Source organism: Rhinoderma darwinii, chromosome 10 (assembly GCF_050947455.1).
Source record: "Rhinoderma darwinii isolate aRhiDar2 chromosome 10, aRhiDar2.hap1, whole genome shotgun sequence".
In the NCBI taxonomy this organism is placed as follows: domain Eukaryota; kingdom Metazoa; phylum Chordata; class Amphibia; order Anura; family Rhinodermatidae; genus Rhinoderma; species Rhinoderma darwinii.
The window spans coordinates 14,531,591-14,603,679 of NC_134696.1; the positions used below are offsets into that span (position 1 = coordinate 14,531,591).

Sequence of the window (72,089 nt, forward strand, 5' to 3'; positions counted from 1 at the left end):
TCACTTATAATACTATTTATTGTCACATAATCCTGTATATAGTTCCTCAATAGCCCCTCAAATATTTTCCCCACGATGGATGTTAAGCTTACTCGTCTATAATTACCCGGGAAAGACCTAGGGCCCTTTTTGAAAATAGGCACCACGTTGGCCCTGCGCCAGTCCCTTGGCACTATACCAGTCACTAGAGAATCTCTGAATATTATGAAAAGGAGGACAGAAATAACTGAACTAAGCTCTTTAAGAATTCGAGGGTGTATCCCATCTGGTCCCGGGGCCTTGTGCACATTTATTTTATTTAATTTAGCTTGGACCATATCTACATTCATCCAATTCAGTATATCAACTGATATATTAACAGCACTGGCATCGGCTACATCAGCTGCTCTTTCTTCTGTTGTATATACAGAGCTAAAGAACCCATTTAGTAACTCTGCCTTCTCTTGTTCCCCTGTGACCAACTCCCCATTACCACTATCTAGGGGTCCTACATGTTCAGACCTTGGCTTTTTTGCATTTATACTATACTATACTTGAAGAATTTTTTGGGATTTGTTTTACTATCCTTGGCCACTTGCCTTTCATTTTGTATTTTTGCTAATTTTATTACAGTTTTACAGATTTTATTAAGCTCTTTATATTTTACAAAGGCTACAGATGTACCCTCAGATTTGTATTTTTTAAATGCCCTTTTTTTGTCATGTATTGCCCCTTTCACAGAAGGTGTAAGCCAAGTGGGATTTAATTTTAGTCATTTATACTTGTTACCTATAGGAATAAATTTTGCACTTTTTATTACCCAAAGTAGATTTGAAAATCTCCCATTTATCATTTGTACCATTATTTAACATTAGTTCTTCCCAGTCTATATCCTGAATTGCAGCCCTCATCCTGGGGAAATTGGCTTTCTTAAAAGTAAATGTTTTTGCCCTCCCAGCCTGTGTTTGTTTTTTACAGTATAGGTAAAATGTAACTATATTGTGATCACTGTTACCAAGGTTTTAACGAACATTGACATTCCCAACAAGATCTGCATTATTAGAAATGACCAGATCCAACAGAGCTTCACCTCTAGTCGGGTCTTCCACAAACTGGCCCATAAAATTTTCCTGCAACAGGTTGAGGAAATGTCTCCCTTTGCAGTTGAAGCCGAACCATGACACCAATTAATATCCCGGAAGTTAAAATCTCGCATTATTACTACAGTACCCGCCTGTGCAGCCCGCTCCATCTGTTTATATAGCTGACCTCACAGTCTCCACCCACTATTGTCTCTTTCACACTCGCCTTCATATCACTCCTCACATACAGACATACACCACCACCTTTCCTATTTGTCCTGTCTTTCCGAAACAGTGTAAAACTCTGTAGATTTACAGCCCAGTCATGTGAAGAGTCCAGCCATGTTTCAGCAACGCCAACTATATCTATATTTTCTTCCAGTATCAAGGCCTCCAGCTCCCCCATTTTGCTTTCTAGACTTCTGGCATTTGGGAACATACATTTTAACTTGCCTTTCAGTTTTTCACTTTTGTTATCAGAAATGTGATTTGACATTATTTGGGCATTTTTATTTACACTGCTGTTTTGTAACAAAAGGATCTCCTTATCCTGTTGTCTAGTACTCTCCCCAAAGTCTGTTTCTCCACCCACCAATATAGTCTGACCCCTCTCTAACCTGACTACCCTTTTTTTTTCTACATTGACCTCCCTCCTCAGCCCTAGTTTAAATACTCCACCAGCCCAGCTACAATTCTCTCCCCCAGCACAGCAGACCCCCTTCCATTTAGGTGCAAATCATCTGCAGAATACAGTTTGTACCCCAATGAAAAGTCAGCCCAGTGCTCTAGGAACCCAAAGCCTTCTCCTCTGCACCAAGACTTAAGCCATGCATTTAATTTCCTGAGTTCCCGCTGTCTTTCCTGTTATGTGCATGGCACAGGTAGTATTCCTGAGAATACAACCTTGGAGGTCCTTCCCTTCAGCTTGTAGCCTAGTTCTTTAAAATTATTCTTAAGGCTCCTCCCCCTACCATTTATTCTGTCGTTGGTACCGACATGGACCACAACAGCTGGATCATCACCAGCCCCTCCCAGCAATTTGTCCACCCGTTCCACCACATGCTGAACCCTGGCACCAGGGAGACAGCAAACCATTTGGTTGAGGTGGTCTTGGCGACAAATTATTCTATAAAATACTTATTATGAGAAAAAGGGCAATTTGTTTTTTTTAACTCGAAACTATTATATTGTTTATTTTTTTTTACAACATTTTCAATAACGGTTTCTAACTTTTTTTTTTCTTTTCCACTAGGGGGCCTGTAACATTAATTTCTATTCTAATACACTGCACTATATAAGTAGTACAGTGTATTAGAGAAGTCAGTCATACACTGACAGCAAACCTATGAGGACCCACTGGAGGCGGGCCCTCATAGGCTTCCATATAAGGCAGAAACAAAAGCATTTGTTAGGCCTCCGGTAGCCATACCAACTATCGGCACCACAGCGATCGCATCGCTGGGGTGCCGGTCGGCTAAAAAACCCTCAAATACTGTGATCTCTATTGAGTTCAGCATCTAAGGGATTAACCCTTTAATTACCAGCCTATTTTAATCATTAATGACCAAACTATTTTTTATGTTTTTCCATCGTCGCATTCCAAGAACTATAACTTTTTTATTTTTGCATCGATGTAGCTGTATAAGGACTTTTTTTCTGCGGGACAATTTTTGTTTTTTAATAGCACCATTTAGGGGAACATATAAATTATTGATTAACTTTTAATAACTGTTTTTTAAGGGGTAATAGAAAAAAACCTGCAATTTTGCCACACTTTACTGCATCCTAAATTTACACTGTTTACCATGTGGTATAAATAACACAATAACTTTATTTAGCGGGATGTTACGATTGCAACGATACCAAATTTATATAGATTTTGTATGTCTTACTACTTTTACACAGTAAAATCTCTTTTTTTTCATAATTATTTGTTTTTGTGTCTCCATATTTGAAGCGGGACGACTTGTAGTTTTTATCGGTACCATTTTGGAGTAGATGCAACTTTTTGATCACTTTTTGTCACATATTTTTTAAGGCAGGATTCACAGAAAACAGAAATGTTTGCATTGTTTTTTATTGTATTATTTGCGGCGTTCACCGAGCGGGTTAAATAATCGAATAACTTTATAGTAAGGGTCGTTACGGATGCGGCGATACCAAATATATTTAACTTTTTTTTGTTTTTAATTATAAAGCAGTTTGTAAGGCAAAAAAGTCGATTTTTCATTTATTTTTCACTTTTTATTTATTAACTTTATTAAACATTTTTATTTTTTACTTTTTTTAACAGTCCCACTAGCGGACTTCACTATGCGATCGTCCGATCGCTATTATAATACACTGCAATACTTCTGTATTGCAGTGTATTACTGCCTGTCTGTGTAAAACGGAGAGGTATCTGCTAGGCCATGACTCTGGCATGGCCTAGCAGGCATTAACTAGAACAGCCCTGGGGGCCTTTATTAGGCCCCCCGGCTGCCATAGAAGATGATGATAACCCTTGGATCATATGCAGGGTGTCGGTGGGGTGAGAGAGGGTGCTCCCTTCCTCTCTCCAAAACCACTCAGATGCGGCGCTCGCGCTCGCTATTGAGCGCCGCATCTGAAGGGTTAAATGAGCTAGATCTATACGGATATTGATCTTGCACATTAGAAGGTAGCTGAGAGCAGGGAGATTTAACGTCTTCCTGCTCTATTTATTTATTCTGATGCAGCACCGTAAAAAGGCTATTGCGTCGGAATAAAGTCCGTTAGTGGCCGCCGAAAAAACTCTAATGGGCGGTCTTTAATGGGTTAATTGTCCGGTTTGGAGACTAGGTCCGGTCCTGGCCATTACAGCCGGGTGTCAGCAGTAATATGCAGCTGAAACCTGGCAGTGATAGTGCTTGGTCTGCTTCTGATCCCAAACTATCCGTGAGACAATTTTACTAAGGTTTGCAGGAACCCTTTCCCAAAATCGGCGTAGATATTTGGCAGATGTCGGGAAGGGGTTATTATACACAGCTTTCCCACAACACCAATTACAAAAAAACAGGATTTTACTCAGATTTTCTTGCTAAGCAATTGGTTTTGTTTTTATAGTCACTTTGTTTTTGGAAACTTTCCTTGTACTGATAATAGTGCCGGGAACTAGTGTGATCATCTGGGACATCATGGGGTATTATGAGGCTTCTGGATATTTGCATTATAATAACATTATGATAAAGATAAACATATAACATATAACTTTGGGCTTTCCTTGAGGAGATCATTGTTTCTCATACTTACGACTCATGCACATAGGCGTTCTGTATTATGGCTCTGTTTTGTACGGTGCTGTAATAAAGCTTCCATAGAGGTGCATACTGTACATTCCTTTAATATGGAGGTATACAGAGATTTTATGGGAAGGTTGTCCTGAAGTAAAAGAAAGCATTGCTTCTAGGGGAGAATATCTCCATACATACAGCAACGCACATATACTGTATGGCCACGTACTAGGGAGTGTTCCAGCCTCTGTGTGCTGCTATACAAACTCTGTGCACAGGGCTCTGCATTGTACCTAGGACCTTAATCCTGTCTTTACAAAATTCAATAAAATAATCTTTTTTCTCGTTCGGTATTTTCCTGGGGCATTGGTTTAGGAAAAGTAGTGGCTGGGGCTTTGGCAGCTTTGTTTGGCTGGAACATACTATAAACCTCCTTGCCTATATGAATGAACTATACACAGATTAGGCCAAGGTCACTTATGCATACCTCTTTGTGAGCGATCGTGTAGACGGCCTACAGAATAAACTTTCAATATCTGCAGATGATATTTACCCAGGGCATTTATAGAATTTTTTTTTAATTTGCATAATTTGTGTACAGTACACTATGTATTTGTCCCTTAGCTCTATACTTCTGCACCGAGATGCACCAATATCCCGAGAAAGTTCTCCAGTTAAAAGCAGGAGAGTGCCGGTGGAATACACAGAATGCTGGACTGGCCCCATGGAGGACCGGAGGGTCGTCCGGTGGGACCAGGCAGCAAGCTGCTTTCATCCATCAGTGGAGCAGAAAGACATTGTCCTGGGGCCCCGTTGCTAGCAACTGCCCCATTCACTTGAATCTGCATCCTCAGGATGCAGATACAATTGAATAGTGTAGGCTGAAAGCCATGTTAGGCCAGCAGCCTATAAGACGCTGGGGCGGAGTCCCTACGCAGGCCGGAGTGATGATGTCATTGCTCTGTCCATCATGGGAACAGGGCTAGGTAAGTAAAAAAAATTCTGGATGGGGGGCTGGCTGTGTGGTGCCATATACAAGGGTGTGTGTGTGCCATTATCTACTATGGGGTGCTGTGTGGTGCTATCTCTTAGGAGGGGCTGCGTGACACTATCTACTGGGGGGCTGTGTGGAGCTATCTACTGGGGGGCTGTGTGGCGCTATCTACTAGGGTGGCTGTGTGGCGCTATTTATTAGGGAGGGGGGCTTTGTGGCACTATCTACTAGGGGAGCTGTGTGGCACTATCTACTAGGTGGGCTGTGTGGTGCTATCTACTTGGTGGGCTGTGTGGAGCAATCTACCAGGGCGGGCTTTGTGGCACCTTACAGGCAGAGGGCTGTGTGTAGCTTTCTACTAGGGGGCGTTGTGGCGCTATCTACTAGGGGTCTGTGTGGCATTGGAGAAGGGATGTTTGGCACTATCTGAAATGGGGCTGTGTGGAAATATACAGGGGAGGGCTGTGTGGCACTATCTACTAGGTGGACTGTATGGCACTACACCGCATTCCAAATTATTATGCAAATGTTATTTTTCGCTGATTTTCCTAAATAGTCGATGCAAATGACAGTCAGTATAATCTTCAAGCCATCAACTGTTGGAGTATAATGCGAATTTTATTGAACAAATCTCCTAATGATAACAGATTTTTTTTTAGAAGTAAAAAACTCAAAATGCACTGTTTCAAATTATTATGCACAACGGAGATCAAAACATTTTAAACGTTGTAAAGAGAACTAAAATGGTAATTTGTTGAATTTGCAGCTTCAGGAGGTCATATTTACAGAAATCAAAAGCTCTTTCAATCAAAAAAAAAACTTAACAGGCCAAGTTACTTCTTTGATATCACCTTCACAATTCTTGCATACATTGAATTTGTGAGTATTTGGACAGTTTTGGCTTGAATATCTTTGCAGGATGTCAGAATAACCTCCCAGAGCTTCTGTTTTGATGTGAACTACCTCCCACCCTCATAGATATTTTGCTTGAGGATGCTCCAAAAGTTCTCAATAGGTTTGAGGTCAGGGCAACATGGGGGCCACACCATGAGTTACTATCCTTTTATTCCCATAGCAGCCAATGACACAGAGGTATTCTTTGCAGCATGAGATGGTGCATTGTCATGCATGAAGATAATTTTGCTATGGAGGCTCGGTTCATCTTTTTGTACCACGGAAGAAAGTGGTCAGTCATAAACTCTATGTACTTTGCAGAGGTCATTTTCACACCGTCAGGGACCCTAAAGGGGCCTACCAGCTCCCTCCCCATGATTACAGCCCAAAACATGACTCCGCCACCTCCTTGCTTATGTTGCAGCCTTGTTGGGACATGGTGGCCATTCACCAACCATCCACTACTCCATCCATCTGGACCATCCAGGGTTGCACGGCACTCATCAGTAAACAACACGGTTTGAAAATTAGTCTTCATGTATTTCTGAGCCCACTGCAACCGTTTCTGCTTGTGAGCATTGTTTAGGGGTGGCCGAATAATAGCTTTATGCACACTTGCAAACCTCTGGAGGATCCTACACCTTGAGGTTCGCGGGACTCCAGAGGCACCAGCGGCTTTAAATACCTGTTTGCTTCTTTGCAATGGCATTTTAGCAGCTGCTCTCCTAATCTTATTAATTTGTTTGGCAGAAACCTTCCTCATTATGCCTTTATCTGAACGAACCCGTCTGTGCTCTGAATCAGCCACAAATCTTTTCACAGTACGATGATCACACTTAGGTTTTCTTGAAATATCCAATGTTTTCATACCTTGTCCAAGGTATTGCACTATTTCATGCCTTTCGGCAGCAGAGAGATCCTTTTTCTTTCCCATATTGCTTGAAACCTGTGGCCTGCTTAATAATGTGGAACGTCCTTCTTAAGTAGTTTTCCTTTGATTGGGCACACCTGGCAAACTAATTATCACAGGTGTCTGAGATTGATTACGATGATCCAAAGAGCCCTAAGACACAATACCATCCATGAGTTTAATTTAAAAACGAATAATTAAATGTTTATGACACTTAAATCCAATGTGCATTATAATTTGGAACACGGTGTATATGGGAGGGAGGCTGTGTGGCACTATCTGCTGGGGGGCTGTGTGTGGCACTATCTGCAAGAGGGGGGTTGTGTGTGGCACTTTTACAATGGGGGGCTGCTTGTGGCACTATCTACAAGAGGAAACTGTGTGTATCTACAGGGGGCTGTGCATGGCACTATTATTATTGTGGGGCCTAAAGGGGGTACTATTATAGTGTGTGGCACCGAGAGGCATTATTTACATCTGGGGCACTATAAACGGTAACGTTTTTGTGGAGGGTGGGGAGGTGCTACAAAAGCGAGAAGCCGAAGATGTTTGTATTGCAAATTCTGCAAAGGTGATTCGTAGTCAGGAGAAGGCGTCAGGGCAATCTGGGCCGGATGAAGAAGAAAAGGAAAAGTGAGCGACTCCAAACTGAGAAGACGTCACCGGTGAGTCACTGCATTTCACTCTATTGTATTAAAGGAGTCTTCACATCTTAGACATTTATGACATATCCTCAGGAAATGCCAAAAATATCTGATAGATGTGGGTCCTTGGTCTGGGATCCGCACCTATAACTTGAATTGACCACAGAATCCAGGCGAAGGCCGGTGGAGAGGGGGTCACGCATCCCTTGGATATTGTGTAGTTTCTTTGCAAATTTCATTCTATTTAAATTTCATTTTATTGTTGTACTAACCGTTTACTGTATACACTGAGTGGATAAAGCTCCATGTTTTAGTAAGTAGGCACACCTATGATATGGTGCCATTGGGCTTTATTGTGAGCAATGAGATGGAGCATAACCCGTAACTGCATTGTTAACCCAGTCTTCATTATTCCGAGAAGGTTGTCAAGATGAAAGTAGGAGATTGCCGGTGGAATACGCAGGAGTGCGATCACGTACTCGGGAAGTCTGAGTATAAGAGCTGGTGAAGCAGTCACATAGGAAACCCAGAGAACTTTCTATTTAGGATGGTCAATCTAGTCTTTACATTTTTACTTTCTTATAGTTCACATCATTGATATGTATTTCATTTTATTTATGGAATATTATACTTTGAGGGCCGATATATTTTTTTACGCAAATTTACCCTGCAAATTCAAAGGAAACAAAATAACCACTTCAGCGTTTTTATTAATTGCGGGAGCCCGCACAACTTCTCCAACCCACGACTGCTGCTTGGTATTTTTCTCAGTTCAAAAGGCCCAGAGGTCCTCCAATGGGTTTTAGACCAAATTGAGACAAGGTACTCCTGTCAGTGGAAATTGTCCCCAGACAGTTTGTCTGTAGAAGCTTGTGTGAAAAGTAACCGGCGAGTGGTAAGCATCCTGCAGTCAATATGTCTATAAAAGCTTGTGTACAAAGTAACCTGTTATTGGTAATCAATCTGCAGGCAGTATGTGAATAAAAGCTTGTCTACAATGTAACCAGTCAGTGGTAGGCTTCCCACGGGCAGCATATTTGCAACAGTTTGTTTCTACTGTCTTATAGATGAGAAAATTCCTTGGATATTGTATCGTTTGTTTGAAAATTTCATTTAAATTTCATTTTATTGCTGTACTAACCATTTACTGTATATACTGAGTGGTTAAATCTCCATGTTTTAGTAAGCAGGCACACCTATGATATGGAGCCATTAGGATTTATTGTGAGCAATGAGATGGAGCATTAACCGTATCATCCTGCCCAGCTGGTCAGGGAAGGAGCAGAGATTCTACAGTTGTCTGGCGTTATAGCTTGAGACTCCTTCTCAGCTTGTTGGGTCTGTAAGGGCACGTATAGACGTGGCAGAATTGCTGTTGAATTCCGCTGTGGACAGTCCGCAGTGGAAATCCGCAGCAGCCGTTTTTTTCCATTGGTTTCTATACCTTTTTAGGTAACTTTGTTCAGACGTTGCGGAAAATAACAATACGAAATTTAGGCTGCAGTGCAGGATTTTTCACACCGCAGCATGCACAGTCTGTAGCGGAGAAACAGCTGATTTTCACTGAAGATTTCAGCCTTTGCAATGCAATAACTGAAGTCTGATGTGATATCCACAACAACTGAATTACCTGTCAAATATGCAAATGTTGCTGCAGATACGTAGCGTAATTGCCTCGAATTTGCGGCAACATTTGCAGCGGAAAAATTCTGCCACATCTGAACAAGGCCTAAAGATCTGCATCCTGAATAGCAGATCCAAACCCTGCACATGTCCACTCAATTTAAATTTTTATATTTTATTATATTTTCATTGGTTTCTAAGGGAGTGCATACTGTGGATGTCACACACTATATGTATTTACTACTCTGCATCCCATGTTACCCATCTGCAGGTAAAGTAAGAAGGAACTACTGTATATTTGTTAGCTGGCAGAGGGGGAAGGAGAATAATTCTGCTCATAGCTCCTCTACCAGCAGCACAGATTAGCATCAGCACCAAGAGTGACACAGGGAATCAAAAAATAAAAAGATAAGTAAGGTTTTTTTGAGCCACTATTGCATGGTTGAGCATGCACTTCTTTTTGAGAAAACATTACAGACTGACAAAAAGTTCCTGTTTATTTGTCTAATTGATAAAATAGATGTATTTATTTAAAAAACATTATTTCTCTATGTGAATTAATTACAACACAAGTTCCCATGACCGGCTCATGAATATAATAAGTCATCGTGTGATAAGTTATTCTTAGTAACACACTTTGTAAATTGAATCCTGGTAATTATATAAAGATCTTGTGCCCCGGTCTAGAGGTAGTCACCCCGTCTGTGATACAAGAGTAGATGATGGATTCCACTACCCATAAGGTCTATCATGTACATGGCTTCGATTCCAGACAACATCTGGAGCATTACTTTTCAGATAAACCTGACATGGTCTTTGAAGAGGACTTCTTGAAATTTATTATATTTAATCTTAGACAAATTTTTACAGATGGTATGTGTCTTTATTTTACTTACTCCTAAGATACATTGATGTGTGTATTATTTTATGTTTAACTGGTTTCAAAAATGGTAACAGCTAAATATAAATTGGTCAAATATTTTTTTTTTTTATGGGGTGTGGGTGGTCATAGGCAACCTCACTGCATTAGTCGATTGGAAAATGACAGGAAACAAAGAAAATCTCGGGTCTTAGTAGAGTTATTGTTTTGGGGGATGAAGAACAACTAAAAAAATATATTTTTCAGGTGCAATAACCTAACACCTTAGGAACGGTCTATTTTCCGCTTTCATGACCAAACTGTAGTTTTTTATTTTTTCATTACCACATTCATTACCATAACTTTTTTATTTTTTGGTGATGTAGCCATATAAAGGCTTGTGTCTTTGCGGGACAAATTGTATTTTTTTTTAGCACCATTTTAGAGTACATATAAAGATTTAATTTTTCATATTTTGTTACAGTGAAATCGAGAAAAAAAAAATAATTTTGTCATTCGTTTTTGTGTTTTTTTTGAGTCAGTACAAAAACAGCTATAACAAATTTATATATATTTTTATGTTTTAGAACTTTTTCACAGTAAAGTGAAGTTTTATATAAAAAAATAATTTTTGTGTAAGGCCCTGTTCACACCATGCATTGTTTTTCAGCATGTTTTGTGCCAAAAAAATCAAACCTGTCAAAATGCATATTTTAAGCTTCCCACTGACATCAATGGGAAAGCGCATTCTTAGTGCATGAAACTCGTTTTTATTGCGAGCGTATATTTGAAAAACGCACCGAGAAAAAAAAGAAGCGTAATGGCAAGTCTTTGGCACATAAAATGGCAAAGACAAATATGCCACCGTTTTTCTTTTTATGCCATGCACAGTGCAGTATAATTATTATGTTAAATCTATTCTATGAGTCATTACAATTGTAGTGATGCCCTACATAATAATAGTTTATTATTGTTTACTATTTTTAATCCATAAAATATTTTTTTAATGAAAAAACACGTTCATTTGTTTTAAGCAGAAGAATTTTATTTTATTAAGGTTTATTAAACTTAATTTCACTTTTTATTTGTGTTTGACTAGGGGATTGAATCTATAATTGCATGATTACTTGCATAATACATTTAAATACATAGGGGCACTGATGGCTTGAAGGCTGGGATCACTGACACTAAAGGAACAAAAATGAAGCTCAGGGTATGTGCACACACACTAATTACGTCCGTAATTGACGGACGTATTTCGGCCGCAAGTCTCGGACCGAACACACTGCAGGGAGCCGGGCTCCTAGCATCATACTTATGTACGATGCTAGGAGTCCCTGCCTCGCTGCAGGACAACTGTCCCGTACTGTAATCATGTTTTCAGTACGGGACAGTTGTCCTGCAGCGAGGCAGGGACTCCTAGCATCGTACATAAGTATGATGCTAGGAGCCCGGCTCCCTGCACTGTGTTCGGTCCGGTACTTGCGGCCGAAATACGTCCGTCAATTACGGACGTAATTAGTGTGTGTGCACATACCCTAATACATCCTTGAAAAGTAGACTTTCTTTTCTCAAGAATGTTTTCCAAACAATAATGTCTACTCCTAGGATTTCGATATGTTTTTGTTGTAAACCGATACCTTTAACTTCCCTTGGGACACCTCATATGGTTTCTGTGTTACTAGCGTTGTGCCTTAGAATATGCAATCCAGCCAGGTGGATCTAGCACCTTCTTTTGTACTGACTATACAACACAGGAGCGCCCCATGTTTCCTTGATTCTTTTTCCACTTTTGGTATTTCATTCTAGATTTAGATTTATTAGTTTCAGCCACAATAGATGAAAGCTGCACCCATGGTTATTGAGGACACAAAGGGTGACCTATATACCATCCCATCAGGTAAACACCTCACCCTAAAATTGTATTGAAGACCTTTGGATTTTTCTCCTTACTGTCCCATGAGCCTTCCTTCTCCTTTTCTATTCTTTTAACTAAAGAATTATAACTTTGGTGGACCTGATCTTAATGTACTTATGAGAAGTATAAGATAAATATCACCAAACCCATGTCTATAGAACATTTAGGGATTAGTTTATCCTTTTCTGATTTTTAGGTTTTGGAAACGTAATGCTTACATACGTAGTTTGTTAGACGTGATATAGACATATGTCCTTGTTTATACACAAAACCTATGAGGATTTAACAGATTAGGTCATTGTTGGACATTTTTCTGCAGGTCATATTAATGGAGACATCTTGGTTGACATCAGTCTTGGTTGCTTCATTCATCATCTATATTCAGCCAGTGAGTTTTTCAGAAACATCATAGTCCTGAAAGTCAAAAATAGATGCATCATGGAGCTGAAGAGATGGGTGGATGAACGTACGGGAGCATTTTATTGGGGCCACACATCAATGCTTCTACAAGAGAAAGAAGAAAACAGGTGACGTATTTGTCCAAATATCAAGAGGAAACCACCGTCATTGTGATTGTTGCTTCTTATACAAAAAAAATATAAGCGAAGATGGGTAAAAACCCTGAAAAATAATTTCAAAATTCTATCACCCCCCAAGTTAAATATTCTTATCAATAGAGGTAGTATTATATAAGTTAATGCTGGAAAGGCACAGTATAAACCTGACACTTCAAAATATTTTAAACATATACCACCAGTATTGCAAATCCATAGTTTAGTGCTGAGCCACCATATTGATGTTGACTGTGGGACAATCACTTCCTTGTCTTTTTTGTTTTCCAGTGACCAGCTTGGGGAGAAAGAAGGAAAAGTGAGATCAGTCATTCAACATGTTGTGAAATACGACCTGGAGAAAGAGAATATGACAGACCCGCTGGTCTTACCACCAGCTGATTGTGTCATCAGTGTCTGGCTTTTGGATACTATCAGTAAAGATCAAGATGATTACATCAAAAATCTGAGGAAGATCTCTCGGCTGCTGAATCCTGGAGGACACCTCATATTAATTGGGAGTTTAAATGCAACATATTTTTCAGTAGGAAAAGACAAGTTCCATGCTTTCACATATAATGAGGATTTTGTCAGGAAAGCTCTAGTTGGAGAAGGCTTTATCATTGATTACTGTAAGGTCAAGGAGAGAACGGCTGTCAGTGACATTATTGACTATAAGGCCGTCATAATTATCGCAGCTCACAAGGAGAAGTAGGGTGAAACTTACAAAGTCTTCATGTCATTACTTCATATGTTAAGCTTAAAAAAATGTTCTAATAATCAAAAAGAAGCTTCCTTAGTGCAGTATAGAATAGCATAAAAATATTAGTTTGTGCTTTTTCAGTCCCTGCCTCAGACCGGTTCTTTATATTAGTGACAAGACCGACCCTGGTCATCTGGATCATCATAGGAGTCTAAGGTCTTGGGATCAGTTGCTTTGTGATTGTTCTTTTTCTGCTTTATATGAATCATATAATAAAGCGAGACATATAGCATTAAACTGTGTCCTTTACTTAGGAGGGCATGTTTTTATTTTTTTTAAACACATTTTATTACATTTTTCAAATGTTTTTTTTAAAAAAAAGTATACACATACATTTCCATTAAGGTATAAAAATCCCCCACCCTCTCTCTTGTGTCTCAGGCCTCGTCTCTCTCCATCAACAAAGGCAAAGATAGCGGATAGAAATATTGTCAATTAATCACATAAGTCACAAGGCCCTATATGTATGTAGACGTTCCATTAAATGATACCTATCTTCTTCCAAGATCATCTTTCATATATAAGGCCCCAATACTTAAAAAAAACAATTGACCCCCTAATGCCCCCTCTATTTTTAATTTCTCTAAGTACATGAGCTTCCTATGTAACTCCCACAGCAGACCCAGATCCGGTGGTTGTGTGTAGAGCCATTATTTTAATACAGTTCTTTCTTCCGTCATCAACACTATATGAACTATGACCTGAGATAATACTGATACTGGAGTCACTGAGGAAACCTCATGAAAGAGATAAAGACTTGGGTCCTCTATTATTCTACTAGCTGTAATTTAATATAAAAGAGATGATATCTCCTTCCCAAAACCTGTAATACAGATTAGCACATACTAGACCGCATTTCGGACAATCTCTCTTATTCCCTGGGATATATTTTTCTAAATGTAAATCGAAAGAATAGTATGCTCTGTGTATAAGACGAAACACGACCTCTCTCTAGGATTCTGAGAATACGATCTAATTCATCCTAAAATATCCAGTAATAAATTTGAATATATTTCCTCCACTGACAGCTCTGGATCCAGAACCTCCCTCCATTGTTTCTTCTGATGGCAGGATATTTGATGTATTTCCAGACTGCTGTAATAAATGGCAAATTATAGAAAGAGACAGTTGTGGAGCGATACATAATGATTGTCAAAACTGATGAATAAAAAAAATTCTTATTCAAAGCCAAGTTATTGAGATATGTAACTACCTGTATATGAATAAAGTTCTCTATATATGGGAGATTTTACATGTTCTGTATCTGTGAAAGAGAAATAACCTTGTCTCTATAGCAGTGACATACATAACTGTAATCTAACTTCTAATCCTTCTAAATCCTATCTTTTCACTACATTTAAATGTAATTTCTGTGATAGAAGCGGATATTGTGTTAATAGTAACATCTTACCAAATTATTTACAAAAAATAAACAAAACTCCAGGTGACTGCAAGCACACATTGGGTTAAAAAAGTATGTGATTTTTATTATTGAATGTTTTTAATAATTAAATATCAAAGTGAAGAAAAAAAGAGGAAATGCTTTTTCCCCGTAACATAATCAGACATGACAATATACAGCAATATATAAAAACACCACCTGGCCAGGATTATACGTAAATACAGCAAAGTATAATATTGCACCTTACTAATATATACAGGTCTTTCCTCAAAGAACAATCATAATCATAATTGGGACTAAATATATTTATAAGAAATCAGAACCAGATGTATATTATCAAGAATGATCAAAAAAAGGCATTTTCAAAATTTCAGGCTAAATTATCTGACCATCAAAGATGGCGGGACTAAGTATAAAACATGCATATGTGTCCATAATCACAGAGATTTCATAATATAAATAGTTGAAAAAAAGATTAAAAACAAATTGATAACATGTTATACTCATCTGCATTTATCTTCTTTTTTGAAGCAGCCTATTAGCTTTCACATCAAGTCCAGGAGATTATACCTTTTGATTTAGCCGAGTTTTCCTTTTGGGAAGAGGTATAGATTTTTTTCTCCTTCAGGGATTAAGTAGTGTCCGTTCCGGACTAACCAAGCACGATCTCAAACCTGTCCTCTCCCGAATAAGGTGCATTCCTATAGTAAGGTTGCAAGGCAATCCTGGCTGCCCAGGGAAGTGCGAGAAATCCCGATTCACAGAAGCCAAATCTCAGTCATTACCTTTCACAAGGTTAATGTTCTACTTGTAAGGTAGTTTCAATATCCTAGATAAGATAAGATCCTGGCCGTTACAGCGGGGTGTCAGCTGTCAGGGCCGCCCCTAGGATAGATGGCGCCCTGTGCGAAATGATCTTTTGGCGGCCCACCCCATAATTAAAAAAATGGCCCATAAAAAAATTATAATGCCCCTTTAGTGCCATCATACAGTATAATAATAATATTTAATAATATATTACAAACCCTTCAAGGACACAGTATTTTGTCCTCTAATTGTGCCCACAGTATTATGCCACCTGTAGTACCCCTATACAGTATAATGTCCGCTTAGTGGCCCCCACACAGTATAGTGCCCCCCTGTAGATTTTTCCATATAGCCTCCCTGTAGACAGTGTCATAATCCCCGACCTCCTTTTTGTAGATCGTGCCATACAGCCCCCACCTCCCCCTTGTAGGCAGTGCCATACAGTCTCCCACCTCCCTTTTGTAGACAGTGCCCTCAAACAAAAACAAAAATTGTACTCACCTAGGCCCCGTTCCCATGATGGACTGAGCTGCTCCACAGCATGATCCTGTAGCTTAGTACAGAGTTTCCAAAGATTTCAGACTCGAGGCTGCACTGGAAAAATAAAATTTCCTCAGGGCACCCCTACCAAAATTGTTTCGAGAAAGAGAGAAAATGGCAAAGAACAAGCACTATACTCGTAGGGTCTGTTCACACAGCATATTTTGTAAGGCAAAAAAATCTGCCTCAAAATTCCTTCAGGAACTGACAGCGTTGTGTGACCTTTTTTGTGTTTTTTCTTAAGCCGATGAAGTGAATGCAAAAGACGCAGGGAAAAAAGCTCCAAACAGGTGCCACAGGTATTTTCTGCCTCCTGTTAATTTCAATAGGAGGTCACAGGCGGAAACCACTTGAAGACCATCAGCCCCCCACTCACAGTAAAATGACCATTAGCCCTCTACTCACAGTAAAATGACCATTAGCCCACCACTCACAGTAAAATGACCATCAGCCCACCACTCACAGATTCCCCCTGTAGGTAGCGCCACACAGACCCTTGTAGATAGCACCACACAGCCCCTTGTGGTTAGCACCACACAGCCCCCTTGTGGGTAGCACCACACAGCCCCTTGTAGGTAACACCACACAGCCCCCTTGTAGACAGCGCCAGACAGCCCCCTAGTAGGTAGCGCCAGACAGCCCCCTTGTAGATAGCGCCACACAGCCCCCTTGTAGATAGCGCCACACAGCCCCCTTGTAGATAGTGCCACACAGCCCCTGTAAAGAGAGCCACACAGCTCCCTGTAGAGTGCGTCACACAGCCCCCTGTAGGGAGTGCCACACAGTCCCCTGCTATTGAGTGCTGCACAGCCCCCTGGTAGGGAGTGCCACACAGCCCCCTGGTAGGGAGTGCCACACAGCACACAGACCCCTGGTAGGGAGTTCAAGACAGCCCACAGCCCCCTGGTTGGTAGTGCCACACAGCCCACAGCCCCCTGGTTGGTAGTGCCACACAGCCCAAAGCCCTCTGGTATGTAGTGCCCCACAGCCCACTGCGCCCAGTTTGGTAGTGCCACACAGCCCACAGCCCCCTGGTTGGTAGTGCCACACAACCCACAGTCACCTGTTAGGTAGTGACACACTGCCCACAGCCCCCTTGTAGGTAGTGCAAGGACTACAAAATGACCCTGATAGCTGGCGGTCAATAGACATTCAAAAAAGGAAAACTGTGCAGGAGCACACAAAATACCCAGCTTTCCCAGCTATCAAATAAATGTGTGGAAATAAAGTAAGAAATAACTTTTATTTAGTCTAGCTAAAAGGATTAATTATTTTAGCTAGATTAAATAAAATTGATATCTTAGCTTATTTCCACACATTTACTTGATAGCCGGGAAAGCTGGGTATTTTGTGTGCTCCTGCATAGTTGTCCTTTTTTGTAGGTAGTGCCACACAGCCCACAGGCCCCTTGTAGATAGCAACCCCCCCCCCCTTCCAGTATAGATAGCGCCACTGTAGCTCCCTGAGGGAGCAGAATCCCCGTGTGGCCGGGGATTCCGCTCCTGGAGCGCTCCTTGATGTTTCTATCCATATACGGACAGTGACATCAGAGGAAACTCCTGAAGCGGAATCCCTGTCCATAGCGTTGTCGACGCTGTGACCGGGGATTCCACTCCAGGAAAAGCTCCTGTCGTCTGTGTCGTCCATTACGTCATTGGCTTTTCCTGGAGTGGAATCCTCGCTGTGACCGGGGATCCTGCTTCAGGAGTTTCCCCTGGACAGAGACATTAAGGAGCGATCCAGGAGTGGAATCCCCCGCCACATGGGGATTCTGCTCCCTCAGGGAGCTACAGTGACGCTAGTTGTACTGGAAGGGGGGGGGGGGTTTGCTATCTACAAGGGGGCTGTGGGCTGTGTGGCACTACCTACAAAAAAGGACAACTGTGCAGGAGCATACAAAATACCCAGCTTTCCCGGCTATCAAATAAATGTGTGGAAATAAACTAAGATATAACTTTAATTTAATCTAGATTCAGGGAGCTACAGTGGCACTAGTAGATAGCAGAGCAGGGAGATACCTCCCTGCTCTGCTATAGTGCCGTTTCTACCGCTATAGCAGCTGTGGCGGTTGCTAGCAGTGCCACCGCCCTCATGCCCGATGTCGCCGCTAGCATCCTCTATGGCTGCTACAGCGGTAGCGACGGCCACTAAGTGAAGAAGCGCCCCGGCGGAAAGGCGACTGCCTAAGAACGGCCCTGGGTGCAGTTAGCGAGTGGCACCTGACCCGCTGGTAGTTGCAACAGCGCAGGGATGCACACATCCGCTGGCACCCCTCTTGCAGTGTGGCGGCTGGCACCCTGTGCGGAACTTATCTGAGGCTGGCCATGTCAGTTGTAATATGCAGCTGACACCTGGCAGTGATAGTGCTTTCTCTGCTTCTGAGCCCAAACTATCAGCGAGACAATGGTACTAAGATTTGCAGGAAGCCCTTCCCGACAGCGGCATATTTATATGGCAGATGTCGTGAAGGGGTTATTATAGCAGCTTTCCCACAACAACAATTTAAAAAAAAAAAAGGATTTTACTCTGATTTTCTTTCTAAGCAATTGGTAATTTGTTGTTACAGCCGCATTGTTTTTGGAATCTTTCCTTGTACTGGTAATAGTGCCGGGAACTAGTGTGATCATCTGGGACATCATGGGGTATTATGAGGCTTCTGGATATTTGCATTATAATAACATTGTGATAAAGATAAACATATAACATATAACTGTGGCTTTCCTTGAGAAGATCATTATTATTTGCCTGCTGATTATCATAGATATTAAGAATCTCGATTTATGAACCTTAGATTACTCTCAAGTCTGAGACACAGAAAGGAAAAATAAATAGACAAAAAACATATTAGTAACACTTAACATGACATTTCTCATACTTAGGACTCATGTACATGGGCGTTCTGCATTATGGTTCTGATTTGTACGGTGCTGTAATGGGGCTTCTATAGAGGTGCAAGGGGCCTCTACTGTACCTCCCTTTCGTATTAAGATATACAGAGGTTCAATGGGTAGGTTGTACTGAAGTATAAGAAAGCATTGCTTCTAGGGGAGAATATCTCCGTACATACAGCAACACACATATACTGTATGACCACGTACTAGGGAGTGTTACAGCCCCTGTGTGCTGCTGTACAAACTCCACACACATGGCTTTGTTTTCTTGCCAGAGCCCTTAATACTGACCTTACAAAATTCAATAAAATAATCTTTTTTTCTCGTTCTGTATTTTCCTGGGGCATTGGTTTAGGAAAAGTAGTGGCTGGGGCTTTGGCAGCTTTGTCTGGCTGGTACATAGTACAAACCTCCCTGTCTATTTGAATGAACTATACTCAGATTGGGCCAAGGTCATAGTAAAGAAAGGAGGAGACCTCCAGCTCACCAGTAGTTGCGTCTCCAGACACCTCGCACGGATCCCCGCTACGGCCAGCGGTAGGTATATCAGGAAAAAGAAAGAGAAAATCCAGCGCTGTGTTTGATTAAAAAGGAAAATTGTTCCCAATTTTATTGAAAAAATGGTTAAAAGTTACACGGAGACGCAGTCTCAGGGTGTATATATAGCGGGCTGGATGACCCGAAGATACAGCCACACACTTCTATTACAATTTAAAAAAAATAAAAAAAATATTCAAACTCACCTTATTCCCGCTCCCACGCCGTCCGGCAGCCATGGAGACCTGCTCTCTTCTGCGCAGGTCTCCAGGGGGTTGAACACAGCGTCTATGAAAGGCGCTGATTGGCTGGGCAGGATGACTTTCCCTGTCAGTCAGTCAGCGTCTTTCATCGACGGAAGCTTCACTGGTACAAAAGGTACCAGTTGCTTTATTCATGGAAAGGCGCTGAATGGCCGGGCACGGAACGTGCCTGGTCATTCATTGCATCTAATTGTACCTGTGTCCTTGCGACACAGGTACAATTATAGTACAGGAGGAGGTGGCGCTGACGCCCCCTCTGAGCTGCGCCCGGGGCACGTGCTCCGCCTGCCCCCCCCTAGCTATGCCCCTGTGATCACTGTTACCGAGGTATTCACGAACATTGAGATTCCCAACAAGCTCTGCATTATTAGAAATGACCAGATCTAACAGAGCTTTACCTCTAGTCGGGTCTTCCATAAACTGGCCCATAAAATTTTCCTGCAACAGGCTGAGGAAATGTCTCCCCTTTGCAGTTGAATCCGAACCATGACATCAATTAATATCCCGGAAATTAAAATCTCCCATTATTACTACAGTACCCGCCTGTGCAGCCCGCTCCATCTGTTTATATATTTGACCTTCCATCTCTTCAGTTATATTGGGGGGTCTATAGATTACACCAAAAGTATTTTTTTTCAGTGTTTACCTCCCTTTGTAATTCCACCCACAAGGTTTCAACCTCCTCACAATCTTCACCCTGTAATGTCTCATTCACACTCACCTTCATATCGCTTCTCACATACAGACATACACCACCACCTTTCCTATTTGCCCTGTCTTTCCGAAACAGTGTAAAACCCTGTAGATTTACAGCCCAATCATGTGAAAAGTGCAGCCATGTTTCAGCAACACCAACTATATCTATATTTTCTTCCAGTATCAAGGCCTCCAGCTCCCCCATTTTGCTTGCTAGACTTCTGGCATTTGTGAACATACACTTTAACTTGCCTTTAAATGTTTCACTTTCAGTATCAGAAATTTGATTATATGACATTTGGCCTTTTTTATTTTCACTGCTGTTTTGTAACGAAAGGATCTCCTAATCTTGTTAACTAGTCCTCTCCCCACCGTCTGTTTCTCCCCCCACCTATATAGTCTGGCCCCTCTCTAACCTAACTACCCCTTTATTTTCTACATTGGCCTCCATCCTCAGCCCTAGTTTACACACTCCGCCACCCCAGCTAAAATTCTCTCCCCCAAGACACAGCGGACCCCCTTCCATTTAGGTGCAAATCATCTGCAGATTACAGTTTGTACCCCAATGAAAAGTCAGCACAGTGCTCTAGGAACCCAAAGCCTTCTCCTCTACACCAGGACTTAAGCCATAAATTTAACTCCCTGAGCTCCCGCTGTCTTTCCTGTGATGCGCATGGCACAGGCAGTATTCCTGAGAAAACAACCTTGGAGGTCCTTCCCTTCAACTTGTAGCCTAGTTCTTTAAAATTATTCTTAAGGCTCGTCCACCTACCATTTATTCTGTCGTTGGTACCGACATGGACCACAACAGCTGGATCATCACCAGCCCCTCCCAGCAATTTGTCCACCCGTTCCACCACATGCCGAACACTGGCACCAGGGAAACAGCAAACCATTCGGTTGAGGCGGTCTTGGCGACAAATTATTCTATCCGTCTTCCTGATTACAGAATCCCCTACAACTATCAATTGTCTTGGCTTACGTGCATTACCATCCCGCCGACTACTAGCTGGGCTGTTCTCCCGGCTGTTAGGGAGATCAGTATCCACTAGGGCTGCCATTTCTGAGACCAACACCCTCGCATCATAACCCAACTTGCCAATTTTGCTTGGAATGTCAGAAACCGGATTGGCCTTCCTTTTGGTTGACCCCTTTCTACTGCCCCTAACTACATTAACCCAGCTACTTACCTGATCCTGCTCACCCATGTCTTCACCCTCCAGTTCTAACCCACTAACTGCATGCTCCGTGAGCAGCAAGCTCAGCTCAAGATTGTCAGTCTGTTACCTCTCCTCCACTCCTGTCCTCAATAACACCTTCACATGATGGGCAAGTCACCACACCGCACAAGATCCGCACGCTCATCTCCTGAAATACTCTGTGCTGCTGTGAACTCTGCTCTTACCATTACGTGGTGACTTGCCAATCATGTGATGGTGTTATAGAGGACAGGAGTGGAGGAGAAGTAACAGACTGAGAGCTACGTAATGGTAAGAGCAGAGTTCACAGCAGCACTGAATCTGCACGCTCCTGTCCTGAAATACTCTGTGCTGCCTTAAACTCTGTGGACAGGTCAGGATCCTGTTTCTTTTAAATGCTGTACTGTAGCGCAGCTTTATATAGTGGATCGAGCGGGTTCCCCAGCAGCATTTAAAAGAAACAGGATCCTGACCTATCCACAGAGTTTAAGGCAGCACAGAGTATTTCAGGAGAGGAGCGTGTGATTGGCTGCAGAGGCCGCTGCAACCTGTGATTGGCTGCAGAGGCGGTCACGTGGGATGAAGCGTCATCCCTGGAGGCCGGCCTTCTGACGTCATCCTGATGAGCGTGACCGCCACTACAGCCTGTGATTGGCTGCAACGGCGACATGGATGAAACGTCATCGCTGGAGGCCGGACAGGAAGAAAGTAAGTATGAACGTATTATTTTTTTTTTTTTATTACATTAAAATTTTATTTTCCGCTCGCCGAGCATGTACTGTCAAGGTTGCTGAAAGAGTTAGTGCAGCCCATTAACTCTATCAGCACCCTGGACAGTACCATACTAGTTCGGTCCGAATCGAACTTTTTTGTGAAATTCGGCGAACTAGCCGAACCGAACTTTTCATAATTTCGCTCATCTCTACTATATATATTTATAAGAAATCAGAACCAGATGTACATTATCAAGAATGATCAAAAAAGGCATTTTCAAAGGCTCCGGGATACCTTATCCTGGATATTGAAACTACCTTGCCAGGAGAACACTAACCTTGTGAAAGGTAATGACTGAGATTTGGCTTCTGCGGATGGGGATTTCCCGCTCTTCCCTGGGCAGCCAGGATTGCCTTGCAACCTTACTATACGAATGCATCTGATACGGGAGAGGACAGGGTTGAGATCGTGCTTGGTTAGTCCAGAATGGATACTACTTAATCCCTGAAGGGGAGAACATTTTTTACCTGTTCCCAAAAGGAAAACTGGGCTAATTCAAAAGGAATAATTTCCTGGACTTGATGTGAAAGCTAATAGGCTGCTTCAAAAAAGAAGATAAACGCAGATGAGTATAAACTGCTATCCATTTTAAAAAATATATTTTTTTCAACTATTTATATTATTAAATTTTGAAAATGCCTTTTTTTGATCATTCTTGATAATATACATCTGGTTCTGATTTCTTATAAATATACATAGTCCCAATTATGATTATGATTGTACTTTAAGGAAAGACCTGTATATATTAGTAAGGTGCAATATTATACTTTGTCGTATTACTTATAATCCTGACCACGTTGTGTTTTTAAATATTGCTGTATATTGTTATGTCTGATTATTTCATGGAAAAAAAAATGTCCTCTTTTTTCCTTCACTTTGATATTTAATTATTAAAAACGTTGAATAATAAAAACCACATACTATTTTATCCAACGGTGTGCTTGCAGTGACCAGGAGTTTTGTTTGTTTTTTGTTAAAAATTTTGCTTCATCCGGGTCAGCACTGTGTAGTATTTTTCTACATCATTTTTGGGCTCTCAATTAGATTAAATAAATCTCTTTTTTTAGTCCTTTTATTAAAATATATTTGGAGATCATGAAGAAAATATTACAGAGCCGTTAGTCTTACCACCAGCCGATTGTGTCATCAATACTTGGCTCCTGAATGTTATCAGTGAAGATCAAGATGATTACATCAGATATCTAATGAAGTTCTCAAGGTTTCTAAAACCTGGAGGACATCTAAAAAATAATAATTTGGGTTTTAGATACAACATGTCACGATCACAGGGTATGTGGACCCACCAGGCCGCTCCGCCGTAGCGGAAAAGGCAGCCAGCCTAGTCACAGTCTATACAAGAGTCTCTAGCAGTTCGTAACACAAGAGTACCTGAGATAGTCCAGACAGTGGCCGAGGCTTCAGCACGGATGGAGGAGGGTGCAGCAGGTTGCAACAGACGTGGCAGATAACACTAGACGAGGCAGAGGACACTGGTCGTGGCAGACGACACTGGACGTGCCAGAAGACACTGAAGCGTGGTACACGACACTGGATGTGGCAAACGACAGCAGGTGCGGTAGGACACGACTCCAACACTAATAGGCTCAGGAACAAGAACACAGCACGGGATACAGGATACAGGTAGCAGGGCACGGGTAACAACAGGAACGTGATAACACTAAGGGTAATTTGCAAGACTGACATGGGATACACTAACAACGCCTAGATAGTGGTAATGGGGAGTTGGTCACAGGGGATCAAGAGAAGGCAGAGTTTCTAAATGGGTTCTTTAGCTCTGTATATACAACAGAAGAAAGAGCAGCTGATGTAGCCGGTGCCAGTGCTGTTAATATATCAGTTGATATACTGAATTGGATGAATGTAGATATGGTCCAAGCTAAATTAAATAAAATAAATGTGCACAAGGCCCCGGGACCAGATGGGTTACACCCTAGAATTCTTAAAGAGCTTAGTTCAGTTATTTCTGTCCCCCTTTTCATAATATTCAGAGAATCTCTAGTGACTGGTATAGTGCCAAGGGACTGGCGCAGCGCAAATGTGGTGCCTATTTTCAAAAAGGGCTCTAGGTCTTCCCCGGGTAATTATAGACCAGTAAGCTTAACATCCATCATGGGGAAAATGTTTGAGGGGCTATTGAGGGACAATATACAGGATTATGTGACAATAAATAGCATTATAAGTGACAGCCAGCACGGTTTTACTAAGGACAGAAGTTGTCAAACTAACCTAATCTGTTTTTATGAAGAGGTGAGCAGAAGTCTAGACAGAGGGGCCGCTGTGGATTTAGTGTTTTTGGACTTTGCAAAGGCATTTGACACTGTCCCCCATAGACGCCTAATGGGTAAATTAAGGACTATAGGTTTAGAAAATAAAGTTTGTAATTGGATTGAGAATTGGCTCAAGGACCGTATCCAGAGAGTTGTGGTCAATGATTCCTACTCTGAATGGTCCCCGGTAATAAGTGGTGTACCCCAGGGTTCAGGGGTGGGACCACTATTATTCAACTTATTTATTAATGATATAGAGGATGGGATTAATAGCACTATTTCTATTTTTGCAGATGACACCAAGATATGTAATATAGTTCAGTCTATGGAAGATGTTCATGAATTGCAGGCAGATTTAAACAAACTAAGTGTTTGGGCGTCCACTTGGCAGATGAAGTTTAATGTAGATAAATGTAAAGTTATGCATCTGGGTACCAACAACCTGCATGCATCATATGTCCTAGGGGGAGCTACACTGGGGGAGTCACTTGTTGAGAAGGATCTGGGTGTACTTGTAAATCATAAACTCAATAACAGCATGCAGTGTCAATCAGCTGCTACAAAGGCCAGCAGGATATTGTCGTGTATTAAAAGAGGCATGGACTCACGGGACAGGGATGTAATATTGCCACTTTACAAAGCATTAGTGAGGCCTCATCTAGAATATGCAGTTCAGTTCTGGGCTCCAGTTCATAGAAAGGATGCCCTGGAGTTGGAAAAAATACAAAGAAGAGCAACGAAGCTAATTAGGGGCATGGAGAATTTAAGTTATGAGGAAAGATTGAAAGAATTAAACCTATTTAGCCTTGAAAAAAGACGACTAAGGGGGGACATGATTAACTTATATAAATATATTAATGACACATGCCAAAAATATGGTGAAATCCTGTTCCTTGTAAAACCCCCTCAAAAAACAAGGTTCAGAAGGGCAGAGAAATATGTAAATTCATACATCCCAGCACATTATATGACTCCAATATATTTCTACAGTATTACCGCATCGACCTCCTCAAATACTTCTCTATTTACATGCTTTTGCCTCTTTGCCTTCTTCTTTCACATCCATTTCACTCCCTCTCTGATAAACATTAAATAGTTCCTCACAAAACTTTTTTTCCCTTATCTCCTGATAATTAACATGTCTTATAATTAACATGTGTCAAAAGTAACTATTCTCTTTACTTACATTTTCCATGTTTCCCTGCATACGTATCTCCCTCTCCTACGGCATCAGCTTTGCTTTCGCTACCCTTTCTTCCCCTCATGGCCACCGTAGTTCTTCAGGTTGCCTAGACTACGCTGTCGCCGGCGGGTGGTTTTTTCCTTTCGTTTCGTTTCAGCCTTATTGTTGACTGTGCCACTGTAACTGTCTCCTCCATGTCCATCCTTACGCCTCTGAATACCGGTAAGTTCTTCTCATAATGTTTTAAAATGTAAAGTTATTTCTGTCCGCTCTGTAATTACCGGACATTTTTTACCTTGAGTTTTTATACGTTTGCATGTTTGGGTTTACAAATCCAATCTGCATTTTATGATTGTGCGCCCATTCTGTACTTCTTATCAACTAGTACGTTTTATTCAGTCCCTATTATCCATTATCTATTTTACGCATCTCATGGCTTTTGTAATTGAGACTGTTTACCTGATGACGTCATTAACATCTGTTTTTACCTGTGTATCTGATTGTCTCTTTTTAGGCGTTTTTTTGCCTGTGATCCCCTCCCCCTCATCCACATGTGTCTTTAAGATGTATGTTCATGCTTGTTTTTACTTAATTTTCGACCTGACGAAGATGCAGGTTCTGCGTTGAAACGCGTTGCCCTTCCTTTTGTACAATAAATTTACCAAATCAGCATCACTCTGCTTATCCTTCCGTTTGAGTAGCGTTTTCTAAACATCCAGTTTTTAACAAATATTTTTTTTTAAATATATATTTTTAAATTGCCAACCATCTCAAATGACCTGGACAGGGCATTGGCCCTCACATTCTTGTTAGCGGGACGGAAGTGGAGCACTAATTGGAAACGGGTGAAGAACAGCGACCACTTGGCTTGACAGGGGTTCAGACATTTTTAGTCAACTGGAGATAGGTAAGGTTCTTCTGGTCGGTTTAGATCAGGATGGGGTTTGCTGCGCCCTCTAGGAGACCTCTCCACTCCTCCAGAGCCAATTTGATGGCCAGTAGCTCCCAATCCCCAAAAGAGTAGTTGCTCTCTGCAGAAGAAAAAAAGTCTCGAATAATAGCCACATACTACTGCTTTTCCTTTGGAGCTCCACTGGAACTGAAGTGAAGCTGCACCAACAGATATACATATTGTACCAGTGCAGGTACTGGACAGTTCAGGTTTTAAGCAACCAGGGAGCATGTACAGCAGAGAGGGTTTTCTCTGTTGTTGCTTGCGTGTAAAACCCAGAATAGGGCCTGGTTTGCTGGAGTGTGAAGGAGAAGGGCGGCTTCCACTCCATACAGACAGTCCGTGTCTTGGGCTGTCTGATGAGCCTAGTTAGGCTTCACCTGAGACGGCTCTTTAAATCAGGTGTGTGCTGTTCACACAGGGCTTTCAGTCTGGGGAAGACAGGGATGCTAGCCTATGAGAGTCACCACCATGTATAGTAAAGCTGGGTATATTTTGAGGTACTGGGCACAAGGCTCAGGGTCTCTTAGTGAGGGACACTAAATGTATTAGTTAGAGGCTGGACGGCCTAGGGTTTATTTTGTACAGTTTTGGTGTAAATCTGCTTGCTGTGTTGAACACCATAAAGCTAGCTGCAGCTGGTTTAAACCCTTATTCAATGAGTTGGATTGAACTTTCTATGTGTCGTCACACTATATATATATATATATATATATATATATATATATATATATATATATATATATATATATATCAAGCTACTCGGCTCCTCCTGCTGTATAACATGTTGCCACGAGGTTAGTCTACATTTTCAACATGACAGGTTCCCTTTAATATGAATAGTGTAATAGAGCAATGAATAGAGCATTTAACTGTTTGAGTCTTTTGCTTCGGGTGAGAGGGGGGGTCACATAGCGGCTGTTTAGGTTTTACAAACCTTGATTTATGAGAGAAAACTTAAAAGCTTTAAAATTAAACAATATAATAATCCACATTGGGCTTCATCTATGACATAATTTACTTAGCATATTTTCAGAATATTATGACAATTTTCTTAATTAAAGTCTAATGCACAATATAAATATATAAAAACAATTGTTCAGTACTTAAACTATAAATTAATAAGCACAACATTTTTAACAGATTTAGATTTAAAAAAATGGTTCAAGAGATATTTTATAATTTGCTGCTGCTAACACTTTACAGTATATAGGGGTTGTTCACACATTTTACTGAAGTCAGAGTTGTTATAGGAGTTTCCCTGTTCAGGACCTGCATCTCTTGGCCAGAGAGTCCTGACCTGCACTACACAGGTAACACATTCATTATAATGGGCACTGTGCAATGGTTAATTCCCTCTGTTGTGGCGCTGCAGTAAAATGAAACTCTCCATAGGTTACAGCTGGCGGGGGGGGGGGGGGGGCAATGACACTTAGTTATCTGTTGATTCTTTTAAGAATTTGAGATTATCCAAAGAGATGTTTTTACTCTAATTTTTTGTTATAGCCGCTTTGTTTTTGGAATCTTTCCTTGTACTGATAATAGTGCCGGGAACTAGTGTGATCATCTGGGACATCATGGGGTATTATGAGACTTCTGGCTATTTGCATTATAAAAACATTGTGATAAAGATAAACATATAACATATAACTGTGGGCTTTCCTTGAGGAGATCATTGTTAATTATCTGCTCCTTATCATGGGTATTAAGAATCTCGAATTATGAAGCTATGATTCCTCTTGAGTTTTAAGGGGGTTTTACACTGGGCAAATATCAGGCAGACCAGTCTTTATATAACGCTCTTTGACGTTAATTGTCCTGTGTAAACAGAGCAGCGATCAGCAGATGAACGAGCAAACGCTCGATCATCTGCTGGTCATATAGTTTTAAAAAGACTAAAATATTATGGTTGTCGGCAGGGCACGTCTCCCTGTGTTAATAGGGTAACACGCAGCCATCATGATACAAATGTATGGAGACGAGCAATCAGAGTAACGACAGCTCGTTTCCATCCATAGCTCCATGTGACAGGAGCAAATGAGTGCCGATCAACGATTTTTTGTTGATCGTTGCTCACTGCACCGGCCGATTATCGGCGGCTGTAAAAGGGCCTCAAGACACAGAAAAGTAAAATTAATAGACAAAAAATATTAGTAACGCTTATCATGACATTTCTCATACTTAGTTATGATGTGTAGCGTCCATGGCAGCCACAGCCGTGGATCTGTGACCGCTGGCTCGCATGTCCTTCCCAGGAGATGGCAGCGCTCACTTCAGATCCAGTCCGCTGGATTCCGTAGAGTGCGCGTACACGCTCATGCCCGGCCTTAAATGTCCAGCGCAATCACATAGGAAATGATCATCATTAACTAGCGCAGCATTGTTAGTTTTTCCATGTCAGTCTTGCAAATGGTCCCTTAGTGTTAACCTGTTCCTGTTGTTTCCCATGCCCTGCTACTTGTATCATGTATCCCGTGCTGTATCCTTGTTCCTGAGCCTGTTAGTGGTGGAGTCGTGTCCTATTGCCTCTGCCAAGTCCAGTGTCTTCTGCCACGTCCAGTGTCTTATGCCACGTTCAGTGTTATCCGCCACGCCTTGCGCAACCTGCTGTCATCCGCCACGTCTGGCGTAGGCTGCTGCACCCACCTCCATCCCTGCTAAAGCCTCGGCCACTGTCTGGACTATTCAGGTACCCTAGTGCGGGACTTTGTATTACTTGGGTGCTCTGTTGTTTGTCCAGCTGCTTCCCCGCTACGGCGGTGTGGCCTAGTGGGTCCACATACCCACAGACCGTGACATCATGCACATGGGTGTACTATTATGGCTCGATTTTGTATGTCACCTTAATAGGGCTTCCATAGAGGTGCATGGGGCCTCTTCTGTAGCCCTATTTCATATGGAGATATACAGAGCATTGCTTCTAAAGGAGAATACCTCTGTTCATAGCACACAGGAGCTATACGGCTATATTATAGGGAATGTTACAGCCTCTGTGTACTGCCGTACAAGCTCTGTGCTGAGAAATCTGCTTCTGGCCTGAGCCCTTAATCCTGTTCTTACAAAATTCAATAGAATATTATTTTTTCTCCTTCTATATTTTCCTGGGGGCATTGGTTTGTAAAAATAAGTGGCTGGGGCATCGACAGCTTTATCTGGCTGGAACATAGTAGAAACCTCCCTACCTATATTAGTAAATGGTTTTGTGGAAGTTTTACAATTTATTACAGGAAAAAAAAATATTTATGTAGATAAAAGTGATTATTCTTTTTTATACCAATGTTATGTTTATTACAGTTTTATATTACATTAGGAACGTATAGATCTTACTGGTTCGAGCTTTGAGCGCTGACTATGTAATTATACTAAATATCTATTTTGTTCCTTTGAGTGGTGGCCACATCAGTGCAGCTCAAAAACAATTCATAAAGATGTTGTTCTCTTTGGATTATACCTACTTGTTACATTGGTCCCTTCACTCATGATGACTAAAAAAATACCCTGATCCAATGAAGAGTTATGAAATTTATTTTAATCGTGTGGTGCCACCAGTTGTTTAAAGTGTATAGCAAAGTGGAGGCCCACCTAATGAGCTGAGTGCTGGTAGACAAGCATGCTCAGCCACTCGCCTCACAGCCAGGTCTCAGCCTATAGAAATAGCTTTCTGCCCAGCTTGTCAGGGAAGGAGCAGAGATTATACAGTAGTATGACATTATAGCTTAGGAGAATGCTTCTTCTCCGCTTGTTAGGACAGTAAAGCTCTGTATCCTGACAGCAGATATAAACCCTGTACATGTCCACTCAATCTTAATTCTTTTACTTTAATATATTTTCATTAGTTTCTAAGGGAGCGCATACTGTGGATGTCACACACTATATGTCTGCGCTACTCTGCATCCCATATTACCTATCTGCAGGGAAAGTAAGAAGGGGGTATATTGTCAGGGATAATAGGGGAAGGGCGACTGATTCTGTTCATAGCCCCTCCCCCAGCAACATAGATTAATGGCAACACCAACAGGGACACAGAGAAAAAAAAAGATGACACAGGCATTTATTTTATAGCTATAAACAATGTAACTTTCAAACAGCTATTAACAGTATTTCTGTACTTTGTTATGAAAATGATTAGTTGGATAACCCCTTTTAAGAAATCCCTAGGGTATTGGAAGATGGGTTTTATAAACCGGACAACCCTTTTAAACCATTATTTCATGGTTGAGCGTCTACTTTTTGTCTGCTAAGCCATTACACACTCACAAATCGGCAAGTTTCTGTATTTTCATTGTCTTATTTTTACTTTAACAATAAAATAGATTTGTTTATTTAAAGATCATTATTTCTCTATGTGAATTTATTATAACACAAGTTCCCATGACCGGATCATGAAGATAATAAGTGATCATGTGATAAGTTATTCTTTATAACACACTTTGTCAATTTAATCCTGGTAATTATATAATGATCTTGTGCCACGGTCTAGAGGTAGTCACCCCGTCTGTGATACAGGAGTAGATGATGGATTCCAGTCCCCATAAACTCTATCATGTACATGACTTTGATTCCAGACAATATCTGGAGAATTACTTTTCAGATAAAGCTGACATTGGCTTTAGAGATGACATCTTGATGACATCTTGAAATTTCTTATTGAGAATCTTAGAGAAGTATTATCAGTGGGTATGTATCCTGATTTTATTACTCCTAAGATACATTTACGTGTATAGTATTTTATGTTTAACTGGTTTAAACAAATGATATACTCCTATCACAAACTACCTTGGTCTGCATTCTGTCTTCCCTTTGTGCCTGTCTAGTCTACTTGTTTTCCCTAACTCTACACTTGTCAGTATAGGACTGCAGTGTTTATTGTTCAGGCACTTGCTGTATTAACCCATTCATTTCTTTCTATAGGAGGTTATTAGTATTTATGTGGGGATCCTTGTATCATGGGTTTTCCCAATTTATATTCTGTAATTTATATCTAATAAAGATGTTGTATTTTGCATTATACTGATCATCCTGCCTGTATTTTGTGATGGGTGTATTTGATTTGTTTCAGGTGGGCTAAATTATTGGGGATTTGTGAGTCCCCTGTTGGAGTAATGGTTTAAAAAAATGTAACAACTGAATATAAATTGGTAAAAAAAAATATATATATATATATATATTTAAAATGGTATTTACCATATGTGTGAGTCAGTACAAATACAGCTATACTAAATTTTAATTTTTTTTATGATTTAGAACTTTTTCAAAATAAAAGCAAGTTTTATGAATAAGGGATAAATATAAATTGGCAAACTTATTTTTCTTGTGATGTGGGAGATCAAAGGGGGCAACCACATGGCCCCAGTCATCTGGAAAATAACAGGGAGCAAAGCAAAACCATGGTCGTTGAATAGGATGAAAAAAAATAAGAATCTCAGGGTTTAGTAGCATCATTGCTTTCAACTCTGTATTCTCCAAAACTCTGAAAAACATTTTGGGGATGATGGAGTACAACGAAATGACAAATTCAAACTTAACCATTTAAGGGCCAGCCTATTTTTGGCTTTCAGGACCAAGCTATATATTTAGTTTTTTCATTGCCGTATTTCAAGAGACATGACTTTTTATTTTCCGGTGACTTAACTGTACAAAGTTTTTTGTTTTTTTACGGGAGGACTTTTTGTGTTTTTGTTTTTTTTTTACCATTTTTGGGGTACGTATCTTTTATTGAATAACTTTTATACCATTTTCTTTGTCGGGGAAATTGGTTATGTCATGGTGTCTTTAGTTAAGGCTCTCCATGACATACAAGTGTGTCATGGTGGCTTAAGGGGTTAAATCTGCTGTTATTTGACAATTTGCACTATTCTAATTTTCTGTCCTCTTCCAACTAGGTTTTTTGATCAACTAGAATCCAATCTCAAAAATCTACAGTTCTGGGTTCAGTAAAAAATATCCACAACTAGAAACAAAAAATACGAACAATCATTTTATGCTTGAGGCACTAATGTCAGAAATAATATTTTTTCATCATCCTCATATCTAGAGGATGTTGCCATATTGGGATGGAGATATCACTTTCTTTGTCACATCACACTGAACATGAATGACAGCTCGGCAGGCTTGTTGATTTGGATATTCTACACAGGGTCAGGTCCAGTCACAAGAACTCAAATACTAAAAGGGGAAAAAAGTCACCATAAAATAAATCAAAGAAAAAATGTGGAAAAAAGCTAAAAGCTTTACTGGCTAAAAGCTGAAGTATAGCCAGTAAAAAGTCTAGAGAAAAAAATAATATAGGTTTCCTACGTGAGCTGTAGATATAAATCTTCTTTGGCACTCAAGGAGCCAAAATAAAGCTCATAAATCCTTAAAAAGTTGACTTTATTTTCGCAAAAATATTTTTTAATGCATTAAGTCTGTTATTAGGATTTCTGAGCCTGCTTAACCCCTTTGGGACCAGGTCAATTTGAGTTTTTCATTTTTGTTTTTTCCTCTCCGCCTTCCAAAAGCCATAACTTTTCTATTTCTTTGTCGACATAGCAATACGAGGGCTTGTTTTGTGCGGGACAAGTTGTAGTTTTTCATGGTGCAATTTATTGTACCACATAATGTACTGGGAATGAAAGAAAAACATTTGTGGGGTGAAATGGGCGATTACACCTTTGTTAGGCCCCCAGGCTGCCATAACAACCACTGTAAACAGCCATTCTTGCCGCGGTGGGGTGCGATATTGTGTTTGAGGGTGCGCCCCCTGATTCTAACAAATTAAATGCCGCGGTCGCAATTGACTGCGGCATTTAAGGTGTTAAACGGGCGGAATCAAAGTGATCTTTGATTTCGCCCATTGCAGTGGGGTGTCGGCTGTATAACACAGCCATCACCTGCTGTGCATGGAGCGAGCTCAGCACGTGAGCCCGTTCCATACATCCCCTTAACGGCTTCCGCGTACCAGTACGTGACATGTCTTTAAGGGGTTAATACAATTTGTTGAATATCCAAACCTATAGCTTCTCTTTGGGCACCTTATCTGATTTCTGTGTTGCCAGCATGTTAAAATATGCAATCCTTACACGTGGGTCTAGCACCATGTTTTGTTTTTTTCCATACTGACTATACTACACAGTATTAGTTTATCTTCTTTTCTGATTGTTGGTATTGGAAACCTAGTGTGTATACAGTTTGCTAGAAGTGATATAGACTTATATCCTTATGTATCCTCAAAATCTAAGGGTTAAAGGCCTCATGCACACTACCGTAGATTTTTTTTCATTACGGTGCGTAATTATGTACCCATTTATTTTTATGATTCACTGACATCAAGGTGTCAGGGCCGTAGAAACCTTCTGTAAAAAAGAGGACATGTCCTATTATTTTATTTTACGGACTATACTCCCATTCCCATACTTTATGAAGGGAGCACGGTCCGCAAATGCGGATGACTGTACGCAGCTGGCCATACCCGTAATCATGGACCGTGATTACGGGCAGGGTCGTGTGCATGGGGCCTCACAGATTAGATGTTTCAATATTCTGATTTTTTTTCCTGCAGGTCATATTAATGGAGACATCTTGGTTGACCTCAGTGTTGGTTCCTTCATTCATCATCTATTTTCAGCCTCTGAGTTTTTCAAAAACATCATCGTGCTGAAGGTCAATAACAGATGCATCATGGAGCTGAAGAGATGGGCGGATGAACGTACAGGAGCATTTTATTGGGGCCACACATCAACATTTCTTCAAGAGAAAGAAGAACAAAGGTGACATATTTGTTTAAATATCAAGGGAAACCACTGCCATTGTTGCTGTTGCTCCCGATACAACAAATATAATGGGAGATGGGCAGACCCCCAAAAAGTTTTACTCTGTTAACCCCTTGCCGACATTCAACGCATACTTACATCATAACCGGCAAATGGAAGCATAGAGCAGGCTCATGTTCTGGGCCCGCTACATGATAAGCGGATGTCGGCTGTGTGTTACAGCCGACACTTCACTACAACGAGCTGAAAACCGCTCGCTTAACCCCTTATATGTCGCAGTCAATAACAACTGCGACATCTAAGCAGCACCCTCTGATGTCCAATCGCCCCGCCGTGAAACGATTGCCGATGGATGTCATGTTGGCCTTGGGGCCTGATATAAGACCCCTAAGTTTGCTATCTTTGTGCTCCTATAAATGCCTGCCAGAGGCATGGATTAACAGTAGTCTCTTTAAATCACAATCGCTGTTTCCAAGTACCTAGGAGGACTAATGAAAATGTAAAAAACTGTTAAATAAAGGATTTTTTTTGTTGTACAACAAAATATAGAAAGTTAAAAAAAAAACCTTTTCCTATTTCCCCTAAAAAAATAAAAATAAATAAACCTTATTGGTATCATCACATCCGTATAAGTCTGAACTATTACAATTTATTTTCACCCGCACGGTGAACAGAATCACTGGGTTTTTTTTTTTGGTCACCTCATCTCACACAAGAAAAAGTGATCAAAAATCATGTGAACCCCATATGGTGCTAATAAAAAACTACAACTCATACCCCAAAAAAATAAGCCTTCACAACGCCCAATCAATGAAAAATTATAAATGTTATGGCTTTAAGAATATGTAGACACACAACAAATGTTATTTTTTAACAATTATTATTTTCCTTGTAAAAGGGAAAAAAAACAAAAAAAAAACATATCAATTTGGTATCGCTGTAATCGTATTGACCCACAGAATAAAGATAATATGTCCTTTTTATTACACGGGGAATGTTGTAAAACAAAAACCCAGAAACAATGAAGGAATTGCTGTTTTTTTCCAATATCACCCCACAAAGAATTATTTTACCGTTTCCCAGTGCATTATATAATACAATGAGTAATGGCATGCAAAACTTAACCCTCATGTGCCTGTATCTATGGAGAAATGGCTTTTGGAAGGTGTGGAAGTAAAAACAAAAATAAAAATCCGACAAATGTCTGCGTACGGGAAGGGGTAAATACTCAAGTCAGGTATAAAAATTATCTTCCCCACTCAGTTTAATATTCTTATCCATAGGCGGCGGTATTATGCAAGTTAAAGCTGGAAAGGCGCAGTATAAACCTGACACTTGGTGCATCAGCATTGGATAATTTCAAGCTTTACCTCTAGTATTATAAGTCAATAGTCCAGTGCTAAGTCCTGAGCCAACATGTTGATGTTGACTGTGGGATAATTATTCACCTTGTCTTTTTTGTTTTCCAGTGATCAGTTTGAGGACAAAGCAGGAAAACTGAGATCAGCCATTCAACATGTTGTGAAATACGACCCGGAGAAAGAGAATATGACAGAGCCGCTGGTCTTACCACCAGCCGATTGTGTCATCACTACTTGGCTTCTGGATGTTATCAGCAAAGATCAAGATGATTACATCAGATATCTGAGGAAGTTCTCTAGGTTGCTGAAACCTGGAGGACACCTCATATTAATTGGGGTTATAAATTCAACATATTTTACAGTTGGGAAAGACAAGTTCCATGTTTTCGCATATGATGAGGATTTTGTCAGGAAAGCTCTAGTTGGAGAAGGCTTTATCATTGATGACTGTAAGCTTAGGAAGAGAACGGCTGCGAGTGTCATTAATGACTATAAGTATATAATATTTATTGTAGCTCACAAGGAGAAGTAGGTTGAAACGTACAACGATTCATGTCATCAGTTCATTTGCTAAACTTGATAAAATATAATAATCAAAAATAATCTGCCTTAGGCCTCATGCACACGGCCATGCCCAATATCATGGCCCGCGATTGCGGGCACGGTCGGCCGCCGAAAAAAAAAATAGGACATGCTTCATAATTCCCAGCACAGTTCTATGGCACGGACACCTATCCGTAGCGATACGGATAAGTATCCGTGGCGAATAGAACAGAATGGGTCCGTAATTGCGGACCGTATTACAGTCCGCAATTACGATTTTTTACGGTCGTCTGCATGGGGCCTTAGTGCAGTATAGAAACGCATAAAAATAATTCTTCAGTGCTTTTTTTTGGTCCATACCTCAGAGTGGTCCTTGATAATAGCGACAAGACCAACCCTGATCATCTGGAACATCATAGGAGCCTGAAGTATTGGGATCAGTTGCTTTCTAATTTTTTTCTGTTTCTGCTTCACACTAATAATGTAATAAAAAAAACATATAGCATTATCCAATGTACTTTACTTAGGGGGGGACAATTATCGCGCCATAGGCTTTACAAACCTTCATTTATGAGTGGAAACTTACAGCCTTTTTTTTATTATTATTATTATTATTAAACACATATTTTATTTCATTGTTTTAAACATTATAAACATATATTTCCATGTATGAAAAACAATAATGTAAGAAATCCCATCAGCAAAAACAAAGATAGCTGAGAAATGTTGACAATTAAATTACATAATTCATAAAAGCCCTATATGTATGTAGACATTCCATTAAATGATGCCTATTGTTATGGAATCACTAGTTGAGCAATTCCCAGAGTGAAAGTTGATAGAATTGCTATGTGAACGATTCCACAAAGGCAGCTGGAGACTGTCTGGAAGAAGTATGCAAGTAAATCCGCTACCTCAAATCTGTCACAACTTTGATCAGCAGAGTCTAAGGCTACTCCATGGTCTTCACCAGAGCCTGCCGCAAGGCAGGTTGGATTTGGCTGCATAGAACCCAGGTTGCTTTAACAAAATTTGGAGTTGGTCAAGAGCAAAATGCAGGCAATACCAGAACAGATAACAAGACAGCCAGAGGGTAAACAGAAAGTCCAAATCACAAAGCTAGAGGATCTCAGGAAGTGCAGATATTTCTTCCACTGACCGCTCTGGATCCAGAACCTCCCTCCATTTGTTTCTTCTGATGGTAGGATATTTGATGTATTTCCAGACTGTAATAAATGATGTATTATAGAAATAGACAGTTGTGGAGCGATAGATAAAGCTTATTAAAGCTGATGGATAACAAGCCTTTTTCTAATTTAAAACCAAGTTATTGAGATATGAAACCACCTGCATATGAATAAAGTACTCTATATATGGGAGATTATACATATTCTGTCTCAGTGAAAGAGAAATAACCTTGTCCCTATAGCAGTCATATAACTGTAATATAGAATTTAATTATTCTAAATTCCATCATTTTAATATATTTAAAAGGTATTTTCTGTGATAGAAGTGGATATTGTGTTAATAGCAACATCTTATCAAAATAGACTGGGAGATCATGAAGAGAATATCACAGAACCGCTGGTCTTATCACCAGCCGATTGTGTCATCAGTGCCGGTCTCCTGGATGTTATCAGCAAAGATCAAAATGATTACATCAGATATCTGAGAAAGTTCTCTAGGGGAGTGTTAAAGGGGTTTTCCCATCAGAGACATTTATGACATATCCATAGATTATGTCATAAATGTCAGATAGTTGTGGGTCACACCTCTGGGACCCATACCTATCTCTAGACCTAGGCCCCCTAAGCCCTGTTCTACTACTCTGTGTTGTGGCTGACTCGTGTGATTCCTGACCATGAATTACGGAAATAGCGTATCTAGCTGAGCTACGCTTTTTCTGTAAGTCCCATAGATATGAATGGTAGTTATGAAAACAGCGTAGTTATGAAAACATGCTAGACTGCTTCCGTAACTACCATTCACAACTAGGGGAGTTACGGAAACAGTGCAGCACAACGAGCTACGCATTTTCTGCAATTCATGATCGAAAATCACTCTCTTTAGCTAAAACACAGGGCAGTAGAACAGGGTTTAGGGGCCCCGTTCTAGAGCTAGGTGCGGGTACCAGAGGTGGGACCTGTCACGATCTGTGGGTATGTGGACGCACTAGGCCGCACCGCCGTAGCGGAGTATCAGCTTGCGAAACAACAGTGTACCAAGTCTATACAAAGTCTAAGCACAAGGGTAGCTGTAATAGTCCAGACAGTAGCAGCGGCTTAGGCACAGATGAAACATTGACACCAGGCAATGCAAAATGTGGCGGTAGGTACCAGGCGTGGCAGATGACACCAGACATGGTGTATGATAGCAGGCGTAGCAGATTTTACAACACGACTCCAACACTAGAAAGGGCACAGGGACAAACACAGCCTGGGATACAGGATACAGGTAGCAGGGCACGCAAGGAGTCAAAGGGCAGGGTCCTTTATATATTCCAGGGTGATTCTTTACATGTGCACGCACTGGCCCTTTAAGGTCGGGAACGAGCTTGAGCACCCTAGTGGTCACTGCAGGGCAGGATGGCCGCATCTGCTGGCGTCTCTGGGGTAGGAAATGTCGGCAGGACCTCAGAAATGAGGTTGGTGTAGTGAGTGGCACCTGACCCACTGGCATCCCGAGTAGTGGCCATGGCGTGGTGCATGTACTCCCGGTGGCGGCCCCCCTTACAGTGCTTCCGGTGGCACCCTGTACGACTGCACTGGTCGCACGTACCTAAGGCCGGCCATGGGGACACTTAATGTATTCGTTAGAGGCTGGACGGCCTATGGTTTATTTTGTACAGTTTTGGTGTAAATCTGCTTGCTGTGTTGAAGACAATAAAGATGTTCTGTTGCTGGTTTAAAGCTACTCAGCTCCTCCTGCTGTATAACATGTTATTCTAAATTTTCAACATGACAGGTTCCCTTTAATATGAATAGTGTAATAGAGCACAGCATAGAGAATTTAACTGTTTGAGTATTTTTCATCGGGGGAGAGGGGGGGGGGTCACATAGCGGCTGCTTAGGTTTTACAAACCCTGATTTATGAGTGAAAACTTAAAAGCTTTAAAACAAAACAATATAATAATACACATTGGGCTTCATCTATGACCTTTTTTTGCTTATTTTACGTATTTTCAGAATATCATGACAATTTTCTAAATTAAAGTCTAATGCACAATATAAATATACAAAAAACAATTGTTCATTATTTAAACTGGAAATTAATAAGCACCAAATTTTGAACAGATTTAGATTAAAAAAAATGGTTCAAGAGATAATAACTATTTTATAATTTGCTGCTGCTAAGACTTTATATAGAAGTTGTTCACATCTTTTACAGAAGTCAGAGTTGTTATAGGAGGTTCCCTGTTCAGGATCTGCATTTCTTGGCCAGAGAGTCCTGACCTGCACTACACAGACTACACATTGATGATAATGGGCACTGTGCAATGGTTAATTCCCTCTGTGGTGGCGCTGCAGGAAAATTAAACATTTACTGTACTTCCAGCTTTCTCCATAGATTACAGATGATCGATGGGGTCTCAGCAGTGGGGGGGAGGGGCAATCGACACTTTGTAATCTGTTTATTCTTTTAAGAGGTTGGGATTATCCAAAGAGAAGAATAAATTTTAATAAATATACAGATTGCACATAAGTGTAATTTTAATAGAATATGTTTTTACTCTGACTTTTATGTTAAGCAATTGGTTAATTTCTTGTTATAGCCGCTTTGTATTTGGAACCTTTCTTTGTACAGATAATAGTGCCGGGAAGTCGTGGGATCATCTGGGACATCATGGGGTATTATGAGGCTTCTGGCTATTCCCATTATAATAACATTGTGATAAAGATAAACATATAACATATAACTGTGGCTTTCCTTGAGAAGATCATTGTTACTTGTCTGCTCCTTATCATAGGTATTAAGAATCTCGAAATATAAACCTATGATTCCTCTTCAGTCTTAAGGGGGTTTTACACTGGGCAATTATCAGGCAGACCAGTCTTCATATAACGCTCGTTGACGATAATTGCCCTGTGTAAACAGAGCAGCGATCAGCAGATGAATGAGCAAACGCTCAATCATCTGCTGGTCGTATCGTTTTAAAAAACGAATATATTATCGTTGTGGGCAGCACATCTCCCTCAACGGTGACACGCTGCCATCATCATACAAATAAATGGGGACGAGCGATCGGAGTAACGACCGCTCGTCCCCATCCATAGCTCCATGTGACAGGAGCAAACGAGTGCCGATCAACAATGTTTTGTTAATTGGTGCTCATTGCACCGGCCGATTATCGGCGGCTGTAAAAGGGCCTTAAGAAACAGAAAGGTAAATGAAATACACAAAAAATATTAGTAACGCTTATCATGACATTTCTCATACTTAGGTATGATGTGTAGCGTCAATGGCCGCAAAAAAAAAGGGTTTGCTCACCCGCTGGTGGCCACAGCCGTGGATCTGTGAGCGCTGGCTTGCAGGAGACACCAGCACTCACTTCCGCTCCGGTCCGCTGTGTCCAGCAGAGTGCGCAAGGGAAATCATCATCATCAACCAGCCCATGATATCCTGGACTATAAGAAGGGCACTGCCCCTTTGCTCATTGCCTGAGCATTGTTAGTATTCCCATGTCAGTCTTGCAAATGGACCCTTAGTGTTAACCTGTTTCTGTTGTTTCCTGTGCCCTGCTACCTGTGTCCTGTATCCCATGCTGTGCCATGCTGTGCCCTTGTTATGCCACCTTAATAGGGATTCCATAGAGGTACATAGGGCCTCTTCTGTAGCCCTGTTTTACATGGAGGTATACAGAGATTTTATATGGAGGTATTATACGAAGGTGTAAGGAAGCCTTGCTTCTAAAGGAGAATATCTCTGTTCATAGCACACAGGAGCTATACGGCTATATACTATGGAAGGTTACAGCCTCTGTGTACTTCCGTACAAGCTCAGTGCAGAGGACTCTGCTTCTTGCCTGTGCCCTTAATCATGTTCTTACAAAATTCAATAGAATATAATTTTTTCTCCTTCTATATTTTCCTGGGGGCATTGGTTTGTAGAAAGAAGTGGCTGGGGCATCGGCAGTTTTATCTGGCTGGAACATAGCAGAAACCTCCCTACCTATATTAGTAAATGGTTTTGTGGCAGTTTTACAATTTATTACAGGAAACAAAAATATTTATGTAGATAAAAGTGATTATTCTTTTTTATACCAATGTTATGTTTATTACGGTTTTATATTACATTAGGAATGTATAGATCTTACTGAAGCGCTGACTTTTGTAATTATACTAAATATCCATTTTGTTCCTTTGAGTGGCGGCCACATCAGTGCAGCTCAAAAACAATTCTTAAAGATTTTGTTCTCTTTGGACTATCCCTACTTCTTACATGGGTCCCTTCACCAATGATGACTAAAAAAAACCTGATCCAATGAAGAGTTATGAAATTTACCTTCATCGTGTGGTGCCACCAGTTGTTTAAAGTGTATAGCAAAGTGGAGGTATACCTAATAAGTTGAGTGCTGGTGGACAAGCATGCTCAGTCACTCTCCCCATTGCCAGGTCTCAGGCTATAGAAATAGCTTTCCGCCCAGCTTGTCAGGGAAGGAGCAGAGATTATACTTGTAGTATGACATTATAGCTTAGGAGAATGTTTCTTCTCCGCTTGTTAGGACAGTAAAGCTCTGTATCCTGACAGCAAATATAAACCCTGTACATGTCCACTCAGTCTTACTACTTTTACTTTAATATATTTTCATTGGTTTCTAAGGGAGTGCATACTGTAGATGTCACACACTATATGTCTTTACTACTCTGCATCCCATATTACCTATCTTCAGGGGATGTAAGAAGGGGCTATATTGTATGGGGTAAGAGGGGGAGGGAGACTGATTCTGTTCATAGCCCCTCCCCCAGAAACACAGATTAATAGCAACACCAAGAGGGACACAGAGAAAAAAAAAATATGAGAGAGGCATTTATTTTATGCTAGAAACAATGTAACTTTTAAAACAGCTATTAAGAGCATTTCTGTACTTTGGTATGAAAATGATTAGTTGGATATCCCCTTTTAAGAAATCCCTAATAGGGTATTGGAAGATGGGTTTTATAAACCGGACAACCCCTTTAAAACATTATTTCATGGTTGAGCGTATACTTTTTGTCTGCTTAGCCATTACACACTGACAAATCAGCAAGTTTCTGTATTTTCCTTGTCTTATTTTTACTTTAAAAATAAAATAGATTTGTTTTTTTCAAAATCATTATTTCTCTATGTGAATTTATTATAACACAAGTTCCCATGACCGGCTCATGAATATAATAAGTCATCATGTGATAAGTTGATCTTAGTAACACACTTTGTAAATTGAATCCTGGTAATTATATAAAGACCTTGTGCCCCGGTCTAGAGGTAGTCACCCCGTCTGTGATACAGGAGTAGATGATGGATTCCAGTCCCCATAAGCTCTATCATGTACATGGCTTCGATTCCAGACAATATCTGGAACACTACTTTTCAGATAAACCTGACATGGCCTTTAGAGATGACACTTTGAAATTTCTTATTGAGAATCTTAGACAAGTTTTCGCAGTGGGTATGTATCCTGATTTTATTACTCCTAAGATACATTGACGTGTATATTATTGTATATTTAACTGGTTTAAAAAAATTAAATACACCCATCACAAAATACAGGCAGGATGACCAGTATAATGCAAAATACAGCATCTTTATTAGATATAAAATAAAATACAGAGGGGGTCCCACTTTTTGTCTGTATTCTGTCTTCCCTTTGTGCCTGTCTTGTTTAATTGTTTTCCCTAAATCGACACTTGTCAGTATAGGACTGCTGTGTTTATTGGTCAGGAACATGCACTTTGCTGTATTAACCCATTCATTTCTTTCTATAGGAGGTGTTTAGACTTTATTTGTGGGGATCCTTGTATCATGGGTTTGTCGATCCATTTTATATTCTATATTTTATTTTATATCTAATAAAGATGTTGTATTTTGCATTATACTGGTCATCCTGCCTGTATTTTGTGACAGGTGCATTTGATTTGCTTCAGGTGATTGGTGATTTGTGAGTCCCCTGTTGGAGTAATTGTTTAAAAATATGTAGAAACCGAATATAAATTGTTCATTTTTTATTTTTTATTTTTTTAAATGGTATTTACCATATGTGTGAGTCAGTACAAATACAGCTATACCAAATTGTTATATTTTTTTATGATTAGAACTTTTTCACAATAAAAGCAAGTTTTATGAATAAAGGATAAATATAAATTGGAAAACTTATTTTTTTTGTGATGTGGGACATCAGAGGGGGCAACCACATGGCCCAAGTCGTCTGGAAAATGACAGGGGGCAGAGCAAAACCCTGGTCGTTGAATAGGATGAAAAAAAATAATAATCTCAGGGCAACATTGCTTTCAACTCTGTATTCTCAAAAACTCTTTTGGGGATGATGGAGGACAACAAAATTTCAAATTCATACTTAACCATTTAAGTACCAGCCTGTTTTTGGCTTTCAGGACCAAACTATATATTTAGTTTTTTCATTGCTGCATTTCAAGAGACATGAGACATGACTTTTTATTTTCCGGTGACTTAACTATACATTTTTTTCGAGAGGATTTTTTGTGTTTTTTTGCCATTTTTGGGGTGCATATCTTTTATTGAATAACTTTTATACCATTTTCTTTCGGGGGGGAATTGGTTAAAAAGGCAAATGCAACATATATTACAGCAGGGGCCCGGATGTCAATCACTGCAGAGCTCCTGCTGTTGATCACATGGGCACAGATCCTGTGTCTGTGCGGTGGCCATGACGTAGATATATGTCATGTTGTCTTTAGTTAAGGCTCTCCATGACATACAAGTGTGTAATTGTGGCTTAAGGGGTTAAATATGCTGTTATTTGACAATTTTCACTACTGTAATTTTTTTGTCCTCCTCCAACTATGTTTTTTGACCAACTATAATCTAATCTCTAAATTCTGTAGTTCTAGGTTCAGTAAAAAATATCCACAACTAGAAACAAAAAAAACACCAACAATCATTTTATGCTTGAGTTACTAATGTCAGAAATAATAATATTTTTTCATCATACTTATATTTAGAGGATGTTGTCATATTGGGATAGAGATATCACTTTCTTTATCACATCAGACTGAACATGAATGGCGACTCGGCAGGGTTATTCATTTGGAGATTCTACACAGGGTCAGGTCCAGTCACGTCACTAGAACTCCAAAACTAAAAGGGGAAAAAGTCATCATAAAATAAATCAAAGAAAAATGTGGAATAAAGCTAAAAGCTGAAGTATAGCCAGTAAAAAGTCTGGAAAAAATAATATAGGTTTCCTATGTGAGCTGCAGATATAAATCTTCTTTGACACCCAAGGAGCCAAAATAAAGCTCATAAAGCCTTAGAAAGTTGACTATATTTTCAATTTTTTTTTTTAATGCATTAAGTCTACTATTAGGATTTCTGAGCCTGCTTAACCCCTTTGGGACCAGGCCAATTTGAGTTTTTCATTTTAGTTTTTTCCTCCCCACCTTCCAAAAGCCATAACTTTTCTATTTCTTTGTCGACATAGCCGTATGAGGGCTTGTTTTGTGCGAGACAAGTTGTAGTTTTTCATGCTGCCATTAATTGTACCACATAATGTACTGTGAATCTGAAAAAAAAACTATTTGTGTGGTGAAATGGGCGAATACACCATTTTTTGGGGCTTTTGTTTTTACGGCGTCCATCAGGTGGTAAAAACGACATATTCACCTTATTCTACAGATTGATACAAATACGGTAATACCAAATTTATATGTTTTGTTTTATGTTATACCGCTTTTAAAAAAATAAAACTATTTGCTAACAAAAAATAATGTTTTGTGTCGCCATATTCTGAGAGCCATAACTTTTTTATTTTATGCATCGATTTAAAGGTGTGAGGGCTTAAATTTTGCAGGGCGAGTTGTAGTTTTCACCGATACCATTTTGGGGTACATGGGACTTTTTGATCACTTTTTATTCCTTTTTTTGTAGAGGTAAGGTGACCAAAAAACAGCAATTTTTATATTTTATATATATATTTTTTTTACGTTGTTCACCGAGCGGGTTAAACAACGCTATATTGTGATAGTTTGGACTTTTAGGGACTTTTTAACTTTTAATATTTAATTTTTTGAAACATTATAAAAATCTTTATTTAACTGTTTTTACTTTTTTTTTTACTACTCCCCCTAGGGGACTTGAAGCAGGGATCGTTGTAACGCTTGCATGATAAACTGCAATACTAACGTATTTGCAGTATATCGTGATTCTGACAGTCTCCTTTGAAGCCCTCAAAGTAGTACAAAGATGGCAGACCTGGGGGCCTTTATTAGGCCCCCAGGCTGCCATAACAACCACTGTAAATGGCAGATCGTGGGGCGTGATGGCGTGTTTGAGGGGGCGCCCCCCTGATTTTAACAATTTAAATGCCACTGTCGCAATTGGCGGCATTTAAGGTGTTAAATGGGCGGAGTTAAAGTGATCTTTGATTTCACCCATTGCAGTGAGGTGTCGGCTGTGTAACAGCCCACTACATACTTCCCCTTAATGGCTGCAGCGTACCAGTACGTGACATCTTGTTAAGGGGTTAATACATTTTGTTGAATATCCGAGCCTATAGCTTCCCTTCGGACACCTTATATGATTTCTGTGTTACCAGCATGTTAAAATATGCAATCCATACACGTGGGTAAGGATTTTTTTTTTCCCGTACTGACTATACTACACAGTATTAATTTATCTTCTTTTCTGATTTTTATATGTATATAGTTTGCTTGAAGTGATATAGACTTATGTCTTTGTTTATCCTCAAAATCAAATGAGAGTTGAAGGCCCCATGCACAAGACCGTAGAATTTGCTTTTCTTTAACACAATTTTTATTAAAGGTTTTTCAAAGTTATACAAAAATAAACAAGACATTAACATTGGAAATATTGAAATGTTTTTTTTTCCAAATTTATGAAATCGCAAAAAGCATAAAGATTTAAAGTTAATCTAATAGTCAGTATACACATACATGTATTAGAAACATACTGGGTACATAATAAGATAATCATAGTGTCGTTAATTAATAATGTAACCAGAGTTGAACTTCCATAAGTTTAATTTTTACTATTTTACACCTTTCCAATGTAAAAAAAAACAAAAAACAAAAAAAACAAAAAACATAAAAACATACAGACAAACATAAAGTCCCTGCCCTAGGATTTAGAATATACATAAGGACCCTAATACACTTTTATGAGGTCTTTCTATAATGGAAGCTGTGAGCCATTTAGACCATTTGTAAACAAATTCCTGTGTCTTATGTAGTCTTGTGGAAATTAAATGTTCCATAATACAATTGTACTGAACCTTGTGCAAGATTTCTATCTTAGACGGAATAGAAGCGCTTTTCCATCTCTGAGCAATACTTGTTCTCGCTACAGTTAGCACATGTACCATAACCGTGCTATTCTCAATGCCTATATCCTCTAATTTCAAAGAAAGCAGTGCTACTTCTGGTCCCCAAGGAACCGGAAAACCGATTATGCTGGTTAACATTCGTTGTATCTCTACTCAAAATGGAGCGATGACATCACAACTCCACCAAATATGTAATAATGAGCCAACAGAAGCGTTGCATCGCCAACAGATATAGGACACCATAGGAAACATTTTGGATAGGCGGTATGGAGTCATGTACCATCTATAAAGCAATTTTCGAGAGGCTTCTAGATGATTTACACAGTGGGAAGACTTAGAACAGATTTTAAAAGCCGCCTCCCACTGTTCATACTATATGTACCTCCCAACTCCAATTCCCATTTTTGTATAAAATTAAGGGTAGGCAAAGAAGATTCATCCTGATGAATTGCCTCATAGGCTTTAGATATTCCTTTAGTTATCAACTTGGGGTTATAAAAATATTTTTCATAATTAGAAGTGGGGGCATTGACTGTAAACTTAACAGTGGAAAGAAAATGTCTCAACTGAAAATATTTATAAAAATCCTTAGGGTTTAGATCATATTTAGAAAAGATTATAGAATAGGGTAACAATAAATTGTTATCGTATAATAATTCCAATGAACTAATACCTTTAGTAGTCCATTCTGAAAAATTTGAATTAGGTATGCAACGTTGCACCATAGCTAAAGAAACCATACTACGTCTAAGAGGAAGAATAGGGGCATTATCAGACACACCGTTCCAAATCTGAATAGATGCTTTAATTGTAGGGGATAATTTACCCAATATGTGTTCCCCCATCCTCACAGAGCCCAACACATCCTTTAAGTCTGAACTGTGTAATATATGCGCTTCTAACTCCACCCAGCGCTTATTTTTATCATATAACCACCAATGTTTTAATTGGTCCAGAATGGCCGCATTATAGTAAGCAAGAATATTCGGATATCCCAGACCTCCTTTAGCTACAGACAAATGCAGTATTTTTGCTGCAACCCTTGGCTTCTTCCCATTCCAAATGAATCTTGTAAATACCATTTGAATACGTCTTAGAATAGATTTGGGAATTGGGATTGGGAGGTTTTGAAAGTAATACAACACTTTTGGGAGAAGTAGCATTTTAGAGGCTGCAATACGGCCCATCCAGGATAAAGGAAATCTAGAGTAGGATATGATGTCCTTATTCAAAACCTGCAGTAAAGTGTTATAGTTAACTGACATCAACTTACCACATGGGTAGGTAAGAGAAATCCCTAAATAAGTAATTGTTCCTTCAGCCCATTTAAAGGGAAATTCCTTTTGTAATTGCAACTGTGTATATTTTGGAATGCCCATGTTTAAAATTAAAGATTTTGATGTATTGATTTTATAATAACTGATCTCCCCAAATTCCTGGATGAGTCGGAGTATATAAGGCAAAGTGTCTCCAGGAGAGGACAAACACAATATAACGTCATCCGCAAAGAGACCTATACGATGTTCAATGTGTCCTATGGAGACTCCTCTAATACGGGATGATATTTTGACCGCCGCAGCAAAGGGCTCAATCGCCAATGTAAATATCATGGGTGATAAAGGGCATCCCTGTCTTGTACCATTGGTTATAAAAAAGGGACTTGATAACGCGCCTGTACTATAAACCTGAGCCGAGGGAGAGGTATACATGGCCATAATGGCAGATAAAAAGGAATTTCGGATCCCAAACTTCCCCAATACCTCCCTTAAGTACCCCCAATGAACCCGATCGAATGCCTTCTCCGCATCCAAGGTAAGAAGCAGAGAAGGCATCCGCCTAACCTCAACCTCAGAAATAATATTTATAAACTGTCTGGTACTATCCACTGTTTGTCTCCCTTTTACAAATCCCACTTGATCAGGACTGATCAGCTGGGGAAGAATATCTGCCAGTCTACAGGACAAAATCTTTGCATAGATTTTTAGATCTGTATTTAGCAAAGAAATAGGTCGAAAATTAGAGGGGACGTCCGAGGGTTTACCCGGCTTAGGTATGGGGACCACAAGGGCCTTTAACATTTCAGAGGGAAATGCTTCATTTTTAATTGCCTCATTAAAAGTTTTAACCATATAGGGGGCTAAGATCGTTTTATAAAGTTTAAAATATTCACCAGTTAGCCCATCAGGCCCAGGGGATTTATGGGCTTTAAGTGACATTATAGCTTTAAGAATCTCTCCCTCCGTTATAGGTATAGAGAGGCTTTGTAATTGGGTCTGAGAAATAGAAGGGAGATCTATTTGAGCTAAAAAACTCTTAATATTATCTAGTTGAGGCTGCACAGTAAGGCTATGTTCACACGGAGTATTTTGGGGGAGGAATATCTGCCTCAAAGCTCCAAACGGAATTTTGAGGCAGATATTCCTCCCCCAAAATACGTGTGAATAGCAATGATCGCGCCGTTTTTCGCCCGCGGCCATTGAGCGCCGCGGGCAGAAAACACGCTTTCTCCTGCCTCCCATTGAAGTCAATGGGAGGTCGGAGGCGGAAGCGCCCGAAGATAGGGCATGTCGCTTCTTTTTCCCGCGAGGCAGTTTTACTGCTCGAGGGAAAAAGACGCCGACGCCTCCCATTGAAATCAATGGGAGGCGTTCTCGGGCCGTTTCTGCCGAGTTTTGCGACGCGGTTTCTGCGTCAAAAAACTCGGCAAAAGACCCCGTGTGAACATAGCCTAAGAGGGTGATTTCTTAAATTATAAAGTGATTCATAATATTCTGCCAAAGTGTTAGCTATCCCCTTGGGATCCATTATACGTTTTTTCCCTGCATTATACATAAAGGGGATTCGAGATTTTACATCCCTTGTTTTGAGTTGCCTAGCCAATAATGCCCCAGCTTTATTACCACTCCAATAGAATGTCATTTTTAATTTTCGTAAGGCCAAGTCATATTTATAAATATTCAGCTCATGTAATTGATGAGTAAGCTCTGAAATTTCGGCTGCCTGTTCTACTGAGTAAGAATTTTTATTTAATCTATGTAAAGTGCTTAGCCTAAGAAGTAGCTGACTTTCAGTATTTTTTGTCGATTTTTTAATATGTGAGGCTATTTTGATAAAGTGGCCTCTAATAGTTGCCTTATGGGCACACCACACAGTAGTATCTTTGACTTGACCATTATCATTATAAAGGAAGTATTCTTCTAACTGAGATCTAGATTGAGAGGCATATTTAGGATGACTGAGGACAAAATTATTTCGTCTCCATACAGAGTCCTGCGGCCGAGTAAACTGCTCTTGTATAGACAGTGATATTGGGGCATGGTCGGACCAATCTAAACATCCTATCGAGACAGAGTGGATATGGTCTAAAAGATCCCTATTTATAAGAAAAAAGTCAATCCTCGTGTATATTTTATGAGGATTCGAAAAAAAGGTGTAGTCACGGTCACTATAGTGATGCACTCTCCAAATGTCAAAAAGGCCATGTTTGTGTAATAAAGAAAAAGCAGACGTAGGTTCCTTACATTTTACAGTAAATGTTGAATCCATAGTAGGCCATAATGTCAAATTAAAGTCACCCACTAGTATCATTGAGCCCTTTTTGTATTGATTTGCTAATTTAATCATCTTTCGCAGAAACCTGTCTTGTTTACAATTAGGGGCATATACCGATAGGATAGTGTACTGAATATTGTTCAGAAGACAATTTAACAAAATGTAACGACCATTTTCATCCACAATTTCATTTTGCAAATGAAATGCAACCGAGTCCCTTATTGCTATAGAGACCCCACATTTCTTGCCTACCGCTGGTGCTGAAAATATATGTGGAAATTTTTTATGTTCACATGACTGGGCTGTAAATCTACAGGGTTTTACACTTTTTCGTAAAGACAGGACAAATAGGAAAGGTGGTGGTGTATGTCTGTATGTGAGAAGTGATATGAAGGCGAGTGTGAAAGAGACAATAGTGGGTGAAGACTGTGAGGAGGTTGAAACCTTGTGGGTGGAACTAGAAAGGGAGGTAAACACTGAAAAAATTACTTTTGGTGTAATCTATAGACCCCCCAATATAACTGAGGAGATGGAAGGTCAGATATATAAACAGATGGAGCGGGCTGCACAGGCGGGTACTGTTGTGATAATGGGAGATTTTAATTTCCGGGATATTAATTGGTGTCATGGTTCGGCTTCAACTGCAAAGGGGAGACATTTCCTCAACCTGTTGCAGGAAAATTTTATGGGCCAGTTTGTGGAAGACCCGACTAGAGGTGAAGCTCTGTTGGATCTGGTCATTTCTAATAATGCAGATCTTGTTGGGAATGTCAATGTTCGTGAAAACCTCGGTAACAGTGATCATAATATGGTTACATTTTACCTATACTGTAAAAAACAAACGCAGGCTGGGAGGGCAAAAACATTTAATTTTAATTTTAAGAAAGCCAATTTCCCCAGGATGAGGGCTGCAATTCAGGATATAGACTGGGAAGAACTAATGTCAAATAATGGAACAAATGATAAATGGGAGATTTTCAAATCTACTTTGAGTTATTATAGTGCAAAATTTATTCCTACAGGTAATAAGTATAAACGACTCAAATTAAACCCCACATGGCTTACACCTTCTGTGAAAGGGGCAATACATGACAAAAAAAGGGCATTTAAAAAATACAAATCTGAGGGTACAGCTGTAGCCTTTGTAAAATATAAAGAGCGTAATAAAATCTGTAAAAATGTAATAAAATTAGCAAAAATACAAAATGAAAGGCAGGTGGCCAAGGATAGTAAAACAAATCCTAAAAAATTCTTCAAGCATATAAATGCAAAAAAGCCAAGGTCTGAACATGTAGGACCCCTAGATAATGGTAATGGGGAGTTGATCACAGGGGATCAAGAGAAGGCAGAGTTACTAAATGGGTTCTTTAGCTCTGTATATACAACAGAAGAAAGAGCAGCTGATGTAGCCGGTGCCAGTGCTGTTAATATATCAGTTGATATACTGAATTGGATGAATGTAGAGATGGTCCAAGCTAAATTAAATAAAATAAATGTGCACAAGGCTCCGGGACCAGATGGGTTACACACTAGAGTTCTTAAAGAGCTTAGTTCAGTTATTTCTGTCCCCCTTTTCATAATATTCAGAGAATCTCTAGTGACAGGTATAGTGCCAAGGGACTGGCGCAGGGCAAATGTGGTGCCTATTTTCAAAAAGGGCTCTAGGTCTTCCCCGGGTAATTATAGACCAGTAAGCTTAACATCCATCGTGGGGAAAATGTTTGAGGGGCTATTGAGGGACTATATACAGGATTATGTGACAATAAATAGCATTATAAGTGACAGCCAGCACGGTTTTACTAAGGACAGAAGTTGTCAAACTAACCTAATCTGTTTTTATGAAGAGGTGAGCAGAAGTCTAGACAGAGGGGCCGCTGTGGATTTAGTGTTTTTGGACTTTGCAAAGGCATTTGACACTGTCCCCCATAGACGCCTAATGGGTAAATTAAGGACTATAGGTTTAGAAAATATAGTTTGTAATTGGATTGAGAATTGGCTCAAGGACCGTATCCAGAGGGTTGTGGTCAATGATTCCTTCTCTGAATGGTCCCCGGTTATAAGTGGTGTACCCCAGGGTTCAGTGCTGGGACCACTATTATTCAACTTATTTATTAATGATATAGAGGAAGGGATTAATAGCACTATTTCTATTTTTGCAGATGACACCAAGCTATGTAATATAGTTCAGACTATGGAAGATGTTCATGAATTACAGGCAGATTTAAACAAACTAAGTGTTTGGGCGTCCACTTGGCAAATGAAGTTTAATGTAGATAAATGTAAAGTTATGCATCTTGGTACCAACAACCTGCATGCATCATATGTCCTAGGGGGCGCTACACTGGCGGATTCACTTGTTGAGAAGGATCTGGGTGTACTTGTAAATCATAAACTCAATAACAGCATGCAGTGTCAATCAGCTGCTTCAAAGGCCAGCAGGATATTGTCGTGTATTAAAAGAGGCATGGACTCGCGGGACAGGGATGTAATAATGCCACTTTACAAAGCATTAGTGAGGCCTCATCTAGAATATGCAGTTCAGTTCTGGGCTCCAGTTCATAGAAAGGATGCCCTGGAGTTGGAAAAAATACAAAGAAGAGCAACGAAGCTAATAAGGGGCATGGAGAATTTAAGTTATGAGGAAAGATTGAAAGAATTAAACCTATTTAGCCTTGAAAAAAGACGACTAAGGGGGGACATGATTAACTTATATAAATATATTAATGGCACATACAAAAAATATGGTGAAATCCTGTTCCTTGTAAAACCCCCTCAAAAAACAAGGGGGCACTCCCTCCGTCTGGAGAAAAAAAGGTTCAAGCTGCAGAGGCGACAAGGCTTCTTTACAGTGAGAACTGTGAATCTATGGAATAGTCTACCGCAGGAGCTGGTCACAGCAGGGACAGTAGATGGCTTTAAAAAAGGGTTAGATAATTTCCTAGAACAAAAAAATATCAGCTCCTATGTGTAGAAATTTTTCCTTCCCTTTTCCCTTCCCTTGGTTGAACTTGATGGACATGTGTCTTTTTTCAGCCGTACTAACTATGTAACTATGTAACTATGTAACTATGTTTAAGTCTGCAGGCGTCTTCTTTATTAAGGTGTGTTTCTTGAATACATAACACATCCGCTTGAGAAAGTGAGGCCTCAGACCATAATTTTGAACGTTTAAATGGGGAATTTAACCCCTTAACATTATGTGAAACAATTTTGAAAACCATTCCTAACAAAGAAGGGTTGTTTACCCCTTATTAAGCAACTAGCTCTTAAAGAAGGAGAAATCTCCACAGCAGACCCAGTTCTAATTTCGTATACAATGTTTACACATTTCCAAGAAATAAGATAGAATATTATCCATGAACAGAAGGACCACATACCACAACATAACAACAGAGAAAAAATAAATAAAAAAATAATATCAAAATAAGAGAAAAAATAAATAAATAAATAATAAACGGGGTTCTTGGCGTTCCCACACCAAGAGTCCCTACATATAGGGTTACGTTCTAAAGCGGGGTCCAAGTATAACATACCTGGAAAGAAAAAATATATAATATGGCATTCACGGCTTTTAGCTTCGTGCCTTTATACAGATTTATACAGATCTAAAATAAAAATAAAAAATAGATGAGCTGAAACACCCTTTTCCGTACAGACATCTACAAATATGATTCAGAATGATTCAGAATAAGCAACATTGGTTCAAGGAGTCATCTTGACATTACGATCTACAGTGTCCCACTCCTTAGGTAAAGTAAGAAGAGCCGACCCAGTTCTTTTAGGAGAAGATCCGGGGCTGCTCATTAACCCCCATTCTTGACATAGACGCTCGGCATCCCTTGGAGATGTAGCCACAATTTTTGTTCCGTTTTTTGAAATGACAAGTTTAACCGGAAATCCCCATTTGTACGATATACCTTGATCTCGTAGAATCTTAGTACTGTGAACAAACGCTCTCCTCTTAGCCAAGGTAGCTGCAGATAGATCCGCAAATATAGAAATCAGATGGAATTTTGCAGGCAGGGTAGGTTCAGAGCGTGATGCTTCCACCAACTTTTCTTTAATATGGAAAAAGTGAATACGTACTATGACGTCCCTCGGAACTGTGGCAGGCAAGCTTTTAGGCTTTGGTAAGCGATGAGCTCTATCAATGGTTAAATCAGTGGGAGAGGCAAGCGGTAGTAAATTTTTAAAGAAATCCACCATAAATTCTACCAACTGATCTGCCTTAATTTGCTCAGAAATACCTCTGAACCTCAGGTTGTTCCTCCTGGAACGATCCTCGATATCAGCAAGTTTTGCTTTAACAAATTCAAGTTCCTTTTCCATAGCAGTAGATGCATCCACAAGATCATTATGGGCTGTAGTAAGCTCAGACATTTTATACTCTATATGGGAAGTCCGTTCTCCTATTGAAGTGACCTCAGTTTGAAGTTTCCCCATAGCTTTAAATAGATCAGTGTGCAGTGATTTATGCAGATCTGCCAATAAATTTTTCATAGTGGCTACAGTGACAAGATCATCTGAACCAGGGTCTGTATTATACTGTAATGGGGAGGAAGGAGAGCTTGAACTATCATCCCCCATAGTTATAGGCAAAGCAGAGACAGAGGATACCTGAGCACATGAGCGACCATGTGCGACAGCAGTAGCAGCAGCAGTCCCACACTTCGTCTCAGCCAACAATCCTGGACGTGCAGGGGGGCCCAAAGTCGGACTCCGAGCCGGGTCCAATAAGGCTTCAGGTAAGAGGGGATCCCCCTCTGCTTGTACAGTCCTCTGGTACCTTTGAAAAGGTGATATATCTTCCTGTCCTCGGGTCTCAGCGTCATCTTGGAGTGAATCTGAAGCTGGAAAGAAGCTTGTGAGCTTCAGAGGGCTCTTTCTTTTCCGACCTCTCACCATGCTGTCTCTCTCCCCTTCTGGTTGTCTGATAGCAGGAAAAGGGCTAAAGCAATGCAGAGATCTGCAAGATCTGTAAGGCTAACGAGCCGGGTGGTGCTGCTTAGTATGCCGTTCAGCAGGAGCTCAGACCTCACATGTCGACCTCATGCACTGAGAGCCACACCCCGTAGAATTTACTTTTAATTACGGACCGTAATTACGGACCCATTTATTTTTATGGCCGAAGGACAACTTCCCGTATAAGGTGTCCGGGCCGTAGTAACCTTCTGTAAAAAAGAGGACATGTCCTATCATTTTATTTTACAGACCATGCTCCCATACTTCATATGGGGAGCACGGTCTGCAAATGCTGATGACTGTCCACGGCCGGCCGTACCCGTAATCACGAAACCGTGATATCGGGCGAGTTTGTGTGCATGGGGCCTCACAGATTAGATGTTTTAGTATTCTGATTTTTTTTTCTGCAGGTCATATTAATGGAGACATCTTGGTTGACCTCAGTACTGGTTCCATCATTCATCATCTATTTTCAGCCAGTGAGTTTTTCAAAAACATCATAGTGCTGAAGGTCAATAATAGATGCATCATGGAGCTGAAGAGATGGGTGGATGAACGTACTGGAGCATTTTATTGGGGCCATACATCAACATTTCTTCAAGAGAAAGAAGAACAAAGGTGATATATTTGTTTCAATATCAAGGCAAACCACTGTCATTGTTGTTGTGGCTCTAGATACAACAAATATAATGGGAAATTGGCAGACCCCAAAAAAGTTTTTCTCTGTTGACCTCTTGCTGACATTCAACGCATACTTACATAATAACCGACAAGGGGAAGTATAGAGCCGGCTCATGTTCTGGGCCCGCTTCATGATAAGCGGATGTGATCTGTGTGTTACAACCGACACTTCACTACAACGAGCTGAAACCCTCTCGCTTAACCCCTTAGATATCGCGGTCAATAACAACTGCGACATCTAAACAGCACTCTCTGATGTCCCATCACACCGCCGTGACACGATTGCCAATGGTGCCAATGGATGTCATGGCAGCCATAGGGCCTAATAAAGACCCCCATGTCTGCTATCTTTGTGCTCCTATAAAGGCCTGCCAGAGGCATGGATTAATAGTAGTCTGTTAAAATCACGATCGCTGGTTCCAAGTTCCCTAGGGGGACTAATAAAAAAAAGTTAAAAAAAACTGTAACATAAAGGTTTTTTTTGTACAAAAGAAATATTGAAAGTTAAAAAATAAACTTTTCCTATTTTCCCCTAAAAAAAAAATAAACAGAATTGATATCATTATATCCGTAAAAGTCTGAACTATTACAATTTATTCAACCCGCACGGTGAACAGAATTGCTGTTTTTTTGGTCACCTCATCTCTCACAAGAAAACAAAGTCAAAAGTGATCAAAAGTCATATGAACCCCAATATGGTCCCAATAAAAACTATAGCTCATACCCCAAAAAAATAAGCCCTCACAACGCTTAATCAATGAAAAATTATAAATGTTATGGCTTTCAGAATATGTAGACACACAACAAATGTTATTTTTTAACAATTATTATTTTTCTTGTAAAAGTAGTAAAACCACAAAAAAAAACGATATCAATTTGGTATCGCTGTAATCGTATTGACCCACAGAATAAAGATAATATGTCCTTTTTATTACATGGTGAATGTTGTAAAAACAAAACCCAGAAACAATGAAGGAATTGCTGCTTTTTTCCAATTTCCACAAATAATTTTTTTACAGTTTCCCAGTGCATTATATAATACAATGAGTAATGGCATGCAAAACGTAACCCTCATGCGGCTGTATCTATGGAGAAATGGCTTATGGAAGGTGGGGATGAAAAAACAAAAATGAAAATCCGACAAATGTCTGCGGCCGGGAAGGGGTTAATACTCAAGTCAGGTATAAAAATTCTGTTCCCCACTCAGTTTAATATTCTTATCCATAGGCGGCGGTATTATGCAAGTTAAAGCTGGGAAGGCACAGTATAAGCCTGACACTTGGTGCATCAGCATTGGATAATTTCAAGCTTTACCTCTAGTATTGCAAGTCAATAGTCCAGTGCTAAGTTCTGAACCACCATGTTGATGTTGACTATGGGATAATTATTCTCCTTGTCTTTTTTATTTACCAGTGACCAGTCTGAGGACAAAGAAGGAAAAGTGAGATCAGCCATTCAACATGTTGTGAAATGCGACCTGGAGAAAGAGAATATGACAGACCCGCTGGTCTTACCACCAGCAGATTGTGTCATCAGTGCTGGTCTTCTGGATGCTATCAGCAAAGATCAAGATAATTACATCAGATATCTGAGGAAGTTCTCTAGGTTGCTGAATCCTGGAGGACACCTCATATTAATTGGGGTTTTAGATTCAACATATTTTATAGTTGGGAAAGACAAGTACCATGTTTTCACATATGATGAGGATTTTGTCAGGAAAGTTCTAGTTGGAGAAGGATTTATCATTGATTACTTTAAGGTCAAGGAGAGAACGGCTGCGACTGTCATTAATGACTATAAGTCTATTATATTCATTGTAGCTCACAAAGAGAAGTAGGTTGAAACGTACAACGTTTCATGTCATTAGTTTATTTGATAAACTTGATAAAATATAATAATCAAAAAGAATCTTCCATAGGCCTCATGCACATGGCCGTACCTGTAATCACGGCCCGCGATTGGGGTCACGGCCGGCCGCCGACGGACGCAGTCTGCAGTCCGCATTTTTGTCCCGTTCTCCCATAAAAAATTTGGGGTGCACGGAACGTAAAATCCGAAAAATAGGCTCCATTATTCCCGGCTCAGCTCTACGGACACTTATCCATAGCGATACGGAAAGGTGTCCGCGGCCAATAGAACTCATTCGGTCCGTAATTGCAGACCATATTACAGTCCGCAATTAAGATTTTTTACGGTCGTCTGCATGGGGCCTTAGTTCAGTATAGAAAAGCATAAAAAAAATGTAAGTGCTTTTTTGGTCTCTACCTCAAAGTTGTCCTTGATAAGAGTGACAAGACCCACCCTGGTGTATCTGGATCTTTATAGGAGCCTGACTCTTGGGATCAGTTGCTTTCTTATTTTTTTTCTATTTCTGCTTTACACTAATACTGTAATAAAACAAAGCATACAGAACTAACTGATGTACTTTACTTAGGGGCACTTATCAGCTCCATAGGCTTTACAAACCTTGATTTATGACTGGAAACTTACAGCCTTTTTTTTAATTATTATTAAACACATATTTTATTTCATTGTTTTCATTGTTTTAAACATTAAAAACATATATTTCAATATATGAAAAACCATAATGTAAAAAATCCCATCCGCAAAGACAAAGATAGATGAGAGAAATGTTGACAATTAAATTACATAATTCACAAGGCCCTATATGTATGTAGACATTCCATTAAATGATGCCCATTGCTATGGTCTATCACTAGTTGAGCAATTCCCAGAGTGAAAGTTGAGGAATTGCTATGTGAACGACTCCCCAAAGGTAGCTGGAGACTGTCTGGAACAAGCATGTAAGTAAATCCACTACCTCAAATCCATCACCACTCTGATCAGCAGAGTCTAAGGCTACCCCATGGTCTTCACCAGAGCCCGCCACAAGGCAGGTTGGATTTGACTGCATTGAACCCAGGTTGCTTTAACAAAATTTGGAGTTAGACAAGAGCAAAATCCAGGCAATACCAGAAAAGACAAGAAGACAGCCAGAGGGTAAACAGAAAGTCCAAATCACAAAGCTAGAGGATATCAGGAAGTGCAGAGGTCAAAACCAGCCGGGAGCAGAATGTCCGAATCAGTAAGCAAGGGGTAAATACAGACACAAGCCGAGGTCCAGTTCTAAAAGTTCAAATAGTCAAAGGTAGATGTTATAATCAGGAGCTTGATCAAACACATGCAAACGAGGACAATCACAAGCAAAGAAGACAGAACCATACCATATTTAAATACTCCACCCTTCAATTTGATAGGAAGAAAGACAGAGAATAGGCTCTGCAACTAAAACCCGAGCCGCCCAGAAGCTAGACTAGTTGTCATGGCTATCTTAAAGGGACGAATGTTTCCTAACACCTATCTTCTACCGAGATCATCTTTGCTATATAAGGCCCCTAATGCTTAAAAAAAATATATGATATTGATCACCTAATGCCCCTTCAAATTTCTCTAGGTACATGAGCTTCCTAAGTAACTCCTGCAGCAGGCCCAGATCCAGTGGTTGTGTGTAGATCTATTATTTTAATATAGTTCTTTCTGCCGTCATCAACACTATGACTATGACTATGACTATCTTGAAAAAATATATATGGGATGCACACCTATGGAATCGTTGTGGTGCTAGTAGGGTTGGGATGAGATCCCAGTGTATAGTCTTGATTAGAGATGAGCGAACCGGGACAACCGAACCCGGTTTCGGTCCGAACTTCCGGAAAAGTTCGGTTCGCAGCGAATCCGAACTTCACCGGGTTCGGCCGAACCCGTTTTGACCGAACCCGGTCAAAAACATTATACAAATCGGCAGCCACTTGTCTCTATCAATCACTGATAGAGAAAAGAGGCTGCTGATTAAAAATAAAATAAAAAGCATTTCATACGTACCCGGTCGTTGTCTTGGTGACGAGTCCCTCTTCTTCCTCCAGTCCGACCTTTTCTGACGCGGCAGCCTGTGATTGGCTGCAGAGGCCTCTGCAGCCTGTGATTGGCTGCAGAGGCCGCGGCAGCCTGTGATTGGCTGCAGCGCTCACATGGGCTGCATCGTCATCAAGGGATGTCGAGAGGGACGCGTCACCAAGGCAACTGCTAGGGAACCCGCTCGATCCACTATATAAGGCTACGCTACAGTGCAGCATTTAAAAGAAACAGGATCCTGACCTGTCCACAGAGTTTAAGGCAGCACAGAGTATTTCAGGAGATGAGCGTGCAGATTCAGTGCTGCTGTGAACTCTGCTCTTACCATTACGTTGCTCTCAGTCTGTTACCTCTCCTCCACTCCTGTCCTCAAGAACACCTTCACATGATTGGCAAGTCACCACGTAATGGTAAGAGCAGAGTTCACAGCAGCACAGCGTATTTCAGGAGATGAGCATGCGGATCTTGTGCGTGGTGGTGACTTGCCAATCATGTGAAGGTGTTATTGAGGACAGGAGTGGAGGAGAGGTAACAGACTGAGCTACGTAATGGTAAGAACAGAGTTCACAGCAGCACAGAGTATTTCAGGAGAGGAGCTTGCAGATTCAGTGCTGCTGTGAACTCTGCTCTTACCATTACGTAGCTCAGTCTGTTACCTCTCCTCCACTCCTGTCCTCAATAACACCTTCACATGATTGGCAAGTCACCACCCCGCACAAGATCTGCACGCTCATCTCCTGAAATACTCTGTGCTGCTGTGAACTCTGCTCTTACCATTACGTGGTGACTTGCCAATCATGTGAAGGTGTTCTGGAGGACAGGAGTGGAGGAGAGGTAACAGACTGAGAGCTACGTAATGGTAAGAGCAGAGTTCACAGCAGCACTGAATCTGCATGCTCATCTCCTGAAATACTCTGTGCTGCCTTAAACTCTATGGACAGGTCAGGATCCTGTTTCTTTTAAATGCTGCACTGTAGCGCAGCCTTATATAGTGGATCGAGCGGGTTCCCCAGCAGCATTTAAAAGAAACCGTGTTTGTGTATGTGTGTGTTTGTGTATATATGTGTGTTTGGGTATGTGACTTTGTCTGTTTTTGTTTTTATATGTGTGTTTGTGTATATGTGTGTGTGTGTATATATGGGTGTGTTTGTGTATATGCGTTTGTGTATATGTTTGTGTATATATGGGTGTATTTGTGTAGATGTTTGTGTGTAGATGTTTGTGTGTGTTTTTGTATATGTGTGTGTTTGTGTATATGTGTGTATATGGGTGTGTGTTTGTGTGTATATATGGGTGTGTTTGTGTATATGTGTTTGTGTCTATGTGTGTTTGGGTATGTGTGTTTTTGTTTGTATATGTGTTTGTGTATATGTGTTTGTGTATGTGTGTGTATAACTGTGTGTGTGTGTGTGTGTGTGTGTGTGTGTGTGTGTGTGTGTGTGTTTGGATATGTGTGTTTTTGTTTGTATATGTGTGAGTTCGTGTATATGTGTGTGTGTGTTTGTCTGTTTATGTGTGTGTGTGTGTGTGTGTGTTTGTATATCTTGTTGTGTTTGTGTATATATGTGTGTTTGTGTATGGTTGTTTGTTTGTGTGTGCGTGTATATATGTGTGTAGGTGAGTAGAAGTATTGTTATTGTTCACATTGATAACTGTTTTTTTATGTTGTTGCAGATTTTGATGTACCGATTGGACTACGTCTTCGATTCGTTGGACTACTGCGTAGATCTACGTTTTTTCAAATTTTAATAAAATGGTTAACGAGGGTTTTGTTGGGGATTTCTTATTTCAATAAAAAAGAATTGTCTTTGTGTTTTTTTTTTAAACTTTATTAGTGCCTAGATAATGGCAGTTGGCTGATTGACAGCGTCCATTATTAAGGCGGTACTTAGTGTTAGCCGGTGCAGAGGCTAGCACTAACCACCCATTATTACCCCGGTACCCACCACCACCAGGGGTGCCGGGAAGAGCTTGGTACGATCCAGTACCCGACCATCTGTTGTGATGGTCGGGTACTGGGGCGGCCGTAGGCTGGTATTATGAGGCTGGGAAGGGCCAAAATCAGTGGACCTTCCCACCCTTGTAATGCTAGGCTGCTGCTGCTGTGTTGTATCGGGCTGGTTATAAAAATGGGGGGGACCCCCACGTCGTTTTTTTTTTTTGAATTTAACAAATTTAGCAATAGACGGGTCCCCCACATTTTTAATAACCAGCCATATACAAGGCCGCAGCAGTCTGGCATTACATTGGTGGGAAGGGCCACTGGTTTTGTCCATTCCCAGGCTAATAACACTGTGTTGTATGTGGCTGGTTATGATAAATTGGGTGGAACCCCATGTCTTTAAAAAAAAAAAAATTTAAATAAATAATTTAAAAAAATGACGTGGGGTCCCCCCCACTTTTATAACCAGCCAGATACAACACAGCAGCAGCAGCCTAGCATTACAAGTGTGGGAAGGTCCACTGTTTTTGGCCCTTCCCAGCCTCATAATACCAGCCTGCGGCCGCCCCAGAGCCCGACCATCACAACAGATGGTCGGGTACTGGATCATACCTGGCTCTTCCCGGCACCCCTGGTGGTGGTGGGTACCGGGGTAATAATGGTGGTTAGTGTTAGCCTCTGCACCGGCTAACACTAAGCCTCGCCTTAGTAATGGATGTTGTCACTCAGACAGCGGCCATTACTAAAGTGGTAGTAATAAAATTTGAAAAGAAAAAGACAAAGATATAGATAAAATATTTTATTGAAATAAAGCACCCCCAACACAACCCTCATTAACCATTTTATTGTAGAAAAAAAACACGTCATCTAAGTAGTCCTCGAAAACCGACGTAGTCCAAACACCAAACCTGTGAAAAAAAAAAATTAAATAAAACATGTCGTAGGCTTAGATTCAGTTTAATGTGTGATACTGACTGTTATACCATGTATAGAAGCCTGCCGTGAAGTTGACTTAGATACAGGGCGCCAGCAGACAGTATCATACATGGCCATACATACATATATACAAACATACATACAAGCATGCACATATATACATGCAAATATACATACATGCAAACATACACACATATATACATGCAAACTATCATACATACATGAATACACACACACACATGAAAACATTCATACAAACAAACATGCAAAGATACATACATACATATATACAAGCATGCACAAATATACGTGCAAACATAATTACATACATGCACATATATATAAACATACATGCAAACATACATGCAAAAATAAAAACATGCAAACATACATACATGCACATATATACATACATACATGACAACATACATACATACATGACAACATACATACATGCAAACATACATACATACATGCAAACATATATACATGCAAATATACATACAAACATGCACATGTATACATACATGCCAACATACATGCAAACATACATGCACATATATACATACATACATGACAACATACATACATGCAAATATATACATGCAAATATACATACATACATACATACATACACACACACATGCACATATATACATACATGCCAACATACATGCACATATATACATACATGACAACATACATGCCAACATACATATATATATACACACATGCAAATATACATACAAACATGCATACATACATACATGCAAACATACATTCATGCAAACACACATACATGCAAACATACATACATTCATGCAAACATACATACATACATACATACATACATACACACATGCACATATATACATACATACATGACAACATACATGCAAAAATACATACATGCAAACATGCAAACATACATACATACATGCAAATATATACATGCAAATATACATACAAACATGCACATATATACATACATGCCAACATACATGCACAGATATACATACATGACAACATACATACATACATACATGGCAAAAAAAAAAATAATACGTTCATACTTACTTTCCTCCTGTCCGGCCTCCAGCGATGACGTTTCATCCATGTCGCCGCTGCAGCCTGTGATTGGCTGCAGAGGCGGTCACGTGGGATGAAGCGTCATCCTGGCGTGCGTGACCGCCACTACAGCCTGTGATTGGCTGCAGCGGCGAAAGGGATGAAACGTCATCGCTGGAGGCCGGACAGGAGGAAAGTAAGTACGAACATATAATTTTTATTTTTTTATTACATTTATTAAAATTGTATTTTCCGCGCGCCGAGCATGTACTGTGAAGGTTGCTGAAAGAGTTAGTGCAGCCCATTAACTCTATCAGCACCCCGGACAGTAGCATGCTCGGCGCACGTAAGTGACAGGTTCGGTCAGAACTAGTTCGGTCCGAACCGAACTTTTCTGTGAAATTCGGCGAACTAGCCGAACCAAACTTTTGATAAGTTCGCTCATCTCTAGTCTTGATATACACCTGCACTCACAAAAAGATAGGTAGTTATATTGCAAGATAAATAAATTAATTTTTACAAAGCTGTATATCATATATTACTTCATATATAATAAGGGTTTTTATATGAATGCATGAATTAAGTCACATTAATTCATGCATTCATATAAAAACCCTTATTATATATGAAGTAATGTATGATATACAGCTTTGTAAAAATAAATCTATTTATCTTGCAATATATCTACGTAAATGTATATGGTGAACTTTGGGACCTTCTAGCAAAGGTAAACTGTAGTTTTATGTACTCCACTTCAGTTAGTAAATAAATCACTGGGGTAGGACAAGAGTTTGAATGAAATATAAATTTTACTAATATCTTATAAAAAAAAGTGTGCAGACATAAGCACACTAATTATTGTATTGACTGTTCCTGCAATAGGGAGTAATATATTTGTTGTGAAATGTCTTCATTAGGGTACATATGGCTGCACACTTTTTTTTATAAGATATTAGTAAAATTTATATTTCATTCAAACTCTTGTCCTACCCCAGTGATTTATATAATATATATACTTATCTTTTTGTGAGTGTTGGGGTATATCAAGACTATGACTATGACTAAGACCTGAGATAATACTGATGCTCAGTGGCGGATTATCATTAGGGCGGTTCCGGCAGCCGCCCAGGGCCCAAGGCTGCCGGGGGGCCCATGGCTGGCCAAACCACACATGATCGCACGGCCCCCCTCATGCCCGGTGTGGCGTCGCTAGCACTGGAGGGGACCCCGGTGCTAGCGGCAGACACATTCACACATCAATGAAAAGTTACTATAGTAACTGGGGCCTATGTAATAAACTTCACGGGCCCCTGTTACTATAGTAATTGACAGTACTTACCCCTCCTCTTCCTGGAGCACATCGGAGGTCCTGACATCACAGCGCTGTGCACAGCGCATGACGTCACGATGCTATGCGCCGCGCACAGCTTCCCGACTCTTCATGGAGTGAGGACCTGCGGCCGAAGACGAGGTAAGTTTAATGTTGGTGTCTTGCTGATGGGTTGGGGTCAGACACCCGGGACCCCCACTAATCAGCTGTTTTGAAGGGTTTGCAGCGGCTCATACAAGTGCTACTTCCACTTCATTCTGGTCACTTTCTCACACTGAATCGCCCACACGGATGTCTCAGCGATTCACAGTGTGAGCAAGTGAGGGAAATGAAGGGGAAGCAGCGCTCGTATGAGCGGATGCAACCCCTTCAAAACAGCTGATTGGCGGGGGTCCCGGGTGTTTGACCCCAACCCATCAGCTATTGATGGCCTATACTGAGGATAGGCCATCAATGTTTAGGGACTGGACAGCCTTTAAAGCCTACCGTGTGTTAGGCTTAGATACAGGGCCCCAGCTTATACTGCATAAGAATACTGTCTGCTGCACCCTGTATCTAAGCCTACATTAGGCTTAGATACAGGGTCCAACAAACAGTATCACACATGCACATGGGCCCTGTATCTAGGGCCCTGTATCTAATGCCCTGTTTACATCACCGCTGCCCTTCCGTTGAGGGGTTCCGTCTGGTTAACCCCTCAACGGAAAGGCAAATGGAAACCTTAGCTTCCGTTTGCATCACCATTGATCTTAATGGTGATGGAAACTTTGCTAAAGATTTCCGTTTGGGGGGATATTCATTTGTATCTATAGGGGGTTGTGTGTAATGCTCTCTACGGGGGGGATGTGTGATATCTACAGGGGGCTGTTTGTGGAGCTATCTATGGGGGGCTCTAATATCCATAGGGGCTGTGTGTGGCACTATGTATAGGGGGCTGTGTGTGGCACTATCTACAGGGGGTGTGTAATATCTACTGGGGCTGTGTGTGGCACTATGTACAGGGGGCTGTGGTGGCACTATGTACAGGGGGCTGTGTGTGGCACTATGTACAGGGGGCTGTGTGTGGCACTATGCACAGTGTGTATGTGGTGCTTTACAGTGTGTGGTATTATAAGGCTGCGTTCACACAACCTATTTTCAGACATAAACGAGGCGTATTATGCCTCGTTTTACATCTGAAAATACGGCTACAATACGTCGGCAAACATCTGCCCATTCATTTGAATAGGTTTGCCGACGTACTGTGCCGACGACCTGTCATTTACGCGTCGTCGTTGATAGCTGTCAAACGACGACGCGTAAATTGACTGACTTGGCAAAGAAGTGCAGGACACTTCTTTGCAACGTAATTTGAGCCGTTCTTCATTGAAGTCAATGAAGAGCAGCTCAAGATTACGGGTGTCAAAGACGCCTCGCATAATGCGAGGAGGAGCTTTTACGTCTGAAACGACGCAGCTGTTTTCTCCTGAAAACAGTCTGTCTTTTCAGACGTAAAAGCCACTTCTCGTGTTCACATACCCTTATTTTCATGTGCACAGTGTTTGGTGTTATTATATTTAGGCAGGGGCGTAACTAGGAAAGACTGGGCCCCATAGCAAACTTTTGACTGGGGCCCCCCTCCCCTGGGTGTCACACAACCCCCCCCCCCCCGTTGTAGATAGTGCCTTTTTTACAGCCCCCCCGTAGATAACGCCATACAGCCCCCCCTCTGTAGATAGCACCATACAGCCCCCCTCTGTAGAGAACGCCATACAGCCCCCTGTAGATAACGCCATACAGCCCCCTGTAGATAACGCCATACAGCCCCCTGCAGAGAACGCCATACAGCCCCCCTGCAGAGAACGCCATACAGCCCCCCCTGTAGGGAACGCCATATGGCTCTCCCCCTGTAGGGAACGCCATACAGCTCCCCCCCTGTAGGGAACGCCATACAGCTCCCCCCATGTAGGGAACGCCATACAGCCACCCCCTCCTGTAGGGAACGCCATACAGCCACCCCCCCCCTGTAGGGAACGCCATACAGCCACCCCCCTGTAGGGAACGCCATACAGCGTCCCCCCCCCTGTAGGGAACGCCATACAGCGTCCCCCCTCCCAAAAAAATGTGACCTAGAGTGTGTCCTACAAAATACATGTATCCCTTCTCCACAGGATAGGGGATACATGAGTGATCGCTGGCAGCGATAGGGAGAACGGGGGACTGAAAGTCCCCTGAACTTCTCCATGACAAACCTCTGACTTCCGGCGTCTGCGCAGCTCAATAAAAATGAAAGGAGCGCTGGTCACGCATGCGCACAAGCACGACCGGCGCTCCATTCATTTCTACGGAGCTGCCGACACAGACCCCGGAAGTCCGAGGTTTGTGATGGAGAACTTCAGGGGACTTTCAGTCCCCCGTTCTCCCTATCAATGCCAGCGATCACACATGTATCCCCTGTCCTGTGGATATCCTGTGGATAGGGGATACATGTCTTTTGCTCTATTTTGCGCCTTCAGGACCAGACACCGTTTAGCCATTTTTAGCACGTGTTAGTTAAATGGCTATAACTTTTTTATTTGTTGGGCTAACGACGTGATTTTTGCGACTTTTTTTCCGTAGACAATGCAGGTTAATTTTTTATCGTTTTTATACACACCTTTTTTGCTATTTTAGAATTTTTATTCATAAAGTTTGAAAATAATAGTAAAAAAATAAGCTTTTTTACTTTTCAGCTATTTTTTTTGGGGTAATAACATAGTTTTACCCTAAAATAGACCTTTTATTTGTGATCGTCATTGTCTACCATAAATTTTTATATATTACATGTCTATATTTAGGGTAATTGGGTCAGCGCTAGCGTTACAACAATGATTGGCGGGGGGGAACGTTGGTTTTTTTTTGGGGTGGGTATTTTATGTGTATTTATTATTTACATTTTTTTTTGCACTTTACTTTATAATTTTTTTATTACTATGGTCTGTCCCCCAAAGGTCAAAGAAGACCTTTGGGGAACTTTATATATATATTTTTCTTTCTTTTACACCATGTTTTTCCACTGTAACTGGAGCTGCACAGCAGCTCCAGTTACAGGGGAAATCAGCCCTCGCATAGTAACGATTGTCACTAACTGGGCTGTGCTGGGTCTAGTAAGACCCAGCAGCAGTCTGTCACTAACGGCACCCGGCGATCATGTGACCAGTCACATGATCACCGGGAGGAATAGAGACAGCGCCGCTGCTGCTGTCTCTATTCCTATACACAGCGCGCATTCAGAGCTGTGTACAAGTGATCAGAGAAGACAGAAGCAGCGAAAGCTGCTTCTATCCTCTCCTCAGGGTCCCCGGCAGTCACTGACAGCCAGAGACCCGACATTCAGCTGCCCGATCGCGCGGGCAGCAAGTTAAAACCCGAGCCGTAGAAAGTCTATGGCTCGGGTTTTAAGGACCCTGACCACTGGCCGTAAAAATACAGCCAGCGGTCGGGAACCAGTTAATGGCAGAGCGGGGAGATACCTCCCTGCTCTGCCGTAGTGTTCAGTGGCCTCCCGCTGTAGCAGCCATAGCGGTTGCTAGCGGAGCCTCCGGCCATGGTGGGGGCCCGTGCCGGCGGGCGACACGGGCCCCCTCATGCCGCGGGCCCCTGCTACAGCTGTATTTACGCCACTGTATTTAGGGGTACAGTATGTGGCACCATGATAACTTTATTTTCATTTATAGGTGTGGAAATGTTGGAAAAGTGAGGAGTCGAAGACATCTGAGTGGCAAATTCTGCAGAAATCAGTCATGGCCGGGAGTAGTCGTCATGAACTCTGGACCGGATGGAGAAGAAAAGAGGAAAAAAACTACTAGAATCTGAGACGTCGTCACATGTGAGTCACTAGATTTATAGAGAATCTGTCACCTCTCCTGACATGTTTATTATAGGAAATACTTGTATATCACAAAAAGTATTTCTGCAGTCCAGGATTGATAGACAATTTCCCTTGTCAGGAGGATGTGTCCAAGCACAGTGTGATACTGTCAGTTGTAGGGTCACAGTTTTGTGACAAGGGGAATCATAACACCCATTTGTTTATGCTTGCCCAAAAAGGTAGTGTTAAAAATATTTACGGCGCGGCAGGGCGGCGGTGCACAAGGGGGGGCCCAAGTTTGGGTAACAGCCGAGGGCCCATCGCCTACTTAATCCGCCACTGCTGATGCTGGAATCACTGAGGAAACCTCATGAAAGAGATAAAGCCTTGGGTTCTCTATTATTCTACTAGCTGTAATTTGGTAGAAAAGAGATGATACCTTCTTCCCAAAACCTGTGATACAGATTAGCACATACTAGACCACATTTCGGACAATCTCTCTTATACCCTGGGATATATTTTTCTAAAGTTAATTTAAAACAATAGTATGCTCTGTATATAAGACAAAACAAAACCTCTCTCCACGATTCTGAGAATACGATCTAATTCATCCTAAAATATTCTGTAAAAAATTTATAAGATATTTCCTCCACTGACAGCTCTGGATCCAGCCTTTTTCGAATTTAAAGCTAAGTTATTGAGATATGTAACTACCTGCATGTGAATAAAGTACTGTATATCTGTGAAAAATAAATAACCTTGTCCCTATAGCAGTCATATAACTGTAATATAGATTTTAATTATTCTAAATCGGATCCTTTTCATATATTTAAAAGGTATTTTTTGTGATAGAAGTGGATATTGTGTTAGTAGCAACATCTTATCAAAACAGACTGGGAGATCATGAAGAGAATATGACAGAACTGCTGGTCTTACCACCAGCCGATTGTGTCATCAGTGCCGGTCTTCTGGATGTTATCAGCAAAGATCAAGATGATTACATCAGATATCTGAGGAAGTTCTCTAGAGGGATGTTAAAGGGGTTTTCCCATCAGAGACATTTATGACATATCCACAGGATATGTCATAAATATCAGATAGAGGCGGGTCACACCTCTGGGACCCACACCTATCTCTAGAACTGGGCCCCCTAAGCCCCATGATACTAGTCTGTGTTGTGGCTGACTCGTGTGATTCCTGACCATGAATTATGGAAATAGCGTAGCTCGCTGAGCTACGCTTTTTTCGTAAGTCCCATAGAACTGAATAGTAGTTATGAAAACAGCATAGTTATGAAAACATGCTACGCTGCTTCCGTAACTGCCATTCACTACTATGGGAGTTAAGGAAACAGCGTAGCTCAGCGAGTTTTGCTTTTTCTGTAATTCATGATCGAAAATCACACTCTTCAGTCAAAACACAGGGCGGTTCAACAGGGTTTAGGGGGGCCAATTCTAAACCGAAGTGCGGGTACCAGAGGTGGGACCTGTTACGATTTGTGGGTATGTGGACCCACTAGGTCGCGCCGCCGTAGCGGAGTAGCAGCTGGCCAAACAACAGTGTACCAAGTCTATACAAAGTCCAAGCAAAAGGGTTCCTGTAATTGTCCAGACAGTAGCAGTGGCCCAGAAGAGATGTCCTGGGAGCCAGAGGAGAACGTCAAGGCTCCTTCCCTCATTAAGAAGTTCCTCTCTCGTTCTGGCCCCAAGAAGGGGGGTAAGACAGGGGATACTGTAACATCCGCGGTTGCAGACCGCAGACTCCTGTCATCCTGCAGACATCTTCCTCCCCAGAGATGCCAGCACATGCGGCCATCCTGTCCTGCAGTGACCACTAAGGTGCGCGCTCGAGCTCATTCCCGGCCTTAAAGGGCCAGCACGCACACATGTTAAAGATTTGACTGATTCAGATCACCCTGGACTATAAGAAGGGCCCTTTCCCTTCACTCATTGCCTGAGCATTGTTGTATTTTCCCATGTCAGTCTAGAAAATGGTCCCTTGGTGTTTTCCTGTTCCCAGTGTTCCCATTCCTGCTACCTGTATCCTGTATCCCATGCTGCCTTGTTCCTGTGCCTTAAAGAGTTGGAGTCGTGCTGTGTTACATGCCTGGTGTCTGCTGCCAAGGTCCCATCTGAGCCTAGCCATCACTACTGTCTGGAATACCACAGGTACCCTTGCTCAAACTATAGACCTTATTTGGTACCCTGTTTGGCCAGCTGCTATCTCGCTATGGCAGTACGGCCCAGTGGGTCCACATACCCACAGATGGTAACAGTAATCCATAGGGGACGGTATTGTACAAGTTAATGCTCTAAAAGCACAGTATAAGCCTGACACTTGGTACATCTCTCTTTGATGATTTCAAGCTTTACCTCTAGTTTTGCAAGTCAATAGTCCATTGCTAAGTCCTGAGCCACCATGTTGATATTGACTGTAGGACAATCATTCTTCTTGTCTTTTTTATTTTCTAGTGACCAGTTTGAGGACAAAGAAGGAAAAGTGAGATCAGCCATTCAACATATTGTGAAATACGACCTGGAGAATATGACAGAGCCGCTGGTCTTACCACCAGCCGATTGTGTCATCAGTGCTTGGCACCTGTATGTTATCAGCAAAGATCAAGATGATTACATTAGATATCTGGGGAAGTTCTCTAGGTTGCTGAAACCTGGAGGGCACTTTATATTAATTGGGTGTTGAAATGCAACA

The 72,089-nt window shown here is 40.8% G+C and overlaps 3 protein-coding genes across 3 annotated transcripts; all 3 read left to right on the forward strand.

Moving 5' to 3' along the window:
* The first annotated feature begins 10,096 nt into the window (after positions 1 to 10,096).
* On the forward strand, positions 10,097 to 13,420 carry LOC142662480 (nicotinamide N-methyltransferase-like). Its single transcript, XM_075840688.1, has 3 exons — positions 10,097 to 10,250; positions 12,474 to 12,681; positions 12,997 to 13,420. The coding sequence occupies exons 1-3, from the start codon at positions 10,097 to 10,099 to the stop codon at positions 13,418 to 13,420; spliced, it is 786 nt and encodes a 261-aa protein (XP_075696803.1).
* Positions 13,421 to 26,242: 12,822 nt separating this feature from the next.
* LOC142662374 (nicotinamide N-methyltransferase-like) lies at positions 26,243 to 36,644 on the forward strand. Its single transcript, XM_075840600.1, has 3 exons — positions 26,243 to 26,270; positions 34,541 to 34,748; positions 36,221 to 36,644. The coding sequence occupies exons 1-3, from the start codon at positions 26,243 to 26,245 to the stop codon at positions 36,642 to 36,644; spliced, it is 660 nt and encodes a 219-aa protein (XP_075696715.1).
* A 6,506-nt stretch (positions 36,645 to 43,150) lies between these two features.
* Positions 43,151 to 58,200, forward strand: LOC142662481 (nicotinamide N-methyltransferase-like). Its single transcript, XM_075840689.1, has 3 exons — positions 43,151 to 43,301; positions 56,093 to 56,300; positions 57,777 to 58,200. The coding sequence occupies exons 1-3, from the start codon at positions 43,151 to 43,153 to the stop codon at positions 58,198 to 58,200; spliced, it is 783 nt and encodes a 260-aa protein (XP_075696804.1).
* Positions 58,201 to 72,089: the final 13,889 nt, after the last annotated feature.

What these genes read in the sequence shown, in the direction of transcription:
- LOC142662480 (XM_075840688.1), top strand. Translation starts at nt 10,097, where the DNA reads ATGATGGATTCCACTACCCATAAGGTCTATCATGTACATGGCTTCGAT. An exon ending in TAGACAAATTTTTACAGATG is followed by an intron (nt 10,251 to 12,473) that starts GTATGTGTCTTT and finishes ATTTTTCTGCAG; the next exon opens with GTCATATTAATGGAGACATC. An exon ending in CAAGAGAAAGAAGAAAACAG is followed by an intron (nt 12,682 to 12,996) that starts GTGACGTATTTG and finishes TTTGTTTTCCAG; the next exon opens with TGACCAGCTTGGGGAGAAAG.
- LOC142662374 (XM_075840600.1), top strand. Translation starts at nt 26,243, where the DNA reads ATGTCCATCCTTACGCCTCTGAATACCG. An exon ending in CCTTACGCCTCTGAATACCG is followed by an intron (nt 26,271 to 34,540) that starts GTAAGTTCTTCT and finishes TTTTTCCTGCAG; the next exon opens with GTCATATTAATGGAGACATC. An exon ending in CAAGAGAAAGAAGAACAAAG is followed by an intron (nt 34,749 to 36,220) that starts GTGACATATTTG and finishes TTTGTTTTCCAG; the next exon opens with TGATCAGTTTGAGGACAAAG.
- LOC142662481 (XM_075840689.1), top strand. Translation starts at nt 43,151, where the DNA reads ATGGATTCCAGTCCCCATAAGCTCTATCATGTACATGGCTTCGATTCC. An exon ending in TAGACAAGTTTTCGCAGTGG is followed by an intron (nt 43,302 to 56,092) that starts GTATGTATCCTG and finishes TTTTTTCTGCAG; the next exon opens with GTCATATTAATGGAGACATC. An exon ending in CAAGAGAAAGAAGAACAAAG is followed by an intron (nt 56,301 to 57,776) that starts GTGATATATTTG and finishes TTTATTTACCAG; the next exon opens with TGACCAGTCTGAGGACAAAG.